The 72,089-nt window shown below is 45.3% G+C and overlaps 3 protein-coding genes across 7 annotated transcripts in view; 2 read left to right on the forward strand and 1 right to left on the reverse strand.

The window, feature by feature from the left end:
• Window positions 1-4,945: 4,945 nt before the first annotated feature.
• rcbtb2 (regulator of chromosome condensation (RCC1) and BTB (POZ) domain containing protein 2) lies at window positions 4,946-45,795 on the reverse strand. Of its 4 annotated transcripts, none has more exons than XM_090224032.1 (12): window positions 44,882-45,125; window positions 40,949-41,078; window positions 30,819-30,969; window positions 30,433-30,599; window positions 26,663-26,821; window positions 24,400-24,507; window positions 24,011-24,153; window positions 17,927-18,117; window positions 16,280-16,406; window positions 13,201-13,340; window positions 6,923-7,053; window positions 4,946-5,823 (listed from the first exon to the last, which is right to left on the reverse strand). In XM_090224032.1, the coding sequence occupies exons 2-12, from the start codon at window positions 41,072-41,074 to the stop codon at window positions 5,683-5,685; spliced, it is 1,584 nt and encodes a 527-aa protein (XP_090080158.1). In that variant the 5' UTR covers window positions 41,075-41,078; window positions 44,882-45,125; the 3' UTR covers window positions 4,946-5,682. The 4 variants fall into 4 exon arrangements, with proteins under 4 accessions (XP_090080158.1, XP_090080160.1, XP_090080159.1 ...); XM_090224034.1 differs by having other exon boundaries at window positions 4,946-5,867; XM_090224033.1 differs by lacking the exon at window positions 44,882-45,125 and adding an exon at window positions 45,371-45,795 and having other exon boundaries at window positions 5,595-5,823.
• Window positions 45,796-47,197: 1,402 nt separating this feature from the next.
• On the forward strand, window positions 47,198-56,243 carry cysltr2b (cysteinyl leukotriene receptor 2b). Of its 2 annotated transcripts, none has more exons than XM_036965783.2 (2): window positions 47,198-47,437; window positions 48,495-56,243. In XM_036965783.2, exon 2 carries the CDS (start codon window positions 48,525-48,527, stop codon window positions 49,758-49,760), a length of 1,236 nt encoding a protein of 411 aa, XP_036821678.2. In that variant the 5' UTR covers window positions 47,198-47,437; window positions 48,495-48,524; the 3' UTR covers window positions 49,761-56,243. The 2 variants fall into 2 exon arrangements, with proteins under 2 accessions (XP_036821678.2, XP_036821679.2); XM_036965784.2 differs by having other exon boundaries at window positions 47,221-47,441.
• An 8,742-nt stretch (window positions 56,244-64,985) lies between these two features.
• The window catches only part of fndc3a (fibronectin type III domain containing 3A), a 176,131-nt gene continuing 169,027 nt past the window's right edge, over window positions 64,986-72,089 (forward strand). Inside the window, exon 1 of the mRNA XM_036965064.2 lies at window positions 64,986-65,374. The gene's annotated coding sequence lies outside the window, so the exon portion shown is untranslated. The remainder of the gene's footprint in view (window positions 65,375-72,089) is intronic.

Below are 72,089 nucleotides of genomic sequence, written 5' to 3' on the forward strand. Positions count from 1 at the left end.
TTGATTTGGTTACTATTCTGACATTCGGTCTGGGATATACAGGCAGCATGCTAGGTAGCTATAAAATTACTACAGTGGTGCTCTGGAGCAGGGCAAGGAGTTAAAGACTAAATCTCTGAGTCTTGGAGCAGAGTGAGCTGGCCCTGCCTTGGAATCTAAATCTCTGAGTCTTGGAGCAGAGTGAGCTGGCCCTGCCTTGGAATCTAAATCTCTGAGTCTTGGAGCAGAGTGATCTGGCCATGCCTTGGTATCTAAATATCTGAGTCTTGGAGCAGAGTGAGCTGGCCCTGCCTTGGTATCTAAATCTCTGAGTCTTGGGGCAGAGTGAGCTGGCCCTGCCTTGGTATCTAAATATCTGAGTCTTGGAGCAGAGTGAGCTGGCCCTGCCGTGGTATCTAAATCTCTGAGTCTTGGAGCAGAGTGAGCTGGCCCTGCCTTGGTATCTAAATCTCTGAGTCTTGGAGCAGAGTGAGCTGGCCCTGCCTTGGTATCTAAATCTCTGAGTCTTGGAGCAGAGTGAGCTGGCCCTGCCTTGGTATCTAAATCTCTGAGTCTTGGAGCAGAGTGAGCTGGCCCTGCCTTGGTATCTAAATCTCTGAGTCTTGGAGCAGAGTGAGCTGGCCCTGCCTTGGTATCTAAATCTCTGAGTCTTGGAGCAGAGTGAGCTGGCCCTGCCTTGGTATCTAAATCTCTGAGTCTTGGAGCAGAGTGAGCTGGCCCTGCCTTGGTATCTAAATCTCTGAGTCTTGGAGCAGAGTGAGCTGGCCCTGCCTTGGTATCTAAATCTCTGAGTCTTGGAGCAGAGTGAGCTGGCCCTGCCTTGGTACCACAACACAACTACTATGTCAGTATACCTGGGGAAACATAGGCTCACTGGTATTCAGATGGATATTTAATTAAGAGAGAAGGCTACAGACAGTGGCCAATAGTGTCATGACTCAAACCTTATTCCATATAGGACCCTGGTGAAAAGTAGTCTACTATAAAAACGAGTTCTCGCGACGAGACACAGCCTGATCAGTAGAACAGGTATTGATTATAATGTTACCTGATCAGTAGAGCAGGTATTGATATGGGTGTGTCCATGTTTACTATTAGCAAGCATGCGGAATGTCATTCACCTATCAACTTCAGCCAATGAGCATGGCACACAAAGGCAATTCCACCACGCTTGCTGACTAACCTATGGGATCACTCGTACAGTAAACCACTTCACTGTAACCAACCACAGAGAAGAGGCCTACCCCAAACTACTCAATGCAATTCCATACTGTATTCTGTCTCGGAGTACAGGCTTAACTAGTGAATGAGAGCAGTCTATATTTGTGGCCGAGTTTCCAGTTTTATTAGTCGTATGTACAGGATACACATGGTATACACCGTCCAACCAAATGCTTGCGTGTAGGTTCTCTCTCTACAACGCAACAACCAATAAGAATGAATAAAGTATAACAATAGGAACATAAAGTAAATGGCTCAGTAGAATAGAATAAACATTTTCTCATTAGTATAATACAGGAAGGCACAGTTTATAGTCCCAATATTTACACCTGTATCAGGGAAAGGGGGGATTGAGGGGTAAGTATTTAAATGTTGCAGTATTAGCAATCATAATAAGAGTCTGGTAGCAACAGTTGTGATGTGTGTGTGTGTGTATGTGTACTGTACATCTGTGAGCTCTGAAACCAGATCCTATACATGCCAGATCTGTGTATGGGGGAGGGGGAGGGGGGGGTTTGAGCATGCTTGTTGTGTTAATTGAAGATAGGTACTTAAGTACTGGTATCTTACCCTCAATACTTTGGTATTATTTGCCTTGGGAGTAACCATGAGAGCGGTCAGAAGGCTAATCACCCAGGAAGTACCTTCTGGCCTGTGTTCCAAATGGCACCCTATTCCCTAGAGAGTGCACAACTATTGACCAATCATACGGCAGCACATCACATCCTGCCCAAAACAAACCGTCGGAACAAGAGAGGAATAAGGTTGTAAGCTTTTCTCTCCATTTTAGTTGGATCAGCTTAGCATTTGTTACTTTATTCAAACCATATTTATGAACTCTTTGACCATTCAGTTTGCCCAAGGCCTCATTGAGATAGAATATGATGTACAAGTCAGTGTGGAGAATCTTTAAAAAAATATATATATAAAAAATTAAAAACTTTTCCACACCTTCATAGACAAATCATTGACTACAGCAAAAAACAGAATATAAATTGTAGAGCATCATTGGTGTGAGGAGAGTGAAATGACGATTGTTTATCGGTTCCTGTGTTGTATGACAACATCGGTGGTGAGACTTAAACCCGTAGTTCAGAAGTTATGTTTGATACCATCAATAGGATTACAAGTGCTTACGTGCGACTTGGAGAGACTTGTGGGCATCCTTATTATCATTTCAGAAATCACAAGTTATTTCCCCAATGTTTTCTCCAAGCGAATGGACTAAAATGGTTTTGTTATAACCCGTTTAAGCAGGAAATTGGCAAGTCATTTGGAAACTACGAAGTAAAGACCCAAAAATAAGTCAACTGATTAAAAAAATACCTGCAAATGTCAAGGAAAAAAGCTGAAAACATGAAACAATAAAATGTCCCCATTATCCCCACAAGGACCAGGAGACCTCATTTATAACTAAAATGTTCTTAAGATTTATACTTGGTCGTAAAATAATTTCCGACGGTGTGCTTACGTTTCAAGCATGAAGCACACACTGAGCATGAAAAACCTTGCTTAGGCAGCTTCTTAAGAGGCCCATTTGTAACTTACGGCACCTGTCGTCTATATAAATCTCTAATCAACGACACCTGAAATGTGCCTTACAAAGCAGCGATTTCCCCTTGTAGAACGATAGCACAAACGAGGGTTGAGACAGGAATTAGCCACGGTCCGAAAGACGAGATCGCGGCGATGGTAGGAGGAGATTGAAGACAGGCGTATTATTCGTTGGGACTAAATAATGGATTGACAAACAAAGCCAAACAGGTATCTTTGGGAGTGTGTCACTGCTGCAGTGAACGAGGAGGGACAGCAAGACAGTACTGAGGCTGATGTGAAAAATAAAATAATCTGATCTTAAACTGCAAGGGGGAAATATAGTCATATATAAACCCGCAGGGAAAATCACTTACGTCAAGTCTAGACTCTGAGTAGAGATACCATCATTTTTATAAATAACTACTTATACGTGGTTTTCTGGGTAAGTTAAACTTTAAGATCAAAATTGATCGGAAGTCCGTTTTATAAATGAGGCCCAGAAGCTTTTTGTCAGAATGGAAGTATGGAAGAATGAAACAATGCCCCCCTCTGGTTCACAGCAGGCATCACACCTCGGTGTACAAAGGTTATTCAGTATTATGGACAAGTTAGAATGGGTAGCACTGACACCAGACGGCACATTCTGCACCCCAAATGGCTCCCTATTACCTATGTAGTCCACTACTTCTGGCCAAGGGTTGTACATCCCCAAAATGGCTCCCTATTACCTATGTAGTCCACTACTTCTGGCCAGGGGTTGTACATCTCCAAAATGGCCGGGGAGTGGTTGTACATCTCCAAAATGGGACCCAGTAGCTAAAACAGAACCAAAGAATGACAGCTTCATTCAGATTTATTAAAACATCATTGGCTTCTCGATGACAAAGCATTTTATCATATTGTTTCTGTATAAACAGGCCTATAGGACTCTCTTAACAGATCCTAGTTGAAGGAACGTCATTCAGTTGTCATTTGCACTGGGACTAGGACAGTACTGCCACGTCACTGACATGAAAGCCCACCTGTGAAGAGAGAGGGTGAGTTCCACCAATACAACCCGGGGCTCCATTCAATCCATATCACAGAAGATCAGCCTTACGTCATGATTCTAATTTAAAAAGGGAATGTTTCTGCGTTATTACGGACACTCCAGTCACGGTAAACGCTGCTCATGTCGCTCTATCGGAAATGGCATTGACATTTGTATCACTCAATCTGTAAAGCTTGAATAGAGGCCCCTAAACTACCTAAATATACCTACCTAAATATACCTACCTAAATATACCTTATCTGCAAGGCGACAATATGATGCTGTTTTTCTACCATGTCTGCTACCAAAACGACAACCTATCCCCAACACAGTGTTCCCCCTATGGATCCTGATCACGCCCTGGTCCTCCCCCTTACGAGCCCTGGTCCCCCTAACCCCTCCGAGCCCTGGTCCCCCCCCCCCCCCTCCCCTTACGGGCCCTGGTCCCCCCCCCCCTTCGTGCCCTGGTCCCCCCCCCCCCCCCCTCCCCTTACGGGCCCTGGTCCCCCCCCCCCCCCCCTTCGTGCCCTGGTCCCCCCCCTTCGTGCTCTGGTCCACCCCCTTCGTGCCCTGGTCCCCCCCCTTACAGGCCCTGGTCCCCCCCCTCACAGGCCCTGGTCCCCCCCTTACAGGCCCTGGTCCCCTCCCCTTCGTGCCCTGCCCCCCCCCCCCCCCCTTACAGGCCCTGGTCCCCTCCCCTTCGTGCCCTGGTCTCCCCCCCTTCGTGCCCTGGTCCCCCCCCTCCCCTTACGGGCCCTGGTCCCCCCCCTCCCCTTACAGGCCCTGGTCCCCTCCCCTTCGTGCCCTGGTCTCCCCCCCTTCGTGCCCTGGTCCCCCCCCTCCCCTTACGGGCCCTGGTCCCCCCCCTCCCCTTACAGGCCCTGGTAAAAAGTAATGCACTATATCTATATAGGGAATCATTTAGGATGCATATGATGTCACTGACAGTAAATCCATAGAAAGCTAATGGAGGTTGTTTGTCATGTTTCCTGTCAGAACAAATACATGTTTACAGCTGCACATGGACAGACAGTGAGTTAATGAACGACAGACATGCGTAAGTAAGCACTTTAAGAGATCGCTACTCCCCCTTCTGAGTCAATAATGACGTGTGTGTGTGTATAATTTCCTATCAGATAATTAGCTCATCGTGGGTGAGATGACTTGGTAAGATAGCAGCTAGTGAGACTAGACCAGACAATACCAGTAATACAACAATGAATGAACGACAAAAGCACATCAATATACAAGCAGCACAGCACTGTATGAAACAGCTTGGCCAAATAACCTTTTGACCTTGTGAGCGCGTGACAAAATATGGAATCTACCATTATGCAGTTAGTTGGCGTCCATTTTGTCTTTAACTGCCAATAGTCCGTAGTTTTCCCCCCTGTCTGTCTGGTCTCCTGTTCGGTGCTAGTGTGATGTATGTAACAGCACCTATAGGACCAGAGTTAAGGACGTCCAATAGCATTAAAACCGCCACGGCAGCAAACAGAGACGACCCCTCCCTCCCTCCCTCTGACAGTATCTGTGCCCTATTGGACCAGTGTTACAGGTCCAGGGTGTTAAAAATCACTAAAGCCCCCCAAAGCCCAAATCTCTTCACCCAGGATCCAATAAGTACACTGTTTGTCCCCTCGCTCCCAAGGGTTGAGACATCTCTGTCCCCTCTCTCCCAAGGGTTGAGACAACTCTGTCCCCTCTCTCTCAGATAGGCATCCATCTGCCTTCATCCCTCTTTTCCATCCCCATTCTCCTTCCTGCCCCCCCCCCCCCCCCCTCTCTCCCATCCCCCCATTCCCCTTCCTGCTCCTCCATCCCACTCCCCCCATCCCCCTCACCCATTCCCCAGTCTCTTAACCCAGAGTCTTAGCTAGTGGGCTGTCGACCAGTCAGTTTTTGAAGGCCCCATATCGGCTAGCTTTACTGATGAAGGCCTTCAGCAGCTCGTGGTCCATGTCGGCGAAGGCCTGCGTCTGCGTAACAGCTGTCAGGTGGTTGACACAGAACTTGAAGCAGAACTCTTCCAGGTCCTGTAGGAGGAACAGGGAGATGGATGGCTGGTCAGTGGTCAGCGCTGGGGACAGGAGAAGTACAACACAGAGGGCAGTGACTGGTAGAGGACCTACTGGTACAACGAGAACAACACAACGAGAACAACACAGAGGGCAGTGACTGGAACAACACAACTAGAACAACACACAGGGCAGTGACTGGGAGAGGTAACAACTAGTACAACGGACAGGACAGAGAGGGTCTGTGGGCTGGCTGGTCAGTGTTCAGGTCTACGGGAGGACAACAGAGAGGGTCTGGGCTGGCTGGTCAGTGTTCAGGGTCTACGGGAGGACAACAGAGAGGGTCTGGGCTGGCTGGTCAGTGTTCAGGGTCAACGGGAGGACAACAGAGAGGGTCTGGGCTGGCTGGTCAGTGTTCAGGTCTACGGGAGGACAACAGAGAGGGTCTGGGCTGGCTGGTCAGTGTTCAGGGTCTACGGGAGGACAACAGAGAGGGTCTGGGCTGGCTGGTCAGTGTTCAGGTCTACGGGAGGACAACAGAGAGGGTCTGGGCTGGCTGGTCAGTGTTCAGGTCTACAGGAGGACAACAGAGAGGGTCTGGGCTGGCTGGTCAGTTTTCAGGTCTACGGGAGGACAACAGAGAGGGTCTGGGCTGGCTGGTCAGTGTTCAGGTCTACGGGAGGACAACAGAGAGGGTCTGGGCTGGCTGGTCAGTGTTCAGGGTCTACGGGAGGACAACAGAGAGGGTCTGGGCTGGCTGGTCAGTGTTCAGGGTCTACGGGAGGACAACAGAGAGGGTCTGGGCTGGCTGGTCAGTGTTCAGGTCTACGGGAGGACAACAGAGAGGGTCTGTGGGCTGGCTGGTCAGTGTTCAGGGTCTACGGGAGGACAACAGAGAGGGTCTGGGCTGGCTGGTCAGTGTTCAGGTCTACGGGAGGACAACAAAGAGGGTCTGGGCTGGCTGGTCAGTGTTCAGGGTCAACGGGAGGACAACAGAGAGGGTCTGGGCTGGCTGGTCAGTGTTCAGGGTCTACGGGAGGACAACAGAGAGGGTCTGGGCTGGCTGGTCAGTGTTCAGGGTCTACGGGAGGACAACAGAACGTGTAAAGCCTCTTACCCTGGCCTCGTACTTGACGGCAGCAGAGAGCAGTGTAATGGCGTTTTCCTCAGAGATGCCTCTCTTGATGGTCTCCTGACACAGTCTCTTCAGACGCGTCTCACGGTAGAACGTAGCTAAGTCCAGGAGACCTACGGTACACACAGGAGAGATACATGGAATACGGCCCAAATGGTGGCCCAGTCATTTTATAGTGATCTCCTTCTGAGTCCAGGTTAACGGTGGAATTCTAGTGCATTTACAATACTTTCTATAAGCTGTCATAACTCACACGAGGCCATAGATGCTGATTTTGGGTGAGTGTGTAGAGGCGGCAGGGTAGTCTAGTGGTTAGAGTGTAGAGGCGGCAGGGTAGCCTAGTGGTTAGAGTGTAGAGGTGGCAGGGTAGCCTAGTGGTTAGAGTGTAGAGGAGGCAGGGTAGCCTATTGGTTAGAGTGTAGAGGTGGCAGGGTAGTCTAGTGGTTAGAGTGTAGAGGTGGCAGGGTAACCTAGTGGCTAGAGTGTAGAGGTGGCAGGGTAGCCTAGTGGTTAGAGTGTTGAGGCGGCATGGTAGCCTAGTGGTTAGAGTGTAGAGGTGGCAGGGTAGCCTAGTGGTTAGAGTGTAGAGGTGGCAGGGTAGCCTAGTGGTTAGAGTGTAGAGGCGGCAGGGTAGCCTAGTGGTTAGAGTGTAGAGGCGGCAGGGTAGCCTAGTGGTTAGAGTGTAGAGGCGGCAGGGTAGCCTAGTGGTTAGAGTGTAGAGGAGGCAGGGTAGCCTATTGGTTAGAGTGTAGAGGCGGCAGGGTAGCCTAGTGGTTAGAGTGTAGAGGAGGCAGGGTAGCCTATTGGTTAGAGTGTAGAGGTGGCAGGGTAGCCTAGTGGTTAGAGTGTAGAGGCGGCAGGGTAGCCTAGTGGTTAGAGTGTAGAGGCGGCAGGGTAGCCTAGTGGTTAGAGTGTAGAGGCGGCAGGGTAGCCTAGTGGTTAGAGTGTAGAGGAGGCAGGGTAGCCTATTGGTTAGAGTGTAGAGGTGGCAGGGTAGCCTAGTGGTTAGAGTGTAGAGGAGGCAGGGTAGCCTATTGGTTAGAGTGTAGAGGTGGCAGGGTAGTCTAGTGGTTAGAGTGTAGAGGTGGCAGGGTAACCTATTGGTTAGAGTGTAGAGGTGGCAGGGTAGTCTAGTGGTTAGAGTGTAGAGGTGGCAGGGTAACCTAGTGGTTAGAGTGTAGAGGTGGCAGGGTAGCCTAGTGGTTAGAGTGTAGAGGTGGCAAGGTAGCCTAGTGGTTAGAGTGTAGAGGTGGCATGGTAGCCTAGTGGTTAGAGTGTAGAGGTGGCAGGGTAGCCTAGTGGTTAGAGTGTTGAGGCGGCATGGTAGCCTAGTGGTTAGAGTGTAGAGGTGGCAGGGTAGCCTAGTGGTTAGAGTGTAGAGGCGGCAGGGTAGCCTAGTGGTTAGAGTGTAGAGGTGGCAGGGTAGCCTAGTGGTTAGAGTGTAGAGGCGGCAGGGTAGCCTAGTGGTTAGAGTGTAGAGGTGGCAGGGTAACCTAGTGGTTAGAGTGTAGAGGTGGCAGGGTAGCCTAGTGGTTAGAGTGTAGAGGTGGCAAGGTAGCCTAGTGGTTAGAGTGTAGAGGTGGCATGGTAGCCTAGTGGTTAGAGTGTAGAGGTGGCAGGGTAGCCTAGTGGTTAGAGTGTTGAGGCGGCATGGTAGCCTAGTGGTTAGAGTGTAGAGGTGGCAGGGTAGCCTAGTGGTTAGAGTGTAGAGGCGGCAGGGTAGCCTAGTGGTTAGAGTGTAGAGGTGGCAGGGTAGCCTAGTGGTTAGAGTGTAGAGGCGGCAGGGTAGCCTAGTGGTTAGAGTGTAGAGGTGGCAGGGTAGCCTAGTGGTTAGAGCGTAGAGGCGGCAGGGCAGCCTAGTGGTTAGAGTGTAGAGGCGGCAGGGCAGCCTAGTGGTTAGAGTGTAGAGGTGGCAAGGTAGCCTAGTGGTTAGAGTGTAGAGGTGGCAGGGTAGCCTAGTGGTTAGAGTGTAGAGGTGGCAGGGTAGGCTAGTGGTTAGAGTGTAGAGGCGGCAGGGTAGCCTAGTGGTTAGAGTGTAGAGGTGGCAGGGTAGCCTAGTGGTTAGAGTGTAGAGGCGGCAGGGTAGCCTAGTGGTTAGAGTGTAGAGGTGGCAGGGTAGCCTAGTGGTTAGAGCGTAGAGGCGGCAGGGCAGCCTAGTGGTTAGAGTGTAGAGGCGGCAGGGTAGCCTAGTGGTTAGAGTGTAGAGGAGGCAGGGTAGCCTATTGGTTAGAGTGTAGAGGTGGCAGGGTAGCCTAGTGGTTAGAGTGTAGAGGCGGCAGGGTAGCCTAGTGGTTAGAGTGTAGAGGCGGCAGGGTAGCCTAGTGGTTAGAGTGTAGAGGCGGCAGGGTAGCCTAGTGGTTAGAGTGTAGAGGTGGCAGGGTAGTCTAGTGGTTAGAGTGTAGAGGTGGCAGGGTAACCTAGTGGCTAGAGTGTAGAGGTGGCAGGGTAGCCTAGTGGTTAGAGTGTTGAGGCGGCATGGTAGCCTAGTGGTTAGAGTGTAGAGGTGGCAGGGTAGCCTAGTGGTTAGAGTGTAGAGGTGGCAGGGTAGCCTAGTGGTTAGAGTGTAGAGGCGGCAGGGTAGCCTAGTGGTTAGAGTGTAGAGGCGGCAGGGTAGCCTAGTGGTTAGAGTGTAGAGGCGGCAGGGTAGCCTAGTGGTTAGAGTGTAGAGGAGGCAGGGTAGCCTATTGGTTAGAGTGTAGAGGCGGCAGGGTAGCCTAGTGGTTAGAGTGTAGAGGAGGCAGGGTAGCCTATTGGTTAGAGTGTAGAGGTGGCAGGGTAGCCTAGTGGTTAGAGTGTAGAGGCGGCAGGGTAGCCTAGTGGTTAGAGTGTAGAGGCGGCAGGGTAGCCTAGTGGTTAGAGTGTAGAGGAGGCAGGGTAGCCTATTGGTTAGAGTGTAGAGGTGGCAGGGTAGCCTAGTGGTTAGAGTGTAGAGGAGGCAGGGTAGCCTATTGGTTAGAGTGTAGAGGTGGCAGGGTAGTCTAGTGGTTAGAGTGTAGAGGTGGCAGGGTAACCTATTGGTTAGAGTGTAGAGGTGGCAGGGTAGTCTAGTGGTTAGAGTGTAGAGGTGGCAGGGTAACCTAGTGGTTAGAGTGTAGAGGTGGCAGGGTAGCCTAGTGGTTAGAGTGTAGAGGTGGCAAGGTAGCCTAGTGGTTAGAGTGTAGAGGTGGCATGGTAGCCTAGTGGTTAGAGTGTAGAGGTGGCAGGGTAGCCTAGTGGTTAGAGTGTTGAGGCGGCATGGTAGCCTAGTGGTTAGAGTGTAGAGGTGGCAGGGTAGCCTAGTGGTTAGAGTGTAGAGGCGGCAGGGTAGCCTAGTGGTTAGAGTGTAGAGGTGGCAGGGTAGCCTAGTGGTTAGAGTGTAGAGGCGGCAGGGCAGCCTAGTGGTTAGAGTGTAGAGGCGGCAGGGTAGCCTAGTGGTTAGAGTGTAGAGGTGGCAGGGTGGCCTAGTGGTTAGAGTGTAGAGGTGGCAGGGCAGCCTAGTGGTTAGAGTGTAGAGGTGGCAAGGTAGCCTAGTGGTTAGAGTGTAGAGGTGGCAGGGTAGCCTAGTGGTTAGAGTGTAGAGGTGGCAGGGTAGGCTAGTGGTTAGAGTGTAGAGGCGGCAGGGTAGCCTAGTGGTTAGAGTGTAGAGGTGGCAGGGTAGCCTAGTGGTTAGAGTGTAGAGGCGGCAGGGTAGCCTAGTGGTTAGAGTGTAGAGGTGGCAGGGTAGCCTAGTGGTTAGAGCGTAGAGGCGGCAGGGCAGCCTAGTGGTTAGAGTGTAGAGGCGGCAGGGTAGCCTAGTGGTTAGAGTGTAGAGGAGGCAGGGTAGCCTATTGGTTAGAGTGTAGAGGTGGCAGGGTAGCCTAGTGGTTAGAGTGTAGAGGCGGCAGGGTAGCCTAGTGGTTAGAGTGTAGAGGCGGCAGGGTAGCCTAGTGGTTAGAGTGTAGAGGCGGCAGGGTAGCCTAGTGGTTAGAGTGTAGAGGTGGCAGGGTAGTCTAGTGGTTAGAGTGTAGAGGTGGCAGGGTAACCTAGTGGCTAGAGTGTAGAGGTGGCAGGGTAGCCTAGTGGTTAGAGTGTTGAGGCGGCATGGTAGCCTAGTGGTTAGAGTGTAGAGGTGGCAGGGTAGCCTAGTGGTTAGAGTGTAGAGGTGGCAGGGTAGCCTAGTGGTTAGAGTGTAGAGGCGGCAGGGTAGCCTAGTGGTTAGAGTGTAGAGGCGGCAGGGTAGCCTAGTGGTTAGAGTGTAGAGGCGGCAGGGTAGCCTAGTGGTTAGAGTGTAGAGGAGGCAGGGTAGCCTATTGGTTAGAGTGTAGAGGCGGCAGGGTAGCCTAGTGGTTAGAGTGTAGAGGAGGCAGGGTAGCCTATTGGTTAGAGTGTAGAGGTGGCAGGGTAGCCTAGTGGTTAGAGTGTAGAGGCGGCAGGGTAGCCTAGTGGTTAGAGTGTAGAGGCGGCAGGGTAGCCTAGTGGTTAGAGTGTAGAGGCGGCAGGGTAGCCTAGTGGTTAGAGTGTAGAGGAGGCAGGGTAGCCTATTGGTTAGAGTGTAGAGGTGGCAGGGTAGCCTAGTGGTTAGAGTGTAGAGGAGGCAGGGTAGCCTATTGGTTAGAGTGTAGAGGTGGCAGGGTAACCTATTGGTTAGAGTGTAGAGGTGGCAGGGTAGTCTAGTGGTTAGAGTGTAGAGGTGGCAGGGTAACCTAGTGGTTAGAGTGTAGAGGTGGCAGGGTAGCCTAGTGGTTAGAGTGTAGAGGTGGCAAGGTAGCCTAGTGGTTAGAGTGTAGAGGTGGCATGGTAGCCTAGTGGTTAGAGTGTAGAGGTGGCAGGGTAGCCTAGTGGTTAGAGTGTTGAGGCGGCATGGTAGCCTAGTGGTTAGAGTGTAGAGGTGGCAGGGTAGCCTAGTGGTTAGAGTGTAGAGGCGGCAGGGTAGCCTAGTGGTTAGAGTGTAGAGGTGGCAGGGTAGCCTAGTGGTTAGAGTGTAGAGGCGGCAGGGTAGCCTAGTGGTTAGAGTGTAGAGGTGGCAGGGTAGCCTAGTGGTTAGAGCGTAGAGGCGGCAGGGCAGCCTAGTGGTTAGAGTGTAGAGGCGGCAGGGTAGCCTAGTGGTTAGAGTGTAGAGGTGGCAGGGTGGCCTAGTGGTTAGAGTGTAGAGGTGGCAGGGCAGCCTAGTGGTTAGAGTGTAGAGGTGGCAAGGTAGCCTAGTGGTTAGAGTGTAGAGGTGGCAGGGTAGCCTAGTGGTTAGAGTGTAGAGGTGGCAGGGTAGGCTAGTGGTTAGAGTGTAGAGGAGGCAGGGTAGCCTAGTGGTTAGAGTGTAGAGGTGGCAAGGTGGCCTAGTGGTTAGAGTGTAGAGGTGGCAGGGCAGCCTAGTGGTTAGAGTGTAGAGGTGGCAAGGTAGCCTAGTGGTTAGAGTGTAGAGGCGGCAGGGTAGACTAGTGGTTAGAGTGTAGAGGCGGCAGGGTGGCCTAGTGGTTAGAGTGTAGAGGCGGCAGGGTAGCCTAGTGGTTAGAGTGTAGAGGAGGCAGGGTAGCCTATTGGTTAGAGTGTAGAGGAGGCAGGGTAGCCTATTGGTTAGAGTGTAGAGGTGGCAGGGTAGCCTAGTGGTTAGAGTGTAGAGGAGGCAGGGTAGCCTATTGGTTAGAGTGTAGAGGTGGCAGGGTAGTCTAGTGGTTAGAGTGTAGAGGTGGCAGGGTAACCTAGTGGTTAGAGTGTAGAGGTGGCAGGGTAGCCTAGTGGTTAGAGTGTAGAGGTGGCAAGGTAGCCTAGTGGTTAGAGTGTAGAGGTGGCATGGTAGCCTAGTGGTTAGAGTGTAGAGGTGGCAGGGTAGCCTAGTGGTTAGAGTGTTGAGGCGGCATGGTAGCCTAGTGGTTAGAGTGTAGAGGTGGCAGGGTAGCCTAGTGGTTAGAGTGTAGAGGCGGCAGGGTAGCCTAGTGGTTAGAGTGTAGAGGTGGCAGGGTAGCCTAGTGGTTAGAGTGTAGAGGCGGCAGGGTAGCCTAGTGGTTAGAGTGTAGAGGTGGCAGGGTAGCCTAGTGGTTAGAGCGTAGAGGCGGCAGGGCAGCCTAGTGGTTAGAGTGTAGAGGCGGCAGGGTAGCCTAGTGGTTAGAGTGTAGAGGTGGCAGGGTAGCCTAGTGGTTAGAGCGTTGGACTAGTTGCAACCGAAAGGTTGCAAGATCGAATCCCCCGAGCTGACAAGGTACACATCTGTTGTATCTGCCTCCTGAACAGGCAGTTTAACCCACTGTTCCTAGGCCGTCATTGCAAATAAGAATTTGTTCTTAAATAAAAGGTTAAATAAATATATGAACCTATGGCGTCCTCCGGAGGCAGGTTGATGGTGTCTGTGTAAAGGTATTCGAGGAAGGCCCTGTAGACCAGGTAAGAGAACTGGTGAATCTCAATAGACTCCTCGTCTGTCTCGTTCAGCAACACACGGAAATGTTCACACCTGAAAACATGGAAAGATGACAACGGATCAGTCACCGTGGAGATCAGTCACCGTGGAGATCAGTCACCGTGGAGGGTGACAACAGATCAGTCACCGTGGAGATCAGTCCCCGTGGAGATCAGTCACCGTGGAGGGTGGCGACAGATCAGTCACCGTGGAGATCAGTCACCGTGGAGGGTAGCGACAGACCAGTCATCATGGAAAATATGTGCCCTGATGTGAAGTTTGAATTCAGCCCATGTTGATCTCTGAGCTTAGCTAGCTGCATATTAGATACACTACATGACCAAAAGTATGTGGACACCTGCTCATCAAACATCTCATTCCAAAATCATGGGCATTAATATGGAGTTGGTCCCACCTTTGCTGCTATAACAGCCTCCACTCTTCTGGGAAGGCTTTCCACTAGATGTTGGAACGTTGCTGCTATAACAGCCTCCACTCTTCTGGGAAGGCTTTCCACTAGATGTTGGAACGTTGCTGCTATAACAGCCTCCACTCTTCTGGGAAGGCTTTCCACTAGATGTTGGAACGTTGCTGCTATAACAGCCTCCACTCTTCTGGGAAGGCTTTCCACTAGATGATGGAACATTACTACTATAACAGCCTCCGCCAGCCGATGCCTGGCGCTTCAGCTTAGCTAGCTGCAGCACTTGGTGCTTCAGCACTTGGTGGTCCCGTTCTGTGAGCTTGTGTGGTCTACCACTCCACGGCTGAGCCGTTGTTGCTCCTAGACGTTTCCACTTCAAAATAACAGCACTTACAGTTGACCGGGGCAGCTCTAGCAGAGCAAGAATATGACAAACTGACTTGTTGGAAAAGATGGCATCCCTATAACAGTGCCACTACGGGCCATTCTACTTCCAATGTTTGTCTATGGAGATTGCAATGCTGTGTGCTCGATTTTTAACGCCTGCTAGCAACTGGTGTGTGGCTAAAATAGCCCGAAAACACTCATTTGAAGAGGTGTCCATATACTTTTGTAAATATGCATCTAGTTTCTACACGGAGTACACCAAACATTAGGAACACCTGCCTCCGGCACCTACTACCACTTCCCCGTTCAAATGACACATCAATGTCTTGCCCATTCACCCTCTGAAAGGCACACATACACAATCCATGTCTCAAATGGAGTCCAATCCTTCTGTCCTCTCCTTCATCTACACTGAGCGACATACAATTAGGGATCGTAGCTTTCACCTGGTCAATCTATGTCGGGGGGGGGGGGGGCAGCAGGTGTACTTAATGTTTTGTAAACTCTGTGTTTCAAACATACACATTTGGAGATGTAAAATAAATACATTTCTTTACCTCTGATTTGGCAAATCGAAAACGATAGCGTTTAAGGCATGAGGATGTTGCGTGCGAGTTTATAAAAAAAGAACCAGAGGGGAAACACTAGCCGTGTCCTTCCTCATAGCGTCAACAGGAAGGACAGACACACCGAGACCGAATCCTAGTTTCATACAACGCAGTGGTAACAAACATAGCAGACTTGGGAGGAGACAAGGAAGGCAACTACTGGAAATCACCGTGTCATTTCAACACAATGTTTACAGAAATGTTTGTAGCTGTTTGTCGGGGAGTGGGGTGGCATAAAAAAAACTAACTCTGAACCTGTGGCAACATGTGTATAATTGAAAGAAGTTACCCGTTTTAGCCTGCAGGGGGTCTCGCCTTGACTAGGGGAGACGAGAGAGAGACTTGACTAGGGGAGGGGAGAGAGAGACTTGACTAGGGGAGGGGAGAGAGCGAGAGAGAGAGAGACTTGACTAGGGGAGACGAGAGAGAGACTTGACTAGGGGAGGGGAGAGAGAGACTTGACTAGGGGAGGGGAGAGAGAGAGAGAGAGAGACTTGACTAGGGGAGACGAGAGAGACTTGACTAGGGGAGGGGAGAGAGAGACTTGACTAGGGGAGGGGAGAGAGAGAGAGAGAGACTTGACTAGGGGAGACGAGAGAGAGACTTGACTAGGGGAGGGGAGAGAGAGACTTGACTAGGGGAGGGGAGAGAGAGAGAGAGAGAGACTTGACTAGGAGAGAGAGAGAGAGAGATAGACTTGACTAGGGGAGGGAGAGAGAGAGAGAGACTTGACTAGGGGAGGGAGAGAGAGAGAGAGAGACTTGACTAGGGGAGGGAGAGAGAGAGAGAGACTTGACTAGGGGAGGGAGAGAGAGAGAGAGACTTGACTAGGGGAGGGAGAGAGAGAGAGCGACTTGACTAGGGGAGGGAGAGAGAGAGAGAGACTTGACTAGGGGAGGGAGAGAGAGAGAGAGAGACTTGACTAGGGGAGGGAAAGAGAGAGAGAGAGAGAGAGAGAGACTTGACTAGGGGAGGGGAGAGAGACTTGACTAGGGGAGGGGAGAGAGAGAGAGAGACACTTGACTAGGGGAGGGGAGAGGTCTGAGGAGGAGGAATGATTAAGTTCCTAACATGTATTCCCTACCAGTGACCGGCAGCTATCTCTCTGGGTCTCTCCAGTGACCAGACGGTGATCTGTGTTTTGCAAGCAGGCAGGTTGATAGTGTGTGTGTGGGGGGGGGGGGGGGGGGGGGTACAGTGGTACAAATAACTGAATAACCTTCAGAGTGGTGTTGTACCTCAAATAAATGATGTATTTACAGAGGAAAAGTGAACGAACGTAACAACACTTCAGTAGAAATACTAAAAACACACAGCATATACCGAATAAATATGTCTCGGGTTAACAGTTGTTTGGATAAAAACGAAATGAACGTTACCATTGTACTAAACAGTGATTCTGTGTAGACCAAGGCCCATAAGGAGACCACCTGGGTCTGTTTGGAACCGTTTACACAGGCAGCCCAAATTCTGATCTTCTGCCCACCCCCCCAACTATTGTCAAATGAGCTGATCTGATTGGTATAGAAGATGTGAATTGGCCTGCCTGTGTAAACTCAAGTCCTTTTAGGTACCTGATCTTTAGGAGGGCTTTGTGTACGTGGATACACTTTCCATCCACAAGGAACTTGAGATCTGAGATGTCCGGGCTGTCAAACTCCCTCTTCAGAGACTGGGCCACCGTCAGATAGTCATCACCGTCTGAATAACACAGACCAAAAAAATCAGTCAGTCCTCTAAAAGAGGCCAGAGCAACGAAAACACTCAAACCCATTGGAAATACTTAAAATAGTATCTGATCCCAGGTCTGTAACCATCATCACATCCTGTACACACGTCAGTCTTACCCACGGTTGAGGAGGTGTGTCAGTCTTACCCACGGTTGAGGAGGTGTGTCAGTCTTACCCACGGTTGAGGAGGTGTGTCAGTCTTACCCACGGTTGAGGAGGTGTGTCAGTCTTACCCACGGTTGAGGAGGTGTGTCAGTCTTACCCACGGTTGAAGAGGTGTGTCAGTTTTACCCACGGTGAGGATATGTGTCAGCTTTACCCACGGTTGAGGAGGTGTCAGTTTTACCCACGGTTGAGGTGTGTCAGTCTTACCCACGGTTGAGGAGGTACGTCAGTTTTACACACGGTTGAGGTGTGTCAGTCTTACCCACGGTTGAGGAGGTGTGTTAGTTTTACCCACGGTTGAGGAGGTGTGTCAGTCTTACCCACGGCTGAGGAGGTGTGTCGGTCTAACCCACGGTGAGGAGATGTGTCAGTCTAACCCACGGTGAGGAGATGTGTCAGTTTTACCCACGGTTGAGGAGGTGTGTCAGTCTTACCCACGGTGAGGAGATGTGTCAGTTTTACCCACGGTTGAAGAGGTGTGTTAGTCCAACCCACGGTGAGGAGGTGTGTCAGTGTTACCCACGGTGAGGAGGTGTGTCAGTGTTACCTACGGTGAGGAGGTGTGTCAGTCTTACCCACAGTGAGGAGGTGTGTCAGTCTTATCCACGGTGAGGAGGTGTGTCAGTGTTACCCACGGTGAGGAGGTGTGTCAGCCTTACCCACAGTGAGGAGACGTGTCAGTCTTACCCACGGTTGAGGAGGTGTGTCAGTCTTACCCACAGTGAGGAGGTGTATCAGTCTTACCCACAGTGAGGAGGTGTGTCAGTCTAACCCACGGTTGAGGAGATGTGTCAGTCTTACCCACAGTGAGGAGATGTGTCAGCTTTACCCACAGTGAGGAGATGTGTCAGTCTAACCCACGGTGAGGAGGTGTGTCAGTCTAACCCACGGTGAGGAGGTGTGTCAGTCTTACCCACAGTGAGATGTCAGTCTAACCCATGGTGAGGAGGTGTGTCAGTCTTACCCACGGTGAGGAGGTGTGTCAGTGTTACCCACAGTGAGGAGGTGTGTCAGTGTTACCCACGGTGGGGAGGTGTGTCAGTGTTACCCACGGTGAGGAGGTGTGTCAGTCTTACCCACAGTGAGGTGTACCCACGGTGAGGAGGTGTATCAGTATTACCCACGGTGAGGAGGTGTGTCAGTATTACCCACGGTGAGGAGGTGTATCAGTCTTACCCACGGTGAGGAGGTGTACCCACGGTGAGGAGGTGTGTCAGTATTACCCACGGTGAGGAGGTGTATCAGTCTTACCCACGGTGAGGAGGTGTACCCACAGTGAGGAGGTGTGTCAGTATTACCCACGGTGAGGAGGTGTATCAGTCTTACCCACGGTGAGGAGATGCCATGTGACAGCGGGCGTTGCGAAGCAAGCAAAGACATCGTCAGTGCTGGCGAAGTGAGTGAGGTGAGGGCAGGCTACAGCTTGACCCCTACACTGACCCCACATCAGCACCTGACCGCTCTGAGTCTTAGCTGCAGACGTATGGCTGGTGTGGCACGCTGCTACCTCCACCATCCTACAGAGTGACAGGACAGACGAGGAGGACAGACAGACAGGACAGACAGACAGGACAGACATCAGTCTTTTAGACACCTCGCCAGGCCAGACAACCTGACTGTGGCAAAGACAGGCCGGACAACCTGACTGTGGCAAAGACAGGCCGGACAACCTGACTGTGGCAAAGACAGGCCGGACAACCTGACTGTGGCAAAGACAGGCCGGACAACCTGACTGTGGCAAAGACAGGCTGGAACAAAACAGTCTTCTTCAAGTGAAGGATTTCACTGAGCAGCATTAGAGTTCAATAGATACATAATGATCAACAAGCATTATTATAACAAAAAACGTAGACCGACGAGATAAATACAGGCTGGAACACAACAACGGTCTCATAATTCCAATGAGCAACCCAACCCACCCCAACCCTTCCAGGGCCTTTTTACCCCAACCTGAACCCTTCCAGGGCTTTTTCACCACAACCCCAACCCTTCCAGGGCCTTTTTACCCCAACCTCAACCCTTCCAGGGCCTTTTTACCCCAACCCTTCCAAGGCTTTTTTACCCCAACCTGAACCCTTCCAGGGCCTTTTTACCCCAACCCCAACCCTTCCAGGGCCTTTTTACCCCAACCCCAACCCTTCCAGGGCCTTTTTACCCCAACCCCAACCCTTCCAGGGCCTTTTTACCCCAACCCCAACCCTTCCAGGGCCTTTTTACCCCAACCTGAACCCTTCCAGGGCCTTTTTTACCCCAACCTGAACCCTTCCAGGGCCTTTTTACCACAACCCCAACCCTTCCAGGGCCCTTTTCACCACAACCTCAACCCTTCCAGGGCCTTTTTACCCCAACCTGAACCCTTCCAGGGCCTTTTTACCCCAACCTGAACCCTTCCAGGGCCTTTTTACCCCAACCTGAACCCTTCCAGGGCCTTTTTACCCCAACCTGAACCCTTCCAGGGCCTTTTTACCCCAACCTGAACCCTTCCAGGGCCTTTTTACCCCAACCTGAACCCTTCCAGGGCCTTTTTACCCCAACCTGAACCCTTCCAGGGCCTTTTTACCCCAACCTGAACCCTTCCAGGGCCTTTTTACCCCAACCTGAACCCTTCCAGGGCCTTTTTACCCCAACCTGAACCCTTCCAGGGCCTTTTTACCCCAACTTGAACCCTTCCAGGGCCTTTTTACCCCAACCTGAACCCTTCCAGGGCTAGTCACCCCAACCTAAACCCTTCCAGGGCTTTTTTTTACCCCAACCTGAACCCTTCCAGGGCTTTTTTTACACCAACCTGAACCATTCCAGGGCTTGTCACCCCAACCCTTCCAGGGCTTTTCACCCCAACCTAAACCCTTCCAGGGCCTTTTTACCCCAACCCCAACCCTTCCAGGGCTTTTCACCCCAACCTAAACCCTTCCAGGGCTTGTCACCCCAACCCAAACCCTTCCAGGGCTTTTCACCCCAACCTAAACCCTTCCAGGGCTTGTCACCCCAACCCAAACCCTTCCAGGGCTTTTCACCCCAACCTAAACCCTTCCAGGGCTTTTCACCCCAACCTAAACCCTTCCAGGGCTTTTCACCCCAACCTAAACCCTTCCAGGGCTTGTCACCCCAACCTAAACCCTTCCAGGGCCTTTTTACCCCAACCCCAACCCTTCCAGGGCTTTTCACCCCAACCTAAACCCTTCCAGGGCTTTTCACCCCAACCTAAACCCTTCCAGGGCTTGTCACCCCAACCCTTCCAGGGCTTTTCACCCCAACCTAAACCCTTCCAGGGGTTTTTCAATGGAAAGATCTTTGCCAAGATACTGAAGTGACTCTAGCCCTGTTTATACCTGGTTCTAACTTGTGTCCTTCATCCTGATTTTGTCCATATTCTGATTGTGGCCACATTTGAAGACCGGTGTAGATAATCAAAAGACAAATTGTGATGTGATTACCTCCAGAGGGTAGTCTGTGATGTGATTACCTCCAGAGGGTAGTCTGTGATGTGATTACCTCCAGAGGGTCGTCTGTGATGTGATTACCTCCAGAGGGTTGTCTGTGATGTGATTACCTCCAGAGGGTAATCTGTGATGTGATTACCTCCAGAGGGTAGTCTGTGATGTGATTACCTCCAGAGGGTCGTCTGTGATGTGATTACCTCCAGAGGGTCGTCTGTGATGTGATTACCTCCAGAGGGTCGTCTGTGATGTGATTACCTCCAGAGGGTAGTCTGTGATTACCTCCAGAGGGTAGTCTGTGATTACCTCCAGAGGGTAGTCTGTGATTACCTCCAGAGGGTAGTCTGTGATTACCTCCAGAGGGTAGTCTGTGAATACCTCCAGAGGGTAGTCTGTGAATACCTCCAGAGGGTAGTCTGTGAATACCTCCAGAGGGTTGTCTGTGATGTGATTACCTCCAGAGGGGAGTCTGTGATGTGATTACCTCCAGAGGGTAGTATGGGTCTGGATATCTTACAAGTGTAGACAGATCTGGACAAAACCATTTAAAATCGCCATTATCCTACCCTCTAAAATCACTGGTAGGTGGCACCATTATCCTACCCTCTAAAATCACTGGTAGGTGGCACCATTATCCCACCCTCTAATATCACTGGTAGGTGGCACCATTATCCCACCCTCTAATATCACTGGTAGGTGGCACCATTATCCCACCCTCTAAAATCACTGGTAGGTGGCACCATTATCCCACCCTCTAAAATCACTGGTAGGTGGCACCATTATCTCACCCTCTAATATCACTGGTAGGTGGCACCCTTATCCCACCCTCTAATATCACTGGTAGTTGGCACCATTATCCCACCCTCTAATATCACTGGTAGTTGGCACCATTATCCCACCCTCTAAAATCACCGGTAGGTGGCACCATTATCCCACCCTCTAATATCACTGGTAGTTGGCACCATTATCCCACCCTCTAAAATCACTGGTAGGTGGCACCATTATCCTACCCTCTAATATCACTGGTAGGTGGCACCATTATCCCGCCCTCTAAAATCACCGGTAGGTGGCACCATTGACTGAACACATCACTATATTTCTTAGAATAAATAAATATTTTGAAAGAGTAGCTGTGAAATAATTTGCACAAAAGGGACCAAGGAAATCTGGTCACAACGCAGACTCAGTCTACACCACGTGTAGACAACTTGTGTGGAAATGACGGCACCTTCAGAATGTGGACAAGATCATGACAAAAAGGACCCATGTTCACACCAGGTTTAAACGGGGCTATTGCCAATTAATCGTATGCCACCACTAGCATCATCAGTATGGGGAAGACGAGACCAAGAGAACACACTAGCGACACCTTGCATACAAATGAGTTTCTTCATTTCATTTGACAAGGACAAGGTGAGATTTCAATCCAGGACCTGGGGGTTTAACATGTCACCAAAGAACAGATCTCTTTGCAGTGTGTAACAAGCACCACTTCCACTAAAGTTTTATGTCAAAGCGTAGGCTAATGTCCACGGTAGCTCCATGAACACACCAGGATAATACTGCTCCATGAACACACCAGGATAATACTGCTCCATGAACACACCAGGATAATACTGCTCCATGAACACACCAGGATAATACACCAGGATAATACTGCTCCATGAACACACCAGGATAATACTGCTCCATGAACAGACCAGGATGATACTGCTCCATGAACAGACCAGCATAATACTGCTCCATGAACACACCAGGATAATACTGCTCCATGAACACAGCAGGATAATACTGCTCCATGAACACACCAGGATAATACTGCTCCATGAACACACCAGGATAATACTGCTCCATGAACACACCAGGAGAATACTGCTCCATGAACACACCAGGATAATACTGCTCCATGAACACACCAGGATAATACTGCTCCATGAACACACCAGGATAATACTGCTCCATGAACACACCAGGATAATACTGCTCCATGAACAGACCAGGATAATACTGCTCCATGAACAGACCAGGATAATACTGCTCCATGAACAGACCAGGATAATACTGCTCCATGAACAGACCAGGATAATACTGCTCCATGAACAGACCAGGATAATACTGCTCCATGAACAGACCAGGATAATACTGCTCCATGAACAGACCAGGATAATACTGCTCCATGAACAGACCAGGATAATACACCAGGATAATACTGCTCCATTAACAGACCAGGATAATACTGCTCCATGAACAGACCAGGATAATACTGCTCCATGAACAGACCAGGATAATACTGCTCCATGAACAGACCAGGATAATACACCAGGATAATACTGCTCCATTAACAGACCAGGATAATACTGCTCCATGAACACACCAGGATAATACACCAGGATAATACTGCTCCATGAACAGACCAGGATAATACACCAGGATAATACTGCTCCATGAACAGACCAGGATAATACACCAGGATAATACTGCTCCATGAACAGACCAGGATAATACACCAGGATAATACTGCTCCATGAACAGACCAGGATAATACACCAGGATAATACTGCTCCATGAACAGACCAGGATAATACTGCTCCATGAACAGACCAGGATAATACACCAGGATAATACTGCTCCATGAACACACCAGGATAATACTGCTCCATGAACACACCAGGATAATACACCAGGATAATACTGCTCCATGAACAGAGCAGGATAATACACCAGGATAATACTGCTCCATGAACACACCAGGATAATACACCAGGATAATACTGCTCCATGAACAGACCAGGATAATACACCAGGATAATACTGCTCCATGAACAGACCAGGATAATACTGCTCCATGAACAGACCAGGATAATACTGCTCCATGAACACACCAGGATAATACACCAGGATAATACTGCTCCATGAACACACCAGGATAATACTGCTCCATGAACACACCAGGATAATACTGCTCCATGAACAGACCAGGATAATACTGCTCCATGAACAGACCAGGATAATACTGCTCCATGAACAGACCAGGATAATACACCAGGATAATACTGCTCCATGAACAGACCAGGATAATACACCAGGATAATACTGCTCCATGAACAGACCAGGATAATACACCAGGATAATACTGCTCCATGAACAGACCAGGATAATACTGCTCCATGAACACACCAGGATAATACTGCTCCATGAACAGACCAGGATAATACACCAGGATAATACTGCTCCATGAACACACCAGGATAATACACCAGGATAATACTGCTCCATGAACACACCAGGATAATACACCAGGATAATACTGCTCCATGAACACACCAGGATAATACTGCTCCATGAACACACCAGGATAATACTGCTCCATGAACACACCAGGATAATACTGCTCCATGAACACACCAGGATAATACTGCTCCATGAACACACCAGGATAATACTGCTCCATGAACAGACCAGGATAATACTGCTCCATGAACAGACCAGGATAATACTGCTCCATGAACAGACCAGGATAATACTGCTCCATGAACAGACCAGGATAATACTGCTCCATGAACAGACCAGGATGATACTGCTCCATGAACACACCAGGATAATACTGCTCCATGAACACACCAGGATAATACACCAGGATAATACTGCTCCATGAACACACCAGGATAATACTGCTCCATGAACACACCAGGATAATACTGCTCCATGAACACACCAGGATAATACTGCTCCATGAACACACCAGGATAATACTGCTCCATGAACACACCAGGATAATACTGCTCCATGAACACACCAGGATAATACTGTGAAATCAGAACGATATGAAAGAATGAAACTCTAGACATCACCCTAGCCTACCCTGGAGGCCGTCCTACCCTGGAGGCCGTCCTACCCTGGAGGCCGTCCTACACTGGAGGCCGTCCTACCCTGGGGACCTGGAGGAGGTCCTGACTGGGACAGAGGAACTCACCTCTCCTTGTCTGTGTTGATGAGTGTAGGGACAGCCTGGTTACTCTTATTGCCTGTCCCCAGCTGGCCATAAGAGTTGGCCCCCCAAGCGTAAATAAAGCCCTCGTCTGTCAGCGCCAGCGTATGTGCGTAGCCACAAGCAACCTGCACGGCACAGAGAAACAGGAAGTCAATATTCAGAACTTCCTATGTCATTACCCTGCATCTTCCTACCTGCACAGCACAACCAACCATGAGTCCCACACACAGCTAACAGAGTAGGTTTGGGTTGACTCCTCACCTGTATAATGTGGACTCCTCACCTGTATAATGTGGACTCCTCACCTGTATAATGTGGACTCCTCACCTGTATAATGTGGACTCCTCACCTGTATAATGTGGACTCCTCACCTGTATAATGTTGACTCCCTGTAGAGCTGCGATCCTACACGGGGTCTGCTGGTTCCCATTGTTGCCCAGACCAAGCTGCCCGTTGCAGTTATAGCCCCAACCATAGGTCTGCAAACAGATCGCAGATTACAGTCCTACAGATAGCAACAGGACGGGGTTGTAGTCCTACAGATAGCAACAGGACAGGGTTGTAGTCCTACAGATAGCAACAGGACAGGGTTGTAGTCCTACAGATAGCAACAGGACAGGGTTGTAGTCCTACAGATAGCAACAGGACAGGGTTGTAGTCCTACAGATAGCAACAGGACAGGGTTGTAGTCCTACAGATAGCAACAGGACAGGGTTGTAGTCCTACAGATAGCAACAGGACAGGGTTGTAGTCCTACAGATAGCAACAGGACAGGGTTGTAGTCCTACAGTGAGCAACAAGACAGGGTTGGAGTCCTACAGAGAGCAACAGGACAGGGTTGTAGTCCTACAGATGGCAACAGGACAGGGTTGTAGTCCTACAGATGGCAACAGGACAGGGTTGTAGTCCTACAGATAGCAACAGGACAGGGTTGTAGTCCTACAGATAGCAACAGGACAGGGTTGTAGTCCTACAGATGGCAACAGGACAGGGTTGTAGTCCTACAGATGGCAACAGGACAGGGTTGTAGTCCTACAGATAGCAACAGGACAGGGTTGTAGTCCTACAGATAGCAACAGAACGGGGTTGTAGTCCTACAGATAGCAACAGGACGGGGTTGTAGTCCTACAGATAGTGTAGTTCTACAGATAGCAACAGGACAGGGTTGTAGTCCTACAGATAGTGTTGTTCTACAGATAGCAACAGGACGGGGTTGTAGTCCTACAGATAGCAACAGGACAGGGTTGTAGTCCTACAGATAGCAACAGGACAGGGTTGTAGTCCTACAGATAGCAACAGGACGGGGTTGTAGTTCTACAGATAGTGTAGTCCTACAGATAGCAACAGGAAAGGGTTGTAGTGCTACAGATAGCAACAGGACAGGGTTGTAGTCCTACAGATAGCAACAGGGCAGGGTTGGAGTCCTACAGATAGCAACAGGACAGGGTTGGAGTCCTACAGATAGAAAACAGGGCAGGGTTGGAGTCCTACAGATAGCAACAGGACAGGGTTGGAGTCCTACAGATAGCAACAGGACAGGGTTGTAGTCCTACAGACAGCAACAGGACAGGGTTGTAGTCCTACAGATATCAACAGGACAGGGTTGTAGTCCTACAGATAGCAACAGGACAGGGTTGTAGTCCTACAGATAGCAACAGGACAGGGTTGGAGTCCTACCGATAGCAACAGGACAGGGTTGTAGTCCTACAGATAGCAACAGGACAGGGTTGTTAAGTCCTACAGATATCAACAGGACAGGGTAGTCCTACAGATAGTGTAGTCCTACAGATTGCAACAGGACAGGGTTGTAGTCCTACAGATATCAACAGGACAGCGTTGTTAAGTCCTACAGATAGCAACAGGACAGGGTTGTAGTCCTACAGATAGCAACAGGACAGGGTTGTAGTCCTACAGATAGCAACAGGACAGGGTTGTAGTCCTACAGATAGCAACAGGACAGGGTTGTAGTCCTACAGATAGCAACAGGACAGGGTTGGAGTCCTACAGATAGCAACAGGACAGGGTTGGAGTCCTACCGATAGCAACAGGACAGGGTTGTAGTCCTACAGATAGCAACAGGACAGGGTTGTTAAGTCCTACAGATATCAACAGGACAGGGTAGTCCTACAGATAGTGTAGTCCTACAGATTGCAACAGGACAGGGTTGTAGTCCTACAGATATCAACAGGACAGCGTTGTTAAGTCCTACAGATAGCAACAGGACAGGGTTGTTAAGTCCTACAGATAGCAACGGGACAGGGTTGTCCTATCCTACAGATAGTGGGACGATAACCCTGCCCTGTTGCCATCTGTGGGACTATATAAATACAATCCATCCTAACTCACTGACTTCATTGGATGCGTCAGCAGCCTGCCACGGCTCAAAAGCACAAATTACATTTTTTTGGACAGCCATTATATGTACTGTCTTTTACACTGCCTGCAGCCGAATCAATAGTTGATTACGAAAACAGACTCTTCTGCTGCTGCGACTTCATCAACTACCGATCAATGCATCGATTTCTTACGTTTTCCATCCTCTGTGTTTCTGCCACACAGACAAACTCGGCCTGGACAGGAACATGACCGTATAATGCTCGTTGTATTCAGGATTTACACTTCGGTATCCTTTACCTCTCCATTGTCCAGCACAGCCATGGAACAGAGCTGACCACAGGCGATATTAACCACCACTTTGTTCTGCAGGCAGCTGCTGACCCGACGCGGCGTGGGCTGGTTGGCCGTCGACCCTGACCCCACCTGGCCAGAGTTGTTGTAGCCCCATGCAAACACCTTGGGGGGGGGGGGGGGTCAGAGGGGAAAAAGGTTAAAAAAAAAGGTCACAGAACCAGAAAATGAACAACAAAAGCTGAACATTTAAGAACAGATGTCTACCTAAATGACTTCAACCTTTTTGCTGTGAAAGAACACCAAAACAAGCTGCACTGAAGTCTAACACCAAACTAACAAAAGCTGTGTTCACAAATGGCAGTTAAATCCTATTTATAATGAACAAAAAAATATATATAGAAAACGCAAAACATGTAACTATTTCACCGATTTTTACCGAGTTTACAGTTCAGGTAAAAATCAGTCAATCCAAATAAATGCATTAGGCCTTAATCTATGGATGCCCAGTCATGTGAAAGTGGCGCAGCCGTGGGCGGAGCCTGGGAGGGGCATAGGCCAACCCAGAATTAGATTTCCCCCACAAAAAGGCCTTTATTACAGTCACAATTGCTCCTGGGCTGTCCGGGTGGCTGGTCTCAGAAGATCCCGCAGGTGAAGAAGACAGATGAGGAGGTCCTGGGCTGGCGCAGCTACACGTGGTGGTCTACGGTTTTGAGGCTGATTAGACGTGCTGCCAAATTCTCTAAAAATTATGTTAGAGGCGGCTTATGGTTGAGAAATGAACATTCAATTATCTGGCAACAGCTCCGGTGGACATTCCCTACAGTCAGCATGCCAATTGCACGCTGCCTCAAAACTCAAATCTGTGGCTTCGTGTTGGTTGACAAAACTGCACAATTTAGATTGGTCTTTTATTGTGCCCAGCACAAGGTGCACCTGTGTAATGATCATGCTGTTTAATCAACTTCTTGATATGCCACACCTGTCAGGTGGATGGATTATCTTGGGAAAACGAGAAATGCTCACTGACAGGGATGTAAAGAAAATTTGTGCACAATGACAGAAATTATATATATTTTTTGTGCATATAGAACATTTCTGGGATCTTCTTAGTTCAGCTCATGAAAAACAGGACCAACACTTTACATGTTGCGTTTAGCCAGGAATCTGATACAAATTCAAACCATTTTTTTTTTGTTGAACTTCTCGAGAAGTAGGAGTGTCTTTAAATCCCCAAGGTCCTTGACCCTCTTGAGAACCACAGATCAAAAAGACATGCTATTTCCTTACAGGGTCAACATGGCTGATTGTGTGATTGTGTCTTGTTGTCTGTATGCCTCTGGGACCGATTTGTAAGCCCCAAAATAAATCAGCGTTATCTTCAGTATCTGAGCTCTGATCAAGCGATAAAGTGGCGTTCACTTTGGGGAGCTTTTTCCCACCAGAACACTTTGGAGGAGCAGTGACCAAATCTCTCGCGGCCATTTTAGGGATGTGTCAACCCGCTCAAATGGAGTAAAATATACAGTACAAAATAGTACAAATAAAGAAAACCCCTTAAAAGAGGTGTGTCCAAACTTTTGACAGGTTCTGTACATCCACCTCCTTCTCGTTGAAAGGCGGTACAAGTTCCGACCGAGATCAAACTCTGTTCATGGCTCATGGTGGCGTGACTGGATACTGAGTGCTTAGATCGATCGATCGCTCTCTCTCTCTCTCTCTCCCCCCTCTCCCTCCCTCCCTCTCCACAATCTCTCTCCCTACCCCTCTCCCTCCCTCTCTACCCCCTCTCCCTACCCCTCTCCCTCCCTCTCTACCCTCCCCCCCCCCCCCATAGCCACTCTCAATAACACCGCCTATAGCCACTCAATAACACCGCCTATAGCCACTCAATAATACTGCCTATAGCCACGTCATTATCCCTTCCCTGCCTACAGCCACGTCATTATCCCCTCCCTGCCTACAGCCACGTCATTATCCCCTCCCTGTATATACACACACCTCTGGGCCCTGGTCATGGCACATACCTCTGGGCCCAATACCTCTGGGCCCAATACAGTGCCTTGCGAAAGTATTCGGCCCCCTTGAACTTTGCGACCTTTTGCCACATTTCAGGCTTCAAACATAAAGATATAAAACTATTTTTTTGTGAAGAATCAACAACAAGTGGGACACAATCATGAAGTGGAACAACATTTATTGGATATTTCAAACTTTTTTAACAAATCAAAAACTGAAAAATTGGGCGTGCAAAATTATTCAGCCCCTTTACTTTCAGTGCAGCAAACTCTCTCCAGAAGCTCAGTGAGGATCTCTGAATGATCCAATGTTGACCTAAATGACTAATGATGATAAATACAATCCACCTGTGTGTAATTAAGTCTCCGTATAAATGCACCTGCACTGTGATAGTCTCAGAGGTCCGTTAAAAGCGCAGAGAGCATCATGAAGAACAAGGAACACACCAGGCAGGTCCGAGATACTGTTGTGAAGAAGTTTAAAGCCGGATTTGGATACAAAAAGATTTCCCAAGTTTTAAACATCCCAAGGAGCACTGTGCAAGCGATAATATTGAAATGGAAGGAGTATCAGACCACTGCAAATCTACCAAGACCTGGCCGTCCCTCTAAACTTTCAGCTCATACAAGGAGAAGACTGATCAGAGATGCAGCCAAGAGGCCCATGATCACTCTGGATGAACTGCAGAGATCTACAGCTGAGGTGGGAGACTCTGTCCATAGGACAACAATCAGTCGTATATTGCACAAATCTGGCCTTTATGGAAGAGTGGCAAGAAGAAAGCCATTTCTTAAAGATATCCATAAAAAGTGTTGTTTAAAGTTTGCCACAAGCCACCTGGGAGACACACCAAACATGTGGAAGAAGGTGCTCTGGTCAGATGAAACCAAAATTGAACTTTTTGGCAACAATGCAAAACGTTATGTTTGGCGTAAAAGCAACACAGCTGAACACACCATCCCAACTGTCAAACATGGTGGTGGCAGCATCATGGTTTGGGCCTGCTTTTCTTCAGCAGGGACAGGGAAGATGGTTAAAATTGATGGGAAGATGGATGGAGCCAAATACAGGACCATTCTGGAAGAAAACCTGATGGAGTCTGCAAAAGACCTGAGACTGGGACGGAGATTTGTCTTCCAACAAGACAATGATCCAAAACATAAAGCAAAATCTACAATGGAATGGTTCAAAAATAAACATATCCAGGTGTTAGAATGGCCAAGTCAAAGTCCAGACCTGAATCCAATCGAGAATCTGTGGAAAGAACTGAAAACTGCTGTTCACAAATGCTCTCCATCCAACCTCACTGAGCTCGAGCTGTTTTGCAAGGAGGAATGGGAAAAAAATTCAGTCTCTCGATGTGCAAAACTGATAGAGACATACCCCAAGCGACTTACAGCTGTAATCGCAGCAAAAGGTGGCGCTACAAAGTATTAACTTAAGGGGGCTGAATAATTTTGCACGCCCAATTTTTCAGTTTTTGATTTGTTAAAAAAGTTTGAAATATCCAATAAATGTCGTTCCACTTCATGATTGTGTCCGACTTGTTGTTGATTCTTCACAAAAAAATACAGTTTTATATCTTTATGTTTGAAGCCTGAAATGTGGCAAAAGGTCGCAAAGTTCAAGGGGGCCGAATACTTTCGCAAGGCACTGTACCTCTGGGCCCAATACCTCTGGGCCCAATACCTCTGGGCCCTGGTCAAAAGTGATGCACTATAAGAAATAGGGTGCAATTTGTGACGCATCCCTACCTCTCCGTCGGTAGTGAGGGCGATGGTGTGGTGAGAGCCACAGGCCACCTCCGTCACCCTCTTGTTGAGCAGGTTAGTGGAGACCTGGGCTGGGGTCAAGCCATGGTTGGTGGTCCCATTTCCCAGCTGGCTGTAGCCGTTGTGTCCCCAGGCAAACACCTCTCCGTCTACACAGCACGTATAATAGATTGATTTGATTTAGTTGACAAATGTCCACATTTACAGGTCAGAATTAACTTCAATCCAATGTCCACCTTCTACGGAGTAAAAATGGGAAAAAATACTAAATCTATTTCTTGACAGAGAAAACTATACAAAAATATATGGAATCCTACTTTAACAAGCAACAAAATGTACCAAACATGATTTAGATCGTCTCATCTCACCGGCAGTAGCGATGACGACATGTGGTCCGGTTCCGTAGCTCAGAGAGACTATTTTCTTCCCACATAGCACGGCGATCCTGCGGGGCTCTATGGTACTCTGCAGGTCCCCCAGACCCAGACAGCCACTACAGTTGGTGCCCAGGGCAAACACCTGTACAATGAGGAGCAAAACAACTTGTCTGAGCACCAAATTACAACCTATTCCCTATGGAGAGTGCACTAATTGTGACCAGAAACCCATATGGCTCAGCTTAGTTTCTATGAGCTTAAAAAGATGGGGAAAGGAAGGGGGGAGGGGGGTGGGGGGGGGGGGGGGGTACCTAGTCAGTCGCAAAACTGAATGCATTCAACTGAAATGTATCTTCCACATTTGATGCCTAGGGAACAGTGGGGGTAACTGCCTTGCTCAGGGGTAAGAATGATAGTAAAACTATATAGGCATGTTGTTGTCACAACGGATTCTTATCGTGTTATTTCCATGATCTAGGGCCCGTTTCCTGGGTAATCCTATTCTTGAACTAAAAAGCACGCATGGAGAAATTTCTTGCAAGACCATAGAATTTTTATTTATCTCCATTAGCTGCTACCTACTCTTCCTGGGGTTCGGCAAAATGTCTTTCCTCAAAGCTGGCTTTCCTCAAAGCCAGTGGCATGTCATTAGTAAAGATTGAAAAATAATTCAGGGGCCTAGACAGCTGCCCTGGGAAATTCCTGATTCTCACCTGGATTATATTGGAGAGGCTTCCATTAAACACCCTCTGTGTTCTGTTAGACAGGTAACTCTTTATCCACATTATAGCAGGGGGTGTAAAGCCATAACACATACGTTTTTCCAGCAGCAGACTATGATCGATAATGTCAAAAGACACACTGAAGTCTAACAAAACAGCCCCCACAATCATTTTTATCATCAATTTCTCTCAGCCAATCATCAGTCATTTGTGTAAGTGCTGCTTGTTGAGTGTCCTTCCCTATAAGCATGCTGAACGTTTGTCGTCAATTTGTTTACTGTGAAATAGCATTGTATCTGGTCAAACACCAAGTGTACTAAGGGTTGGTAGCAGGCTGATTGGTCGGCTATTTGAGCCAGTAAAAGGGGGCTTTTACTATTCTTAGGTAGAGGAATGACTTCAGCTTCCCTCCAGACCTGAGGACACACACTTTCTAGGTAGGTTTAGATTGAAGATGTGGCAAATAGGAGTGGCAATATCATCCTCTATTATCCTCAGTAATTTTCCATCCAAGTTGTCAGACCCCAGTGGCTTGTCACTGTTGATAAACAACAATATATTTTTGTTCACCTCTTCCACACTCACTTTATGGAATTTAAAAGTACAATTCTTGCCTTTTTATAATTTGGTCAATTTTACTTGGATGTGTAGTGTCAGCGTTTGTTGCTGGCATGTCATGCCTAAATTTGCTAATCTTGCCAATTAAAAAAAATAATTAAAGTAGTTGGCGATATCAGTTGGTTTTGTGATGAATGAGCCATCTGATTCAATGAATGATGGAGCGGAGTTTGCTTTTACCCCCCCCCCCCCCAAAATGTAACTTAAGATGCTCCAAATCTTTTTTACGATCATTCATCTTGGTTTCACAGTGTAGTTTCTTCATCTTTTTAATTCAGTTTGGTAAGTTTATGATTTCTCCATTTGCAGTACGTTTGCCAATGGGTTGTGCTGCCAGACTTACTTGCCTTTCTTATCCCTCTCAACCATACAATGTTTCAATTCCTCATCAACACACGGGGATTTAACCGTTTTAAAAGGTCGTTTTCTTAATGGGTACGTGTTTATTAAACAACTGGAATAAGCACTTTCATAAATCCTCATTACACACCACAGACCAGCAAATAGTCTTTACATCATCAACATAGGAATCACTACAAAACGTATTGTGTGTCCTCTTATACACTATATTAGAACCAGCCTGACCTCTTATACACTATATTAGAACCAGCCTGACCTCTTATACACTATATTAGGCCCAGCCTGACCTCTTATACACTATATTAGGCCCAGCCTGTCCTCTTATACACTATATTAGAACCAGCCTGACCTCTTATACACTATATTAGAACCAGCCTGACCTCTTATACACTATATTAGGCCCAGCCTGACCTCTTATACACTATATTAGGCCCAGCCTGACCTCTTATACACTATATTAGGCCAAGCCTGACCTCTTATACACTATATTAGAACCAGCCTGACCTCTTATACACTATATTAGGCCCAGCCTGACCTCTTATACACTATATTAGAACCAGCCTGACCTCTTATACACTATATTAGAACCAGCCTGACCTCTTATACACTATATTAGGCCCAGCCTGACCTCTTATACACTATATTAGGCCAAGCCTGACCTCTTATACACTATATTAGAACCAGCCTGACCTCTTATACACTATATTAGAACCAGCCTGACCTCTTATACACTATATTAGGCCCAGCCTGACCTCTTATACACTATATTAGGCCAAGCCTGACCTCTTATACACTATATTAGAACCAGCCTGACCTCTTATACACTATATTAGGCCCAGCCTGACCTCTTATACACTATATTAGGCCAAGCCTGACCTCTTATACACTATATTAGAACCAGCCTGACCTCTTATACACTATATTAGGCCAAGCCTGACCTCTTATACACTATATTAGAACCAGCCTGACCTCTTATACACTATATTAGAACCAGCCTGACCTCTTATACACTATATTAGAACCAGCCTGACCTCTTATACACTATATTAGGCCAAGCCTGACCTCTTATACACTATATTAGGCCCAGCCTGACCTCTTATACACTATATTAGAACCAGCCTGACCTCTTATACACTATATTAGGCCCAGCCTGACCTCTTATACACTATATTAGAACCAGCCTGACCTCTTATACACTATATTAGGCCAAGCCTGACCTCTTATACACTATATTAGGCCCAGCCTGTCCTCTTATACACTATATCAGGCCCAGCCTGACCTCTTATACACTATATTAGAACCAGCCTGACCTCTTATACACTATATTAGGCCCAGCCTGACCTCTTATACACTATATTAGAACCAGCATGACCTCTTATACACTATATTAGGCCCAGCCTGACCTCTTATACACTATATTAGAACCAGCCTGACCTCTGATACACTATATTAGAACCAGCCTGACCTCTTATACACTATTAGAACCAGCCTGACCTCTTATACACTATATTAGAACCAGCCTGACCTCTTATACACTATATTAGAACCAGCCTGACCTCTTATACACTATATTAGAACCAGCCTGACCTCTTATACACTATATTAGAACCAGCCTGACCTCTTATACACTATTAGAACCAGCCTGACCTCTTATACACTATATTAGAACCAGCCTGACCTCTTATACACTATATTAGAACCAGCCTGACCTCTTATACACTATATTAGAACCAGCCTGACCTCTTATACACTATATTAGAACCAGCCTGACCTCTTATACACTATATTAGAACCAGCCTGACCTCTGATACACTATATTAGAACCAGCCTGACCTCTGATACACTATATTAGAACCAGCCTGACCTCTTATACACTATATTAGAACCAGCCTGACCTCTGATACACTATATTAGAACCAGCCTGACCTCTTATACACTATATTAGAACCAGCCTGTCCTCTTATACACTATATTAGAACCAGCCTGACCTCTTATACACTATATTAGGCCCAGCCTGACCTCTTATACACTATATTAGAACCAGCCTGACCTCTTATACACTATATTAGGCCCAGCCTGACCTCTTATACACTATATTAGGCCCAGCCTGACCTCTTATACACTATATTAGAACCAGCCTGACCTCTTATACACTATATTAGAACCAGCCTGACCTCTTATACACTATATTAGGCCCAGCCTGACCTCTTATACACTATATTAGGCCCAGCCTGACCTCTTATACACTATATTAGAACCAGCCTGACCTCTTATACACTATATTAGAACCAGCCTGACCTCTTATACACTATATTAGGCCCAGCCTGACCTCTTATACACTATATTAGGCCAAGCCTGACCTCTTATACACTATATTAGAACCAGCCTGACCTCTTATACACTATATTAGGCCAAGCCTGACCTCTTATACACTATATTAGAACCAGCCTGACCTCTTATACACTATATTAGAACCAGCCTGACCTCTTATACACTATATTAGAACCAGCCTGACCTCTTATACACTATATTAGGCCAAGCCTGACCTCTTATACACTATATTAGGCCCAGCCTGACCTCTTATACACTATATTAGAACCAGCCTGACCTCTTATACACTATATTAGGCCCAGCCTGACCTCTTATACACTATATTAGAACCAGCCTGACCTCTTATACACTATATTAGGCCAAGCCTGACCTCTTATACACTATATTAGGCCCAGCCTGTCCTCTTATACACTATATCAGGCCCAGCCTGACCTCTTATACACTATATTAGAACCAGCCTGACCTCTTATACACTATATTAGGCCCAGCCTGACCTCTTATACACTATATTAGAACCAGCCTGACCTCTTATACACTATATTAGGCCCAGCCTGACCTCTTATACACTATATTAGAACCAGCCTGACCTCTGATACACTATATTAGAACCAGCCTGACCTCTTATACACTATTAGAACCAGCCTGACCTCTTATACACTATATTAGAACCAGCCTGACCTCTTATACACTATATTAGAACCAGCCTGACCTCTTATACACTATATTAGAACCAGCCTGACCTCTTATACACTATATTAGAACCAGCCTGACCTCTTATACACTATTAGAACCAGCCTGACCTCTTATACACTATATTAGAACCAGCCTGTCCTCTTATACACTATATTAGAACCAGCCTGACCTCTTATACACTATATTAGAACCAGCCTGACCTCTTATACACTATATTAGAACCAGCCTGACCTCTTATACACTATATTAGAACCAGCCTGACCTCTGATACACTATATTAGAACCAGCCTGACCTCTGATACACTATATTAGAACCAGCCTGACCTCTTATACACTATATTAGAACCAGCCTGACCTCTGATACACTATATTAGAACCAGCCTGACCTCTTATACACTATATTAGAACCAGCCTGTCCTCTTATACACTATATTAGAACCAGCCTGACCTCTTATACACTATATTAGGCCCAGCCTGACCTCTTATACACTATATTAGAACCAGCCTGTCCTCTTATACACTATATTAGGCCCAGCCTGACCTCTTATACACTATATTAGGCCCAGCCTGACCTCTTATACACTATATTAGAACCAGCCTGACCTCTTATACACTATATTAGGCCCAGCCTGACCTCTTATACACTATATTAGGCCCAGCCTGACCTCTTATACACTATATTAGAACCAGCCTGACCTCTTATACACTATATTAGAACCAGCCTGACCTCTTATACACTATTAGAACCAGCCTGACCTCTTATACACTATTAGAACCAGCCTGACCTCTTATACACTATTAGAACCAGCCTGACCTCTTATACACTATTAGAACCAGCCTGACCTCTTATACACTATATTAGGCCCAGCCTGACCTCTTATACACTATATTAGGCCCAGCCTGACCTCTTATACACTATATTAGGCCCAGCCTGACCTCTTATACACTATATTAGGCCCAGCCTGACCTCTTATACACTATATTAGGCCCAGCCTGACCTCTTATACACTATATTAGGCCCAGCCTGACCTCTTATACACTATATTAGGCCCAGCCTGACCTCTTATACACTATATTAGGCCCAGCCCGACCTCTTATACACTATATTAGGCCCAGCCCGACCTCTTATACACTATATTAGGCCCAGCCCGACCTCTTATACACTATAATAGGCCCAGCCCGACCTCTTATACACTATATTAGGCCCAGCCCGACCTCTTATACACTATATTAGGCCCAGCCTGACCTCTTATACACTATATTAGGCCCAGCCCGACCTCTTATACACTATATTAGGCCCAGCCCGACCTCTTATACACTATAATAGGCCCAGCCTGACCTCTTATACACTATATTAGGCCCAGCCTGACATCATATACACTATATTAGGCCAAGCCTGACCTCTTATACACTATATTAGGCCCAGCCTGACCTCTTATACACTATATTAGGCCCAGCCTTTGGAACTGTGGATTTCCTAGATATGGCTACTATATTGTGATCACTACATCTGATGGATCTGGATACTGTTTTAAAGCCCATTTCTGCAGTATTAGTAAAGATGTGATCAATACATGTTGATGATGTCATTCCTGTGCTGTGTGTAACTACCCTGGTAGGTTGACTGATAACCTGAACCAGGCTGTTTGTAACTACCCTGGTAGGTTGACTGATAACCTGAACCAGGTTGTTTGTAACTACCCTGGTAGGTTGACTGATAACCTGAACCAGGTTGTTTGTAACTACCCTGGTAGGTTGACTGATAACCTGAACCAGGTTGTGTGTAACTACCCTGGTAGGTTGACTGATAACCTGAACCAGGTTGTGTGTAACTACCCTGGTAGGTTGACTGATAACCTGAACCAGGTTGTGTGTAACTACCCTGGTAGGTTGACTAATAACCTGAACCAGGTTGTTTGTAACTACCCTGGTAGGTTGACTGATAACCTGAACCAGGTTGTGTGTAACTACCCTGGTAGGTTGACTGATAACCTGAACCAGGTTGTGTGTAACTACCCTGGTAGGTTGACTAATAACCTGAACCAGGTTGTTTGTAACTACCCTGGTAGGTTGACTGATAACCTGAACCAGGTTGTTTGTAACTACCCTGGTAGGTTGACTGATAACCTGAACCAGGCTGTTTGTAACTACCCTGGTAGGTTGACTGATAACCTGAACCAGGTTGTTTGTAACTACCCTGGTAGGTTGACTGATAACCTGAACCAGGTTGCAGCTACTGGTTACAGTTTGAAGCTTTTTCCTTGAGTGGGCAGCTTGATGATACCCAGTCAATATTTAAATCACCCAGAAAATATACCTCTCTGTTGATATCACATACATTATCAAGCATTTCACACACATTATCCAGATACTGACCGTTAACACTTGGTGGTCTATAGCAGCTTTCCACCAGAATGGGCTTTAGGTGAGGCAGATGAACCTGTAGCCATATGACTTCAACAGTATTTAACATGAGATCCTCTTTAATCTTTACAGGAATGTGGATCTGAATATATGAGAAACAGAAACACCTCCACCATTGAAATTCCTATATTTTTTTGTTGTTGTAAAAGTTTAGCCTGGGTGCCCACTTTTAAGTTTATAAAGACACTTGCTGACAAAAGTAAGTAGCATCATAGCCTGGGTGTAAACTGGGTCCTTTATTGAGAAAAACAAATGGAACAGTGTGTTAAGACACAGTCAGACATGAACAGAGGCTTTCAGATGGATCAAAAAACACAGGGCTTTACAATGGCTAAATATAGCCTCACTATCTGCTTGACCCAGTCTCTGGAACTATTGCTCGCTGACTGACCTCAGGCTGTCTCCCACACGGTATTCCCTATACGGCGCCTCGCAAACGTATCCTTTTACGAGGATTTCTTCACGTTTTACTGTGTTACAAAGTGGGATTCAAATGTTTATTTCTTGTGAACAATCTACACAAAATCCTCCAATGTGAAAGTGGAAGAAAATTATTATTTACTTTTTACATAAAAAAAAAAATAATGTAATTCTATAAACTAAAATATAGTCATTCCATGAGTATTCAGCCCCCTGGTTTTGGCAAGCCAAAATTAGTTCAGGAGGTAAAATGTGGCTCCACTAATCACCGAATAAGTTACACAAACTCTCTCAGTGTTAAAGAATAGGTGATGACATGATTTAGAAATGACTACACTAAGAAATTATCTTTATGTCCTGAATAGAAGGTGTTATATGTTTGGGGCAAATCCAACACAACACATCACTGAGTACCTCCTCATATTTTCAAGTATGGTGGTGGCTGCATCATGTTATGGGTATGCTTGTCATCAGCAAGGACTAGGGAGATCTTCAGGAAAAAAATAATGGAAAAGATCTTAGCACAGGCAAAATCCAAAAGGAAAACCTGGTTCAGTCTGCTTTCCACCAGACACTGGGAGATGAATTCACCATTCAGCAGGACAACAACCTAAAGCACAAGGCCTAATATATGTACTAGAGTTGCTTACCAAGACAATATTGAATGTTCCTAAGATGCCTAGTTACAGCTTTGACTTAAAATAAATTTAAAAAATAATAAAATAAAAATATACATTATTTTTTTATTTTTTTATTAATTGGCTTAAATCTCTCTATTTTTATTATTATTATTATTTATTTGTGTGTGTGTGTAACCTGTTGACAAAATAAGACAATTGAATCCCTTTGTAACACAATAACATGTGAAGAAATCCAAGGGGTCTGAAACATTTTGCAAGGCCCTGTATGTAGGGATTTGGCCCTGTATGTAGGGATTTGGCCCTGTATGTAGGGATTTGGCCCTGTATGTAGGGATTAGGCCCTGTATGTAGGGATTTGGCCCTGTATGTAGGGATTTGGCCCTGTATGTAGGGATTAGGCCCTGTATGTAGGGATTTGGCCCTGTATGTAGGGATTTGGCCCTGTATGTAGGGATTTGGCCCTGTATGTAGGGATTTGGCCCTGTATGTAGGGATTATGTAGGGATTTGGCCCTGTATGTAGGGATTTGGCCCTGTATGTAGGGATTTGGCCCTGTATGTAGGGATTAGGCCCTGTATGTAGGGATTTGGCCCTGTATGTAGGGATTATGTAGGGATTTGGCCCTGTATGTAGGGATTTGGCCCTGTATGTAGGGATTTGGCCCTGTATGTAGGGATTTGGCCCTGTATGTAGGGATTAGGCCCTGTATGTAGGGATTTGGCCCTGTATGTAGGGATTTGGCCCTGTATGTAGGGATTTGGCCCTGTATGTAGGGATTAGGCCCTGTATGTAGGGATTTGGCCCTGTATGTAGGGATTATGTAGGGATTTGGCCCTGTATGTAGGGATTTGGCCCTGTATGTAGGGATTTGGCCCTGTATGTAGGGATTAGGCCCTGTATGTAGGGATTTGGCGCTGTATGTAGGGATTCGGCCCTGTATGTAGGGATTTGGCCCTGTATGTAGGGATTTGGCCCTGTATGTAGGGATTTGGCCCTGTGTGTAGGGATTTGGCCCTGTATGTAGGGATTTGGCCCTGTATGTAGGGAATAAGGTGCCATTTGGAGTGTTCTGCCTCAGTGTGACAAACAACATGGCCTCTATTTCTAGCCACATATCACTCTGAGGATGCTGCTGATTACTCAGTCAGGCCTAGCCTATACGTTGTCACAAGTAGCCTACTAGGTCTTGTCTAAGTACTAAACACAATTATTTCATATTTCATCACTAGCTTTAAGCACCAGCTGTCAGAGCAGCTCACAGATTACTGCACCTGTACATAGCCCATCTATAATTTAGCCCAAACAACTACCTCTTTCCCTACTGTATTTATTTTATTTATTTATTTTGCACCCCATTATTTTTATTTCTACTTTGCACATTCTTCCACTGCAAATCTACCATTCCAGTGTTTTACTTGCTATATTGTATTTACTTTGCCACCATGGCCTTTTTTTGCCGTTACCTCCCTTATCTCACCTCATTTGCTCACATCGTATATAGACTTGTTTATACTGTATTATTGACTGTATGTTTGTTTTACTCCATGTGTAACTCTGTGTCGTTGTTTGTGTCGAACTGCTTTGCTTTATCTTGGCCAGGTCGCAATTGTAAATGAGAACTTGTTCTCAACTTGCCTACCTGGTTAAATAAAGGTGAAATAAAATAAAATAAACACTAGGCCTAACACCTATCGGACCGTGTTAGAATATAACTTTGAGCTTGTCTATTACATAGTAGTAGTATATCCGAGTCCCAAATTGCACCCTATTCCCTACATCGTGCACTACTTTTGACCAGAGCCCCATGAAACCCTATGTCAAAAGTAGTGAACTATATTGGGACTACGGTACCATTTGGGAAGTAACCCATGTCCCCTGCTGCTGAGTCAGACGGGGCCCCTACAGTGCGTACCTCATCGTTGACGGTGACATAGAGGGCTTCGTTGGCAGCGCTGCCGAACACACAGGCCTGTCGTATCAGACGCAGTTCCTCTGGAGGCAGGAGAGCAAACACTGGCCACTTCCCCACGTCCAGCATAATACTACTCAACAAGGACAAACAGGCAGAAACGTCAGGGTAGCATCGAGCATACTACTACAACAACTACTACTACTACTACTACAACAACTACTACTACTACTACTACTACTACTACTACTACTACTACTACTACTCAACTAGGACAAACAGGCAGAAACGTCAGGGTAGCATCGAGCATACTACTACTACAACTACTACTACTACTACTCAACTAGGGCAAACAGGCAGAAACGTCAGGGTAGCATCGAGCATACTACTACTACAACTACTACTACTACTACTACTACTACTACAACTACTCAACTAGGACAAACAGGCAGAAACGTCAGGGTAGCATCGAGCATACTACTACTACTACTACTACTACTACTACTACTACTACTACTACTCAACTAGGGCAAACGGGCAGAAACGTCAGGGTAGCATCGAGCATACTACTACTACTACTACTACTACTACTACTACTACTACAAACAGGCAGAAACGTCAGGGTAGCATCGAGCATACTACTACTACAACTACTACTACTACTACTACTACTACTACTACTACTCAACTAGGGCAAACGGGCAGAAACGTCAGGGTAGCATCGAGCATACTACTACTACTACTACTACTACTACTACTACTACTACTACTACTACTACTACTACAAACAGGCAGAAACGTCAGGGTAGCATCGAGCATACTACTACTACTACTACTACTACTACTACTACTACTACTACTACTACTCAACTAGGACAAACAGGCAGAAACGTCAGGGTAGCATCGAGCATACTACTACTACAACTACTACTACTACTACTACTACTACTACTACTACTACTACTCAACTAGGGCAAACGGGCAGAAACGTCAGGGTAGCATCGAGCATACTACTACTACTACTACTACTACTACTACTACTACTACTACTACTACTCAACTAGGGCAAACGGGCAGAAACGTCAGGGTAGCATCGAGCATACTACTACTACTACTACTACTACTACTACTACTACTACAAACAGGCAGAAACGTCAGGGTAGCATCGAGCATACTACTACTACAACTACTACTACTACTACTACTACTACTCAACTAGGGCAAACAGACAGAAACGTCAGGGTAGCATCGAGCATACTACTACTACAACTACTACTACTACTACTACTACTACTCAACTAGGGCAAACAGGCAGAAACGTCAGGGTAGCATCGAGCATACTACTACTACTACTACTACTACTACTACTCAACTAGGGCAAACAGGCAGAAACGTCAGGGTAGCATCGAGCATACTACTACTACAACTACTACTACTACTACTCAACTAGGGCAAACAGGCAGAAACGTCAGGGTAGCATCGAGCATACTACTACTACAACTACTACTACTACTACTACTACTACTACTACTACTACTCAACTAGGGCAAACAGGCAGAAACGTCAGGGTAGCATCGAGCATACTACTACTACAACTACTACTACTACTACTACTACTCAACTAGGGGGAATTCCAAAAATGAACAGAAAGTTATTCCCATGGATTTATCAAGTATCATAAGTGTCCGTTTAGAGTGAGTGAGGAGAGTTTCAGAGTATAAATGGTCCATCAAACGGCACCTTATTTGCTCCACTGATAACAGTCTGAAAGAAGTCACTGTAAAAAACATTTTTTTTTTAAAAAAGGTCAAGTCTGGACAAGCCAGAATGTTGAATAGAATATTTAAACACGTACTTCCCCGGGTGTCTGTCCTTTTTTGGCGGTAGGAGGTGGAGATATAGTAACCATAGGAAAAGTGTGCTGGTAGGTTCTGTTGCTTGTATTTCTCATCTCCTGGCGGATTTCACAACGCACAATATGTAAACAATATCTGAATGTGACCGAACGTTGTCAGCCGTAACGCGTTTCCCTCGCTATCAGCTGGAAGTGCTAGTAAACTTCGCCAGATGATTGCGCGGGACAACTTTAGGTCTGTGCTTCGGTTAAATTGGGAAATATTAACATATTGTGTAAATCATGTGTGCAAATTCCTCAAGCATTGAAAATGCAAACCAGAAATACCTTTACGGGAAAAGATTGCAGTCAGAGAGCAGTATAACTGCAGTATAACTCCAATTAGTGGAATATACCGCTTCCAAAATAAGTTTTTTTTACTGCAGTATAATAAAGTTAATAATAAGTAAGTATAATAAGTATAGTAAGTATGGCAAGTATAATAAGTATAATAAGTATAGTAAGTATATTAAGTATAATAAGTATAATAAGTATAATAAGTATAGTAAGAATAGTAAGTATAATAAGTATAATAAGTATAGTAAGTATAGTAAGTATAGTAAGTATATTAAGTATATTAAGTATAGTAAGTATAATAAGTATAGTAAGTATAATAAGTATAATAAGTATAATAAGTATATTAAGTATAGTAAGTATAATAAGTATAATAAGTATAATAAGTATATTAAGTATAGTAAGTATAGTAAGTATATTAAGTATAATAAGTATAATAAGTATATTAAGTATAATAAGTATAATAAGTATAATAAGTATAGTAAGTATATTAAGTATAATAAGTATAATAAGTATATTAAGTATAGTAAGTATAGTAAGTATAATAAGTATAGTTAAGTATAGTAAGTATAGTAAGTATAATAAGTATAATAAGTATATTAAGTATAGTAAGTATAATAAGTATAATAAGTATATTAAGTATAGTAAGTATAATAAGTATAATAATAATAATAAATGTATAATTCTGCAATTACTGCATCCAAAATACCACAGTCACCTGAAGTTACAGCACTTTTAATTCAGTTTCAAAACAGCAATCTTTTTGTACGGATAAAAACCAACATTTTTATTTAACCTGTATTTTTTATCAGGGAGTCATACCGAGACTACGGTATTTTTTGATTTATTTATTACATTTGAGCTCTGAAATACAGACCAGCACACTGAAATACGGTTTAAGAACACTACTGTGTGGCTATTTTGTCTCAGATTACCTCCTACATAAAAAAAGGGTCAAAAATCATCAGACAACAAGTAAAGTACATTCAAATGAAGTTTATTCAACAGTCTGACTTGTGATTGAACTGTTCACAAATGGGAAGCCTGTTAAGAGACGAGAGAGAGAAAGACAGAGAGAAAGACAAAGACAGAGAGAGAGAAATTAAGAAAGAGAGACAGACAGAGAGACAGACAGAAAGAAAGAGAAAGACAGAGAGAAAGACAAAGAGAAAGACAAAGAGAGAGAGAAAGACACAGACAGAAAGAGAGACAGACAAAGAGAGACAGACAGAAAGAAAGAGAGAAAGACAGAGAGAAAGACAGAGAGACAGGCAGACAGAAAGAGAGAGACAGACAGAAAGAGAGAGAGGAGTCTTCCACTCTCGGATTCATAGTGGCTACCTATTCCCTGTGTTTACGTCGGGCTTTCCAGTTTGCCCACTCTTGTCGCCTCTCAAGTCCATCGTAAATCTTTTTGAGAGTTTATCCCCTACGCTAAGCTAGTGAGACCAAAGATAGTACAGTAGGAGGTATGAAGATAAGCAGGAACTGACACCCCCCGAGTCACACTTGTAGGCGATGTCATGGCGACGTTGGCTAGCTAAGATCATGCGCAGACACACGTCATTTAGAAACTGTAGTGGCTAAGTTAACGCCAAAAAACAAAACACACAAAATTGCTTAGTTATTGAATGTCATTGTAGATGTTTATACTATGACTGACTGACTGACTCCAACGTAAACAAGACTCGGATAACGTTACCCGAAGATGTTTTCTAAAGTAGCGTACGCTAGCTAGCATAGCTTACCCCGGCGTTGTTGTGCTATTCGTCAACGATGTCGTCGGTTCAGACGGTGATGTCGGCGACTCCCTAACATTTTCATATGGCAAATCGAGTTAAAAAGCGATCACATTTCTGGAAGACAGAGGATTGCGTGCCAACCAACCGTGACAATACAGTGCGGATCCCTTCTCTAGCCGAGGAAGCTGCTTGGCTATTCAGTAGAGATGTGCAGTTCACGAACGACTCTTTTTTTTACTGATTCAAGAGTGATGATTCATTTTCCCGAGTGACTCAATCATTTTAGTTGTTCGTTTGACCTGCTGTCAGGCCTCAATTAAATCATACAACAGGATAAATACGCACTCCACCGGAAAAATAAAACACGAAGAAAAAAGTAAATAAAACATGTTTTGAGCTGATAATTGATCACATGGTGCAACAATGGATGCAATTCATGTATTATTGAATGTTATGGACACAGCTTTGTGGAACCAAAATATACACTAAACATACCTCCCGTTGTCAACGAACTCGAGAACGAATCGTTTGGGGTGTTGCAGTTGGAACCATAATCACCTTCATAGCAGTCAGGCAATGACTTCCACCAAGAGTCGTTCGCAAACTAGTCCGGCTGCTGACACAACTAGACCTTGTTTCAAATGTATCAACAAATACATGTACATTGTTTATTAACGCACACTTTTACAAGTCTCAGTCACAAATAACAGATCCAATAAACCCCTTGTGGTGAACGAGAGACTTGTAAAATCATGACGAATTTCCAGTTCATTATTCACCGGTAGAGAGTCCTGCGTGCCCTATGCATTATTTTCTCAAATGAACGAAATGAGTCGAAAGATTCGTTCTTTTGACTGAATGAGTCGACAAGATCAGTCAGTAAAAAGGTCCGAACGTCCCATCACTACTATTCAGACAGTACAAGTTGACTGCCGAGTTCATATCTTCCTCGATGGGGGCGTTCTCGTTCGTGTTACATTCAAGCACATCCGTCCTGCGCATTCGTCAGCAAGATGTGATTGATGGGCACACTGCTACAGGATGATTTGAAATCATTCCTTTCCAGTAGCCTAAAATATGTTTTTTTTTAGATGTAGACAATACGATTTTAAGGGGGCTGCTTTGTAGCCACCGCACCTCCACCCTTGTAAAACATATTTTGGAAGCTATAGATAATAGAAATGCATTTATTAATGTCTACATTCGTTTTCGCCACGTCTATTCTATTACAGACACTTAAATGCATACTTTAACATTGATGTGAGCTAAACATAATATCAAACATTTTTCCTTAAAGTATAATTTTTTTAGAGAGTACTAATGTTACCGTCCCCACGACAACAAAACCATACTTAAATACATTTAATTTAGTCCTTGAAACGTTGAAAATTGAAATACTGTAAAATTCCATTCATTCCCATGGAGGACTGTTCCTACTGGGGAGTACCCATATGGCCGACTAGTGACTTCAAAGCCTCTTAATTGCCAATACACAGCATCCACTATCCAGGGTTTATATACACCGTAGCCTAAAATACATGTCAGTGAAGGGTTAATTGAGAGATATTTACAGTATATTTAAGATAAGAGAATCTTGGCACAATCTTTTTTTTCTTCCCTTTTGGTACCCATAACATAATAGATTTACCTTTTAAGTAAACATTACATAATATATTTCACCCCTGCCTTACATTAATTGATTACTAGAATATCTAAATGTCCAATAATCAATTTTTTGGTTACCTAAAGGGGGAAAAAATAAAATGTACCCAAGATATGATCTGCAAGCCATAGGTTTGTGTTTCTCAGTAACAAGTGCACAAATATGTCATTTAAGCTACTGGAAAGGAAGGACTTCTCAAGTAAAAAGTCTATGCTCCGTATAGGCCTAACATCAGGGATTTTCATCTGGTTGTTTACTTTGGATCGATGGATGTGTATGAATAGATTTTTTTCCCATCCTTAGCAAATCTCTGAGGACAACGGTCTACTGTACACTGTGTGCAGAGAATGTCTCCGACTGTAGTCATAAACCAGCCACCAGAGTTTATAATAATAACAATTAATTGAATTATTGACTGATTTGTTGTTGCAGAAAAAGTATTTGTCTCACCAACAAATAAACAAAGTTTTGAAAATGGAAAGTCAATAGGCAAGTGTTTATGAATGCAGAAATACAGGCCATACAGACACACGTTTAGACACATTCTCTTGACTTAGTGTCTGGCGACTAGGAATGCAGGGGGGGGGGGGGGGGGGGGGGCTATACAGGCGTCTTTTTTCAATTTCATCTTTAAAAGGACACATGTAGCTTTACTGGAAGAGCCAAACTAAATGGGCGGGGTGAACGACAACATATTATTAAACTACCAACCGGGGAGACAGAAAGTCAAGTGCATCTAGGGTTGATCCTGCAAACAACAGTCCTCAGCTCAGCCTACTCCACTCTGGAATGAAGTCTCGCTGTGGCAGTACACCCCTGGATCTGAGATGAACAGCTGCTGATCGTCAATACAGTGTTGACTGAAAAGTCAGGGTGCTTCTCATCATTAGTATATCACAGTAGGTACAAATCAAATCATGGTCATTTTTTTTTTGGTTTTAAGATTGATTGTTGTTGCAGCTTATGGCTGTGTTTTGACATTTGCTACAGAATGTGTTGTACAATGTGTATGGAAGATTATTAAGAAAATGCACACACAAAGTGTTGAGTATTTAAAGCTTCTAAATGCTGCGTTATGTATGGGACAATTCTTACAATATTGAGAGTCCATGGGATGGTGGTGTGAAGTATTTTGGCAGGTAACAGCCTCCTCAAATGTATAGCAGAAATTATTTACACTCAGGCCATTTGGCTTTTAACAAATCTCCTGACCAGGTTTACCATTTTTAGTTATTGTTCTGCTATTATTCTTTTTTTTAAATTTTACTTAAGGGTTATAGTTAATCACTCTCTTCTCCCACTATTTCTCGTTCTCTCAGTTGTTATTGTTAAGATTTTTTTCCTTATCACAAGTGAAAGCACGTTTACAGTGCAGGGCAAGAGAGGACTGTGGTATTTGAGAATGTTTGACTTTGGAGAAGCAAAACTCAATTGCGGCCCCAGACGATGTGGTAGATCAGTGATAACTGAACAGGTTTGGGGGTTTCTATTACTATTCTATTACTATTGAGGGTAGTGTGTCATCAGGATGAAAGGAAATGGTATTTAGAAGTCTAAAAAAAAGTATCGTGACAACCACAGATATGAGGAAAGGCTTTGAAACACTCTTGTAGTCTGAAAGCGGATCGAGTGAGTTTGAAACGTGCTTGTTGCACTCCAGAAACTTCCATGTGAATTCTTTCACCCGCCCGCGAAGGAACACTTCCTGCTGCTGTGTAACTGTTGTCATCACAATCTTGATTTCACTTTTTTTTCTCCCCCCTCCGCCCATTACTTCACTCTCTTTTTTTGTGTGGACTCAAGGAATAGTGCATGTAGCAACAACTAATGGGGATCCTAATAAACTGATCTCTCACTCTGCCTCTTTCTCTCTCTCTCTCTGCCTCGCTCTCTCTCTCTCTCTCTCTCTCTCTCTCTCTCTCCCTGCCTATTTCTCTTTATTTCTCCATGTTGTAGGAGCACTCTAAAGTGAATAAATCAGTCATCATGGAAGATGGAAACTTGTCCTCTGACTGCTCCATCAGCATGTTCAAACACAGAGTCTACCCACCAATATACCTAGTTATCTTCCTCCTCGGCCTCACCTTCAACCTCGTCTCCCTCTGCTTCTTCGTCAGTGTCTGGAGGAGTAAGAAAAAGTTTACTCCCGTCAACCTGTACATGGTCAACCTGCTGGTGTCAGACTTGATGCTGGTGTGCTCCCTGCCACTCCGGGCCTTCTACTACTACATGGAATCTAGCTGGGTGTTTGGAGACATCGCCTGTCGTGTTATGTCCTACATCTTCTACATCAACATGTACGGGAGCATCTACTTCCTCACGGTGCTGAGTGTGGTTCGTTTTGTGGCAATCACCCAGCCGTACAGGTATATGAGCATGCAGAATAGCCGTAATTCCTGGCTGGTGTGTATATTGGTCTGGCTGCTGGTGTCGCTAGCCTCCATCCCTATGCTGACTTCAGGGACCGTCATAGATGCTTATGGTAGAACCAGGTGCTTGGAGCTTAATCCAGAATACAAGCTCATTCACATCCGCACACTGATCATAGCCAACCATGCCACCTTACTTCTGGGCTTCATCGTGCCCTTTGCAGTGATCTCTATCTGTTACATCTTTGTGGTGCGTAGCCTGCTGAAGCTGAGGAAGGTTGAAGGAAGGCCGAAATCCCAATACAAGAAGTCCATGTCCCTGGTTGTAATAGTCCTTAGCATCTTCCTAGTGTGTTTCCTGCCCTACCACGTCATGCGGACTGTCTTCCTGGAAGCTGAGATGCAGATGAGGGATAAAGGGTATGGAGATTCCTGTAGGTACATAGAGCGTGTACGTAAAGCAGCTGTTCTCACTTTGTGTCTGGCTGCGATGAACAGCTGCTTGGACCCACTTCTTTATTTCTTCGTTGGAGAGAACTTCAGGGTTTTCTGTCAGGGTGCTTACAAAGAGACGGAGGCAAAGTCACTGGCTAAGACAGAGGGAAAGAGGAAGGGTCTGACATCAGGGCTACAGGAAGGAACACGTCCGACAACAGAGCTACAGGAAGGAACACGTCTGACATCAGAGCTACAGGAAGGAACACGTCCGACAACAGAGCTACAGGAAGGGACACATCCGACATCAGAGCTACAGGAAGGAACACGTCCGACAACAGAGCTACAGGAAGGGACACATCCGACATCAGAGCTACAGGAACGAAACGCTCCAAACAGCTCCAGACCTGATAGTTAGCCTGGGACAGGTTGGAAGTGAAATATGACTATATTTGATGGCTTTGAGAAGAAACTCTAGAGATGGTTATTTTCTGCTGACAACCCTAGAAGACAATATACAGCTAGGTATATCAATACAAATGATGTGTCCCATTGTGTTTGTGTATCCAGTCCCCTCATCATTCATTTTTTAAAATCTAATTGTTGTTGGCCTAACAGGTTTACTATCAGAATATTCTGTGACTTGTCCAAGCCTGAACCGTTGCAATATATAACATTTACCTTAGTCATGTTCAAACAGCAACTTCTGGAGAAACCAGACACACCCACCATACAGACCGACAGGATTGGACAGCTCTGTAGGTTCTGAATGGAAAGCACCAATCAGCATGAATGAGTGATAAAGTAGAGGTCACATCAAACAAAAACTTTATTTGTCGCATGCGCCGAATACAACAAGTGTAGACCTTACAGTGAAATGCTGAATACAACAGGTGTAGTAGACCTTACAGTGAAATGCTGAATACAACAGGTGTAGTAGACCTTACCGTGAAATGCTGAATACAACAAGTGTTGACCTTACCGTGAAATGCTTACTGACCAGCCCTCTTCTTGAACTGTAGTGTTAAGTTTAAAAAATATTTACCAAGTAGACTAAAATAAAAAAGTTATAATAAAAAGTAACACAATAAGAATGACAATAACGAGGCTATATACAGGGGGTACCGGTACAGAGTCAATGTGGAGGCTATATACAGGGGGTACCGGTACAGAGTCAATGTGGAGGCTATATACAGGGGGTACCGGTACAGAGTCAATGTGGAGGTTATATACAGGGGGTACCGGTACAGAGTCAATGTGGAGGTTATATACAGGGGGTACCGGTACAGAGTCAATGTGGAGGTTATATACAGGGGGCACCGGTACAGAGTCAATGTGGAGGCTATATACAGGGGGTACCGGTACAGAGTCAGTGTGGAAGCTATATACAGGGGGTACCGGTACAGAGTCAGTGTGGAAGCTATATACAGGGGTCACCGGTACCGAGTCAGTGTGCGGGGATACAGGTTAGTCGAGGTAATTTGTACATGTAGGTGGGAGTGAAGTGACTATGCATAGATAATAAACAGCGAGTAGCAGCAGTGTACAAAAAAGGAGGTTGGCAGTTGTTTTAATTGTTCAGCAGTCTTATGGCTTGGGGGTAGAAGCTGTTGAGGAGCCTTTTGGCCGGCCCTAGACTTGGCACTCCGGGTGCTTGTCATGCGGTAGCAGAGAGAACAGTCTATAACTTGGGTGACTGGAGTCTCTGACAATTTTATGGGCTTTCCTCTGACACCACCTATTGTATAGGTCCTGGATGGCAGGAAGCATGGCCCCAGTGATGTACTGGGCCGTTCGCACTACCCTCTGTAGCGACATACGGTCGAATGCAGAGCAGTTGCCATACCAGGCAGTGATGCAACCGGTCAGGATGCTCTCGATGGTGCAGCTGTAGAACCTTTTGAGGATCTGGGGACCCATGCCAAATCTTTTTAGTCTACTGATGGGGAATAAGCATTGTTGCACCCTCTTCACGACTGTGTTGATATGTTTGGACCATGATAGTTCATTGATGTGGAGATCAAGGAACTTGAAACACTCCACTACAGCCCTGTTGATGTTAATGGGGGACTGTTTGGCCCGCCTTTTCCTGTAGTCCACGATGAGCTCCTTTGTCTTGCTCACATTGAGGGAGATTTTGTTGTCATGGCACCACACTACAAATTATTTGACCTCCTCCTTATAGGCCGTCTCATCGTTGTCGGTGATCAGGCCTACCACTGTTTTGTCGTCAGCAAACTTAACGATGGTGTTGGAGTCGTGTTTGGCCATGCAGTCGTGGGTCAACAGGGAATACAGGAGGGGGCTAAGTACACACCCCTGAGGGGCTCCAGTGTTAAGGATCAGCGTTACCTACTCTTACCACCTGGGGGCGGCCCATCAGGAAGTCCAGGATCTACTTGCAGAGGGAGGTGTTTAGTCCCAGAGTCCTTAGCTTAGTGATGAGCTTCTTGGGCACTATAGTGTTGAACGCTGAGCTGTAGTCAATGAACAGCATTCTCACATAGATGTTCCTTTTGTCCAGGTGAGAAAGGGCAGTGTGAAGTGCGATTGAGATTGCATCATCTGTGGATCTGTTGGGGCGGTATGCAAATTGGAGAATGCTGTTGATGTGAGCCATGATCAGCCTTTTAAAGCACTTAATGGCTACTGACGTGAGCGCCACAGGGCGGTAATCATTTAGGCAGGTTACCTTCGCTTCCTTGGGCACAGGGACTATGTTGGTCTGCTTGAAACATGTAGGTATTACAGACTTGGTCAGGGAGAGATTGAAAATGTCAGTGAAGACACTTGACAGTTGGTCCACGCATGCTTTGAGTACACATCCTGGTAATCCGTCTGGCCCAGCGGCTTTGTGAATGTTGACCTGTTTCAAGGTTTTGTTCACATCGGCTACCGAGAGCATTATCACACAGTCCTCCAGAACAGCTGGTGCTCTCGTCCATGCTTCAGTGTTGCTTTCCTCGAAGTGAGCATAAAAGGAATTTAGCTTGTCTAGTAGGCTTGCGTCACTGGGCAGCTCGCGTCTGGGTTTCTCTTTGTAATCCGTAATAGTTTTCAGGCCCTGCCACATCCAACGAGCGTCAGAGCCAGTGTACTAGGATTCAATCTTAGTCCTGTATTGACGCTTTGATTGTTGGATGGTTCGTTGAGGGCATAGCGGGATTTCTTATAAGCATCCGGATTAGTCTCCCGCACCTTGAAAGCGGCAGCTCTAGCTTCTTGCTTGATGCGGATGTTTCCTGTAATCCATGGCTTCTGGTTGGGATATGTACGTACAGTCACTGTGGGGACGACGTTGTCGATGCACTTACTGATGAAGCCGATGACTGAGGTGGTGTACTTCTCAATGTCATTGGATGAATCCCAGAACATATTCCAGTCTGTGCAAAACAGTCCTGTAGCGTAGCATCCGTATCATCTGACCACTTCCGTATTGAGCGAGTTACTGGTACTTCCTGCTTTAGTTGTTGCTTGTCAGCAGGGATCAGGAGGATAGAATTATGGTCCGATTTGCCAAATGGAGGGTGAGGGAGAGCTTTGTATGCATCTCTGTGTGTGGAGGAAAGGTGGTCTAGGATTTTTTTTATCTGGTTGCACATGTGACATTTTGGTAAAAATTTGGTAAAACTGATTTAAGTCTGCCTGCATTAAAGTCCCCGGCCACTAGGAGTGCCGCTTCTAGGTGAGCATTTTCTTCTTTGCTTATGGACTTATAGAGTTGGTTGAGAGCGGTCTTAGTGCCAGCATCGTTCTGTGGTGGTAAATAGACGGCTACGAATAATATACATGAGAACGCTCTTGGTAGATAGTGTGGTCTACAGCTTGTCATGAGGTACTCTACCTCAGGCAAGCCATACCTCGAGACTTCTTTTACTTAATATTAGACATCGCGCATCAGCTGTTATTGACAAATAGACACCCCCACCCCTCATCTTACCAGAGGTAGCGTCTCTGTTCTGCCGGTGCATGGAAAATCCCGCAAGCTCTATATTATCCGTATCGTCATTCAGCCACGTCTCGGTAAAACATAAGACGTTGCCGTTTTTGATGTGCCGTTGGTAGGATAATCTTAACCGCAGGTCATCAGTTTAGTTTCCAATGATTGCACGATAGCAAGAAGAACTGAATGGCAATGAGAGTTTTCTCACTCGCCTACGGATTCTCAGAAGGCTGCCCGATCTGCACCCGCTTTTCCTGTGTCTTTTCTTCACGCAAAAGGCGTGGATCTGGCCCTGTTCCAGTGAAAGGCGTGGGTCTGGCCCTGTTCCAGTGAGAGCAGGATATCCTTCTCGTCAGACTCGATAAAGGGAAAAGTTTCTTCCAGTTCGCGGTGAGTCATCGTTGTTCTCATGTCCAGAAGTTATTTTCTGGCATAAGAGACAGTCGCAGCAACATTATGTACACAATAAGTAAAAAAAAATATTTGTGAGTTTTTACTGCTATTCAGTGTTATTACCCCCTAATGCAGTACAGGGTCTGTGGAATATGAGTCACTGTTGATAATGAATCTATTAGAGGTGAACTATGGCCATCCATTGATGATGAATCTATTAGATGTGAACTATGGCCATCCATTTTAGGGATTCATATTTTACTGGAAATCTAGTAAATATTTATACCGGGAATAATTATAGTTGATCCGCAAGAGTCCTGGGAAATACCGCAAAAACAGGAAGTGCACATTTAAATAATTTAAAACCGAGGCATAGTCACAACATTAAAATCCATCCGTTTACATGCCGGGCTTAGCCACCATCTATTTGTGAACGTTTATACCGTGCTGACACAGTTGAGCCACAGTCGGATTATTGCATTCGAGACCTGTGTAAAATTGCCTCTTGTGTTATGTTTATTTTTGTCTGCATAAATAATGACAGAGGGCTCAGGACTTTGTAAAAAAAAACAAAAAACGATGATACATTTATCTTAGAAAATGAACTTCCAGGCCTAAATGAAGTGCAGTAACAGTGTATATGCCAGGCTATGACAATAGCCTAACAAATAATAAAATATATTATACCATGGCATTGTTGTATATTATTTTCCGATTGGCTTGAAGGGGATTCTAGAGCGTGCATTATGTCCCTTTATAAACTGGGTGGCGAGAGCCCTGAATGCTGATTGCCTGACAGCCGTGGTATATCAGACCGTATACCACGGATATTACTGCTCTAATTACCTTGATAACTCGTTTATAATAGCACTAAGGCACCTCGGCGAAGGCTGTATCCAGGTGTTGCGTTGTGCTTAACAGCCCTTAGCTTTGGTATTGTAATGGCTCGATCTTATAAACCAAGGGTCGTTACAGTTTTTTGGCCATATACCCCTACCACGGTATATTTGGAATTCAATGGCTATTACTTCATTTTTTACAAGTTTTGTTTGAGCTGCTTTTTGAAAGCAAAAGTCGAATTGAAAACCCTATTTGTTTTGTTTAATTTTATTTTCATAATAGCAAACTAGGACGGATAGTTTGGTCAACTAAACTAGCAAGTCTGTATGGTTACCACGGCAACGACTGTAGCTATCTAGTAGACTTGCTAGCTACTTCAGTGGATGTTGAACACATTTCTAGTGGCAAATGTGTTCAATTATAGCCATGGTTTTAAAGGGATAGGACGTTATGCTTCTGTGGAAAATAATCAAACTCAGTAGGAAGCAGGTGCAGAAGGAGCGTTTGATACAAGGTACAAAAAAAGAGACCAAAACAGGAGACGCGAACTGAACATGAAAACAAACCAACACTGTCTGATGACTGAGGCTACAGAGGGATAAATAAAGAGAAGATAATCAAGGTGATGATGAAGTCCAGGTGTGCGTAATAATGGTTGCCAGGGCCGGTGGTAAGTTGAATATCCCTTACATACAATATTCTTTTGAATAACAAACACATTACAGGTGAAAAGAGCCTACAGTAACACATAATGGCCCATCTGGGATGTTTATGAGGGGGATTTGAGTGTGTAACATTGGGCTAGGGAACTTGTAGCTTCTCTCTAAGTGCGCGTTCGCAAAAAACATAAGAGCGCTGATGGACTCTGATCTCAGACGATTTCGTAGCTTGGTGACAAACTGTCCACCGATATAAGGTCCTTTCTGCCTCCAAGATGTCGCCTTTATGGTGGGAAGTGCCTTAACCAGCTGTTGGAGGTGTCCCGATCTTTATTTGTTGCATCAAACAATACCAGTTCCTTACATAGCAGCGGGAAGAAGGGATACTGAAAAATATTATATATATTGTTTTATGGAGAACTTTTTTTATAATCTCACAAAAGTAGTACACTGGGTCTTTACACGTTCTGTATTAGTAGATCTATAGCTGTCTGTAGCACAGGCAAGTTATTATTTATAAAGAATGTGATCCTTGGAGAATCTTGTGCATGTCATCACTTCTCTCCCATGTCAGGGAGGGGGGGGGGGGGGTCAGTTGTCATGGAGATCACTTGTTGTACGTTTTTGGCCTCCCCTTGTGCACTTCAAGATGCTCCCTACACAGTTTAAATTACTCAAAGGTTAAACTACATAAAATATTCCAAGGGACCTCACCACTGTGAAAGAGGTGCAATCAGGATGAGGGGACGTTGACCCAATGATTTTGGACATGTCCATAGTTACATGCTTACTGGGCTTATCTAAAGCCTTAGATAAGAGTCATAGTCTCAGAGCCATTGATCACTCTATTTGGCTACAGTTGGTGGGAATTACCAGGAAGGGAAGACTGTCTCTCTTATTAGCCAAAAGGCTCATATTGTAAATTTGGAAATTGGAGACTGTACCTACCTTTGAAATGTGGTTACGGGATTTAGGGAATGTAATACATATGGAGAAGATTCGATACAACACCTCCAATAGAAGTCCAATGTTATAAAAATAAATATTTCAGCCGATACTGGTTAAATGGTCTCTTCCCCCTTCATGATGATCTGCTGCTACTGTGTATCATACACCACTGAATATGTACTTGTACAATATTTGTATCTCCGTCTTCTTTTTTTCTGTTGGAAAATAATAAACATATTAAAATAATAATCATATTAAAATAATAAACATATTAAAATAATAATCATATTAAAATAATAAACATTAAAATATTTATCATATTAAAATAATAAACCAATTCAAATAATTAACATATTAAAATAATTAACATATTCAAATAATTAACATATTCAAATAATTAACATCATCATAATAAACGCCATCTTTCGGGGCCTGCTCTTACAGGGCTTTATTTAGGTCCTACAGGGCTTTATTCAGCTCCTACAGGGCTTTATTCAGCTCCTACAGGTCTATAGGGCTCTCTGACTCTGCATCTTCCTCCTTGGCCTCGAATAGCAGGTCTTCGACAAGGCCATTTGCTGCGATGGCATACTGAAGACGTCGTCGGGTAGTTTGCTCAGAACAGATGGATTCAGGAGGTACCTGTAAATATAAAAAAAAAATACGACGAAATCACTTTCACATAGGTACTGGCATAGTCTGATGATTTACCGAAGATAGAATCATAGGCAATCGTTGTAGCCTAAACTATGAGTGTTTTAATAATAGGGAATAAAACATCTTTATTACACTATATGCTAGTGTAACCGGTGTGAAATGGCTAGCTAGTTAGCGTTGTGCGCGCTAATAGCGTTTCAATTGGTGACGTCACTCGCTCTGAGCCCTTGAAGTAGTTGTTCCCCTTGCTCTGCAAGGGCCACAGGTTTTGTGGAGCGACTGCTTCGTGGGAGGCAGTTGTAGATGTGTGCAGAGGGTCCGTGGTTCGAGCCCAGGTAGGGGCGAGGAGAGGGACAGAAGCTATACTGTTACACATTGGAATAATAAAATATAAATTAGATACATATGCAAGCCTATGCCTGAAGAGGAAGACCAGGTTATTTTGCATCCACTGGCTGAATCTAGTCTCGACGGTATCTCCAGGCAGATCGGGGCTCAATCCGGCATGGACCGAAAGATTCCATCTGCCACGATGAGTGGCGTCCCGCTGGCAGAGTTACTCCACAGCCATTTTGACAGGTTTTCAGACTAGGTGAGATTAGCTCTTACAAAAGTTTCAGCTGCCCAAATCACTCACAAGAAGTCCTGGATTGACATCAATTAGAGCCTTGCACACTGATCTGTGCAACAGCACATATCGCTCCACCCATAAAGGCGAGACCGTTCCAGCGGGTTCGACTATCCAATATCGGGGTCGGTTCATTCTCCATCTCCTGTTGCACGTAGGCCTGAAGCTTATCATTGCTGACTGTGGCCCTGTGAAAGTGACATGCGATCTTTAGGATCCTCTCCACTGTGTTGTACAGATCATCTCGCACGTGGGACAGGGCTCCGATTCCCTCTTCTTCTTCCGTCAGTTCCATCATCATCCCTGCTGTCATCATCACTGGTAAGTGGCTGCTGTAACGGATGTGTAACGGCTCTCATTTGCTTTGGACGACAAAGGACACAGTGCTGTTCTCTTCCGCGGTTTATTCTGCAGACACAAACACAACACAAACACAACACAAACACAACACAAACACAACACAACACAATGTGTAAACTTTAGAGCAACTGAAAATTCACCATGAAATCTCCATCAAAGTTGAACAACTCTGTATCTTTTTTTATAATAGTTGTAGAAAAGCTAGTTTCTTTTTTTAAACACCAAAAAAAACAGTTACCTTTATTTAACTAGGCAAGTCAGTTAATAAGAACAAATTCATACTTACAATATGTATCATGACATCTCCAACAACATGACGACAGAGGAGCGCTCAACTTATTATGTCTCCATCTGGTGGTCATGACACAGCACCGCAGCACATGGCCTCCACCTATACAGTCACATAACATTGGTCCATAACAGTTTGGGAGCACGTACCTGGACACACACACACACACACAACACAATGTGTAAACCTCAGAGCAACTGCAAATCCGTCATGAAATCTGATTGACATGAAATAAAAACACATTTACACTTCACGAGGTGACTAATCTCACTAGCAGAGAAAGTACAGGATGGACGCTAGCTAGCCTTTAGCGTACATGTCCATACAATTGTAAATACAGGGAACAACTCTGAAACACTATCATATAACAGGTCAACATCGATAGTGATTATAAAACAATATCGTTTTCAGCCTTAACATACATTAGGTATCATTTTAAAAGTGAAAACACTGGGCGCAGCATGGCGCACGATACATAACCTCCCAATCAAAGTTGAGCAACTCTTTGGCTGGATGCTGAGTGATCATGCAGACGTAATATGAGATATATGACGTAATATGCACAGAGAGGCAGTTGCACAAATAATACAGCAGGTGGCTCCACAACTACACATACATACATACATACATACATACATATATACTGCACAAACATACATACAGTGGGGCAAAAAAGTATTTAGTCAGCCACCAATTGTGCAAGTTCTCCCACTTAAAAAGATGAGAGAGGCCTGTAATTTTCATCATAGGTACACTTCAACTATGACAGACAAAATGAGAAATAAAAATCCAGAAAATCACATTGTAGGATTTTTTATGAATTTATTTGCAAATTATGGTGGAAAATAAGTATTTGGTCACCTACAAACAAGCAAGATTTCTGGTTCTCACAGACCTGTAACTTCTTCTTTAAGAGGCTCCTCTGTCCTTCACTCGTTACCTGTATTAATGGCACCTGTTTAAACATTCAATATCGGCCATGCTGTCAGTCCAGCATGATTTATGCTACTTGCAAAACAACTGGAAACTCAGAACTGGGAAATCTCAGACTTCAGTGAGCTCAAGACAACTGGGAACTCTGCAAAAAATGAGCTCCGACTGGGAAAATGCGTTTTGAACGATCATCCAACTCAGAATTCCAAGTCGGGAACTCAAGCCTCTTTCTAGAGCTCTGTCCTGAAGATCACTAACGTCATCATACGACCTTGTTTTTTTCTGAGTTCCCAGTTGTCTTGAAAGCACCATAAAGCCAGAGAATGACAGGCTTTGATGACAAAGTTTGATGGCAGAATTTGTCCACGAAGGACTGCCGCGCCACCTTCCTGTTCAAGTGAGCACAGCACAACAAGGTGAGTCCAAAAATGTCTTGTACTCTGCTGCATAAAATATGTAATATGCCAGGGAGATGTGTATACTATAGCTAAGGAAATAATACTAAGTGTATGTTGTGTAGTAAGCTGTTAGTTGCCCATATGCCTTACCTTAATCATTTGGTCTCTTTTCCCATTATAACTTAGCCTACTGTTCTTTTGGTGGTGCACCTGTAGACTATAGCCTGTTTTAGAGAAACATTATAAGAGCTTTCATTGTCTGCTTGTATGCTGCCTTTTATTTATCCTACGGTTCTGACTTGGTGTACAGGGAGAATGCTGTAAGAACGGCCCGTGTTCTGAATTCTGTCTCTGTACATTTAAAAAATGACAAACAAATAGTTTATTGACTACGTCCTTCCTAGCTCGCTCATTAATTTCTTAATCAAAATTACGGATGGCCTCTTATCCGTTCGTTGTCTCCTTATGCCATAGTTTGTGCATCTCAATTGTCAGTAGAAACCACATTTGTTTAAGCAAGTCAGCCATATCAGCTATGTTTTTAAAAAGGCAGTAAATGAGGCTGAATTAACTGTTTCCCTGCCAGACAAGGCTCTGCTGATAGCCAGGTGTAGCAGTGGTAAGGTGTTGGGACTGCTGTTGGGACAGCTTTATGTAGGCACTAACAGTTTGTGGGCACCGTTTGTCACCATTATAGTGCAATTAATGTATTGTTTAGAGTTGTTTTTGTAGTGGCTTTGCTGGGATACATTTTTTTGGGGGGTGGGGGGGGGGGGGAGTTTGCCCCACCAAGATGTACATGCTAAAATCGCCACTGCTATTGAAATCCAAGATGGTGTAGCAGTCAAATGTCTTTGTCCTCGTCTTGTCCCATGTCCCGTGTATATATCTTTTATATATTTTTTCTTCTCCTATTTTTTTTAAAATAATTTTCCTAAACCTCAACTTCAACATACTCTCCTGCATCCCGCCTCACCCAATGTGGTGTGGGTCTGCTATTTTCAAAAATATTTTTCTTTACTTTCGAACCGGAATCCCCCAACAGAAGCTAGCCAGCTAACTAGCTAGTAGTCAGCTAACCACTGCTAGCGGTCATCAGCTAATCTCTAGCTCGGAAATCTCTCGCCAGTTTGCACAACGCGATTCAAACCAGAGCATACCGGACTTATTTCTCTCCATATCTCCGGATTCCTACCACAAGCTCTGAACCTTTTCACCTGGATCATCGCAGCTAGCTAGCTGCAATCCGAGTTGCTACTCCTGGCTAATGTCTCTGTCCCGAAGCAAGCACCAATTGGCCTGGAGATAGCCCATGCTAGGCACATCTCCCGGCTAGCCACTCCTTGGGTTACAATGCCTATTTTGCCAATTGGCCTGGACCCCTCTTCTACACAAAGCCCTGCTAATTTATCACGACTGGACTACCGACGTAATCTGCCTGAGGGTTATTTTTTGCAACAGGCCCCTCCGTCGCGACGTCCCCTGAATGTCCATCTGCTAGCCTGCTAGCCGCGGCCCGCTAGTTTTCTACAGCATATCGGAATGTTAGTTGAATCGGTCCATCTGCCAATTTCTTGGGCCACTATACCTATTTTGCCAATTGGACTGTGCACCTTTACTACATGGAACCCTACAAATCCGTCACGGCTGGTCTGCCGACGGAACCACACGAGGAGGCTACAACAGACTTCTTCTGCCGCAACACACCTCGAAGGCCCTTCGGCTAGCTTGCTAGCCGCGGCCCGCTAGCTGTCTGAATCGTCGTGTCTCCAGTCAGCTTAACGACTCACTGTCCCCTATGATCACTCGGCTACGCATGCCTCTCCCTAATGTCAATGTGCCCTGTCCGTTGCTGTTCTGGTTAGTGATTATTGTCTTATTTCACTGTAGAGGCTCTAGCCCTGCTCAATATGCCTTAGCTAACCCTTCAGTTCCACCTCACACACATGCGGTGACATCATCTGGTTTAAATGATGTTTCTAGAGACAATATCTCTCTGATCGTCACTCTATGCCTAGGTTTACATTCCCTGTATTCACATCCTACCATACCTTTGTCTGTACATTATGCCTTGAATCTATTCTATCGCGCCCAGAAACCTGCTCCTTTTACTCTCTGTTCCGGACAAACGAGACGACCAGTTCTTATAGCCTTTAGCCCTACCCATATCCTACTTCTCCTCTGTTCCTCTGGGGATGTAGAGTTTAATCCAGGCTCAGCAGTGCCTAGCTCCACTCCCATTCCCCAGGCACTCTCATTTGTTGACTTCTGTAACTGTAAAAGCCTTGGTTTCATGCTTGTTAACATTGGAAACCTCCACAAGTTTGTATTATTCGCTGCCTTAGCACACTCTGCCAACCCGGATGTCCTAGTCATGTCTGAAACCTGGCTTAGGAAGACCACCAAAAACTCTGAAATCTCCATCCCTAACTATAACATTTTACGACAAGATAGAACTGCCAAACGGGGCGGAGTGGCAATCTACTGCAGAGATTGACAGAACTCTGCAGGTTTACTATTCAGGTCTGTGCCCAAACAATTCGAGCTTCTACTTCTAAAAATCCTCCTTTCCAGAAACAAGTCTCTCACTGTTGCCGCTTGCTATATGCCACCCTCTTTCCTCAGCTGTGCCCTGGACACCCATCTATTTTCAGAGCTCGCGCTGCTAGGTGACCTGAACTGGGACATGCTGAATATTAGGATTTTTGTATTTTGTATTTTGAATTTTGCGCTTTGCAATTTCAACAGAGGTTGTCGAGGCGGGACGCTAGCGGAACACCTAGCCCAAAGAGGATTTATTAACTCTATCAGAGAAGTAGTTGGTGAACCAGGCGAGGCAGTCATTTGAGAAACCAAGGCTGTTGAGACTGCCGATAAGAATGTGGTGATTGACAGAGTCAAAAGCCTTGGCCAGATCGATGAATACGGCTCTCCAATATCTCTCTTATCGATGGCAGTTATGATATCGTTTAGTACCTTGAGCGTGGCTGAGGTGCACCGATGACCAGCTCGGAAGCCAGATTGCAAAGCGGAGAAGGTACTTGGGATTCGAAATGGTCGGTGATCTGTTTGTTAACACGGCTTTCGAAGACTTGAGAAAGGCAGGGCAGAATGGATATAGGTCTGTAGCAGTTTGGTTCTGGAGTATCTCCCCCTTTTGAAGAGGTGGATGACCGCGGCAGCTTTCCAATCTTTGGGGATCTCAGACGATATGAAAGAGAGGTTGAACAGGCTAGTAATAGGGGTTGCAACAATTTCGGCAGATAATTTTAGAAAGAGACGGTCCAGATTGTCTAGCCCGGCTGATTTGTAAAGGTCCAGATTTTGCAGCTCTTTCAGAACATCAGCTATCTGGATTTAGGTGAAGGAGAAATGGGGAGCCTTGGGCAAGTTGCTGTGGGGGGTGCAGGGCTGTTGACCGGGGTAGGGGAAGCCAGGTGGAAAGCATGGCCAGCCATAGAAAATGTTTTCTTGAAATTCTCAATGATAGTGGATGTATCGGTGGTGACACTGTTTCCTAGCCTCAGTGCAGTGGGCAGCGGGGAGGAGGTGCTCTTATTCTCCATGGACTTTACAGTGTCCCAGAACTTTTGGGAGTTTGTGCTGCAGGATGAAATTTTATTTTTGAAAAAGCTAGCCTTACCTTTCCTAACTGACTGTGTATATTGGTTCCTAACTTCCCTGAAAAGTTGCATATCGCTGGGGCTATTCGATGCAAATGCAGAATGCCACAGGATGTTTTTGTGCTGGTCAAGTGCAGTCAGGTCTCTATCTGTTCCTGGTTCTAAAAAATGTTGACTGGGGCATGCTTATTTAAGATAGTGAGGAAAGCACTTTTAAAAATAACTAGGCATCTTCTATTGATGGAATGAGGTCAATATCCTTCCAGGATATCTGGGCCAGGTCGATTAGAAAGGCCTGCTCGCTGATGTGTTTTAGGGAGCGTTTGACAGGGATGAGGGGTGGTCGTTTGACCGCAGACCCATTACGGATGCAGGCAGTGATCGCTGAGATCTTGGTTGAAGACTTTGGAGGGCAAGTTGGTTAGGATGATTTCTATGGGGGTGCCCGTGTTTACGGATTTGGGGTTGTACCTGGTAGGTTCATTGATAATTTGTGTGAGATTGAGGGCATCAAGTTTAGATTGTAGGATGGCTGGGGTGTTAATTAATTAAGTGTGGCAAATCGGAGGGCCTGTTGTCCGGACCTCTGGCAGTCTCTATGTGGGTGCCACAGGGTTCAATTCTTGGGCCGACTCTCTTGTCTGTATATATCAATGATGTCGCTCCTGCTGCTGGTAATTCTCTGATCCACCTCTACGCAGACAACACCATTCTGCCCTTCTTTGGACACTGTGCTAACTAACCTCCAGACGAGCTTCAATGCCATACAACTCTTCTTCTGTGGTCTCCAACTGCTCTTAAATGCAAGTAAAACTAAATGCATGCTCTTTAACCGATCGCTGCCCGTACCTGCCCGTCCGTCCAGCATCACTACTCTGGACGGTTCTGACTTAGAATATGTGGACAACTACAAATACCTGGGTGTCTGGTTAGACTGTAAACTCTCCTTCTAGACTCACATTAAGCATCTCCAATCCAAAATGTAATCTAGAATCTGCTTCCTATTTCGCAACAAAGCATCCTTCACTCATGCTGCCAAACATACCCTCTTAAAACTGACTGTCCTACCGATCCTCGACTTCGGCGATGTCATTTACAAAATAGCCCCCAACACTCTACTCAACAAATTGGATACAGTGCCATCCGTTTTGTCACCAAAGCCCCGCCTTAATATCAGTTCACTGGTCACCATAGCAGCACCCACCCGCAACACGTGCCCTAGTAGGTATATTTCACTGGTCACCCCCAAAGCCAATTCCGCCTTTCCTCACAGATCTCTGCTGCCAATGACTGGAATGAACTGCAAAAATCACTGGAGCTGGAGACTCTTATCTCCCTCACTAACTTCAAGCACCAGCTGTCAGAGCAGCTCACAGATCATTGCACCTGTACATAGCCCATCTGTAAATAGCCCATCCAACTACCTCATCCCCATACTGTATTTATTTATTTAGCTCCTTTGCACCCCAGTATCTCTGCTTGCACATTCATCTTCTGCACATCTATCACTCCAGTGTTTAATTGCTGTATCGTAATTACCTTGTCACTATGGCTTATTTTATTGCCTTACCTCCCTTATTTTACCTCATTTGCACATACTGTATATATGCTTTTTTTCCCCCTACTGTATTATTGACTGTATGTTTGTTTATTCCATGTGTAACTCTATTGTTGTATGTGTCGAACTGCTTGCTTTACCTTGGCCAGGTCGCAGTTGTAAATGAGAACTTGTTCTCAACTAGCCTACCTGCTTAATTAAATAAAGATGAAAAAAAAAAAATATATATAATAAATACTATGCAAGCCAGTCTTTATTGGCTAACAGTTGAGTAAAGATTGACTTGAATCACTTATTGTTTTTGATAAGAAACATTGAAACTCCCATCCATCTCATATGAACAGCATCCATCACAAGTGAACAGCAAACCTGGCTTTAAAAAAAACACATTTCTGGATTTCGGCTCCAGAGAAAACGTCTGTGATGCGCATGCGTACGAAGAGTTGTGTACATTCTTCTGCGAGTCAGTGCTAGAGACGGTTTGCGTTATGTGCGGACCGGAGCTGGGTTAACGATCACAAAAGTGTCAAGAATAGCAGCTCATTTAGCATTTTTTTTTTGTTGGGGGGGTGGGGAAACAGAGAATCTCGAAATAGCCACTTTAAAACATGTCACATAGCCAAAATCTGACTGACTACTTACTTAACGTGAGTTAACAGTACCTAGCCAGCTAACTACAACAGTATCAGGTGCTGCTTGCCTGTGCTAACTAATTATCTTCGACGATTATAGCTACTTACAGTAACTAGCTAACTTCATCAATATTAATCACATTGCTGCCGCCGAGCAAGGAAACAACTGTGGTGAGTAGCATTTGGTGACATACATTTGGTGCTAATTAGCAACTAGCGTAGATAGCTAACTTAGCTACATGAGACAGTCTTGACTTGTTGTGTAACGTTTAATGCTAGGAAGCTAAACATGAGTTTTAAGCTATCCGAATGTAGCTATCGTCAGTGTGAATGTTAGTGTCGCGTGTTGTTTTTGTTTATAGTCGCTATTAGCGTGTTAATAATAGCAGCTACATGTGTTGTAGGTAGGCCATTTTTAAAGCTAAGTTTTAGCTAGTTAGTTGGCTATTAAACGGCCTACTACAACACCTGTAGCTGGCTTTCACCATAGACGCTAACTGCTTTACCGCCAAGTATTGGCGATAGTATGTATCTGACCGGGGAGTTTTTGTTAAAACCCTCGACGAAAGGCTAAACATGAACACGCATCGATTGCGGTACGTTTTTGGGAACACATTTTAAAGGTTTAGGGTTTCCACACAGCCATGTTTTACAACCCTTGTTTACGGAATACAGACGGAAGATGGAGTGGACTGCCTGTGCTATCTGCTCTCTGAACACCTGTGTGTGTGGACGGAAGATGGACGCCACAGACGTCTTGTCACAAAAAAATGCTGTAGGCTGGAACTGAAGTTTAAAACCGGTTAAAACTAGGAGTGTAAAGGTTCACCAAACCCATGGTTCGGTACTATTGCGGTTTAGGTCCACGGTGCGATTATCGGTACAGAGATAAAATGAAATGGCCTTCACAATGTTCTTTGCGTAGTCTTTTTATTATCACATTGTATTTATCACATGCACCTTCCCGTGGAAATGCTTAGTTACAAGCCTTTTAACCAACAATGTAGTTCAATAAATAGTTAAGAAAATATTTACTAAATATACTAAAGTGTTTGTGTGTATGAGATTTTTTATATATATATATATATATATATATATATTTTTTTTTGTATTTATTTAAGTAACACAACAAAATAACAACTACGCTACAGGTTATGTATAGGTAATGTGTTAATGTATTTATTGTGGAACCCCACTACTCTTCCTGGGGTCCAAACATATTAAAGCACTTAAATTATTTTTTTTGTTGTAAAACAGTACATATAATTTTATTATACCACTACATATCTAGAAAACCAAATGTTTAATAGCACCATACAACAATATCACAATGTATGCATGTGTCTCTTAACAGTCCTCGCTGTTCCATAAAGGTGTATTTTTACCTGTATAAAAAAAAAGATTCTACTGCTTCATCAGTTACCTGATGTGGAATAGAGTTCCATGTAGTCATGTCTCTATGTAGTACTGTGGAATAGAGTTCCATGTAGTCATGGCTCTATGTAGTACTGTGGAATAGAGTTCCATGTAGTCATGGCTCTATGTAGTACTGTGGAATAGAGTTCCATGTAGTCATGGCTCTCTGTAGTACTGTGGAATAGAGTTCCATGTAGTCATGGCTCTCTGTAGTACTGTGGAATAGAGTTCCATGTAGTCATGGCTCTATGTAGTACTGTGGAATAGAGTTCCATGTAGTCATGGCTCTATGTAGTACTGTGGAATAGAGTTCCATGTAGTCATGGCTCTATGTAGTACTGTGGAATAGAGTTCCATGTAGTCATGGCTCTATGTAGTACTGTGGAATAGAGTTCCATGTAGGCATGGCTCTATGTAGTACTGTGGAATAGAGTTCCATGTAGTCATGGCTCTATGTAGTACTGTGGAATAGAGTTCCATGTAGTCATGGCTCTATGTAGTACTGTGGAATAGAGTTCCATGTAGTCATGGCTCTATGTAGTACTGTGGAATAGAGTTCCATGTAGTCATGGCTCTATGTAGTACTGTGGAATAGAGTTCCATGTAGTCATGGCTCTATGTAGTACTGTGGAATAGAGTTCCATGTAGTCATGGCTCTATGTAGTACTGTGGAATAGAGTTCCATGTAGTCATGGCTCTATGTAGTACTGTGGAATAGAGTTCCACGTAGTCATGGCTCTAGGTAGTACTGTGGAATAGAGTTCCATGTAGTCATGGCTCTAGGTAGTACTGTGCACCTCCCATAGTCTGTTCTGGACTTGGGGACTGTGAGGAGACCTCTGGTGGCATGTCTTGTGGGGTATGCATAGGTGTCTGAGCTGTGTGCAAGTATTTTAAACTGGCAGCTCGGTACATTCATCTTGTCAACACCTCTTTATAAAAACAAGCAGTGATTAAGTCAATCTCGCTTCTACTTTGAGCCATGAGAGATTGATATGCATGTCATTAATGTTAGCTCACTGTGTACTTTTTTAAGGGGCAGCTGTGCTGCCCTGTTCTATATTAAGGGACTATGCATAGATAATAAACAGTGAGTAGCACCAGTGTGACACTGCGTAGTATAGAGGTCCTGCATGGCAGGAAACTTAGCCCCAGTGATGTACTGGGCTGTAGGCACTACCCTCTGTAGCGCCTTACGGTCAGATGCCGAGCAATTGCCGTACCAGAAAGTGGTACCAGAAAGTCAACTAACCCAAGCCTGATGGTCAACTAACCCAAGCCTGATGGTCAACTAACCCAAGCCTGATGGTCAACTAACCCAAGCCCGATGGTCAACTAACCCAAGCCCCATGGTCAACTAACCCAAGCCCGATGGTCAACTAACCCAAGCCCGATGGTCAACTAACCCAAGCCCGATGGTCAACTAACCCAACAACTAACCCAAGCCCGATGGTCCACTAACCCAAGCCCGATGGTCCACTAACCCAAGCCCGATGGTCCACTAACCCAAGCCCGATGGTCCACTAACCCAAGCCCGATGGTCAACTAACCCAAGCCCGATGGTCAACTAACCCAACAACTAACCCAACAACTAACCCAAGCCCGATGGTCAACTAACCCAAGCCCGATGGTCCACTAACCCAAGCCCGATGGTCAACTAACCCAAGCCCGATGGTCAACTAACCCAAGCCTGATGGTCAACTAACCCAAGCCTGATGGTCAACTAACCCAAGCCCGATGGTCCACTAACCCAAGCCCGATGGTCCACTAACCCAAGCCCGATGGTCCACTAACCCAAGCCCGATGGTCCACTAACCCAAGCCCGATGGTCCACTAACCCAAGCCCGATGGTCCACTAACCCAAGCCCGATGGTCCACTAACCCAAGCCCGATGGTCCACTAACCCAAGCCCGATGGTCCACTAACCCAAGCCCGATGGTCCACTAACCCAAGCCCGATGGTCCACTAACCCAAGCCCGATGGTCAACTAACCCAAGCCCGATGGTCCACTAACCCAAGCCTCCACCATGTTTAGTTTTATGACTGCTGTGAAAGACATTTTAAATGAAACGTTCAGTCCAAGTTGTTCACAAATGAGTGAAGTGAACAACCACGGGCTGTATGTGCTCAGGGTCTCTGAATATGAGTGCTGTTCTAGGATCAGTTATCCTCTCTTATTTATTACAATCTTGAAGATATAACTGATCTTCGATCAGCGGTCCTACTCTTGATAATCTACATTTAGCCCCAGATACAGTATTTCTCCAGTCCAGGTGTCCTATATAAGAGTGGTCATTACAGCTGCCGAGAGTAGGCTACTGGTTTTTGGGACAGACTCAGGAAGGCAGTTGTGCTGTTTATAACCACCCGAAACTGAAAAACACAACTATCACAACTATTTGTGCTTGTTTCGGTACTGTGTTGAGGTTGAGTGTAAGAAACATTTTCACGCGAAACTCCTCTGATCTCAGTTTGTCAGATTTTGTTCTTTATGCACAATTATTGCCTGAGATATTGAAAGTCATTTGCATTTGGGGTGGACATTTTGAGGAAATTAAAATGTTCACCAGTAATGTAACGTCATAGTTCCTAAGTATTGTAGTTAAGGATGTTCTCTTTGTGACCTCATGACTGAGTAAAGACCAATCTCTGTTTCCTCAGACCACTTGACTTATGTCTACACCCCATTCCCTATATAGTGCACTGCTTTCAACCAGGGCCAATAGGGTGCCTTTGAACCCGGGCCAATAGGGTGCCTTTGAACCAGGGCCAATGGGGTGCCTTTGAACCCGGGCCAATGGGGTGCCTTTGAACCAGGGCCAATGGGGTATAGGGTGCCATTTTGGAGGCATCCTTGACCTTAACCATGACTCATCTTCTCCATCTATAGGTGTTTGCCACTCCTCCTCCATAATTCCCCCCCCATGTTAAAAAACTAACTACGCCCCTTCTCTCTCTCTGTTGTCTCTCGCTCTCTTGCTCATCTTTCTTGCTAAATGATGGAAGTCATTTAAAAAAAAAAATGTTTTCTTTCTCACCCTGACTCTCACTGACACCAATTCAATTCTGTAGTAGTAGAAAGTGGTCCACTTATTTTTGCAGGGTGCTGTACTCTGGGCCATTTTCTCTTGCCATTGGGCCACTGCAGTCAGATCTTGAGAGGAGGCAATGACTGTGAGTCGTGTAATTGCCTATAACCCTGCCTGCCTGGGGTTAGCTCCGTTGCATTATAGCACTGCGTGGGTGTCGGGTAGACGGGGGGACTTGGACTGGAGCTGGGCTGACAGGTCAGTGAGAGGACCCTTAAGTGTTTGTACTCTAGCAAAGGGGAGGGCTAGTATTCACATGGCCACTTAACATAATTGTGTGTGACCCACTTAGAGAGAGGTGTGTATGAGCTGTCCTCAAGGCCTGCTACAGTAGAAGTCAGTTCTCTCAGGCCCCCAGCTCCAATGAGCTGTCCTCTAGGCCTGCTACAGTAGAAGTCAGTTCTCTCAGGCCCCCAGCTCCAATGAGCTGTCCTCTAGGCCTGCTACAGTAGAAGTCAGTTCTCTCAGGCCCCCAGCTCCAATGAGCTGTCCTCTAGGCCTGCTACAGTAGAAGTCAGTTCTCTCAGGCCCCCAGCTCTGATCAGTTAGCCGAAGTCTACGCCCTTTCGTCTGTGATTGGTCACCTGTAGGGATTCTTCAATAATGTCTTTGTTGTCATTCAATCAGAGGCAACTGGTTTTCATGCATTTTTTTTTTTAAATTGAGAAATACTGCACCAAACATCTTTAGTTGCACCCCTACGCAGACGACACCATTCTGTATACTTCCGGCCCTTCTTTGGACACTGTGTTAACAACTCTCCAGGCAAGCTTCAATGCCATACAACTCTCCTTCCGTGGCCTCCAATTGCTCTTAAATACAAGTAAAACTAAATGCATGCTCTTCAACCGATCGCTACCTGCACCTACCCGCCTGTCCAACATCACTACTCTGGACGGCTCTGACTTAGAATACGTGGACAACTACAAATACTTAGGTGTCTGGTTAGACTGTAAACTCTCCTTCCAGACCCATATCAAACATCTCCAATCCAAAGTTAAATCTAGAATTGGCTTCCTATTTCGCAACAAAGCATCCTTCACTCATGCTGCCAAACATACCCTTGTAAAACTGACCATCCTACCAATCCTCGACTTTGGCGATGTAATTTACAAAATAGCCTCCAATACCCCTACTCAACAAATTGGATGCAGTCTATCACAGTGCAATCCGCTTTGTCACCAAAGCCCCATATACTACCCACCATTGCGACCTGTACGCTCTCGTTGGCTGGCCCTCGCTTCATACTCGTCGCCAAACCCACTGGCTCCATGTCATCTACAAGACCCTGCTAGGTAAAGTCCCCCCTTATCTCAGCTCGCTGGTCACCATAGCATCTCCCACCTGTAGCACACGCTCCAGTAGGTATATCTCTCTACCTCTCTTTCCGTAGATCTCCCGGAACCTAGATGTGGTAATATTCGTATTTACAGATGGTAAACAAGTGTGTTATTTAAGGCACATGGAAGTGCACATGTTGAAGAAGGGATTTCTGCCATAAAACGCATTTTGATCAAATGTTTTGCATTCAAATGATGAGTAGTGATGATGCCGGGCCTAGTTTCCTGAAATGAGTCACATGACACACCCTGTGTGTTTTTAATAAAATCAACTATACGCGTTGACCTTGTCTGATGCTTTAAGCTTACCGTTTGATGAAATAAGACACAAATGACTCGAGGGAAGCCAGAGATCTAGAGGTAAGAGGGAAAAACATGAACCCGACTCAACCGTTCTCTTCCTGCAGGCTTTCTCAGATTCTGCCATTACTCTCCTGAAGTTGTAATAGGCTGCATGAGGAGTAGCCCATCCTTTTATCCCCTCACTTGGGCATATGCCAATTTATTTTTTCTACCGATCTGCGTGCCACTTATGGTTTTCATATGCACATAAAGACACAACTGTTTTTAGGAAAATATCTCCCTCATTGTCATGTGGTTAATCAAACTTATATCTAAATGAAAATGATAGAAACCTAAACTTCTATTGCCAAATTTCAGGTAGAAATTGCAGGTTGAAAATATTGTGATTTAAAAATAAATAAATAATAAAAAAATCCTATAAATTGCATTGGCTACTCATGGCCTGTCTGCAACGAACTCGAAACATTGTATCAACTATTTTTAACTTGGGTTAGACCTCAAGCTTGCTCTAGCAAACTTGCAACATTGTATAAAATATTTTGGGACCTCGAGTTTACTGTGCTAGTGAGCTCGGGACAGACACAGCTGTCGGCTATTTGCACAATGGATAAGAAGCAGTGTTTGACTTGGGCGGGCGGCAGTTGCTCACTGGACAGCGTCTAAAATGTTCTACTGCTTGAGCTCCTGTTCATCTTTAAAGAATATTTGTTCAAAAGTGTTGTAGAGCTCCTGTCTAAA

The sequence above is a fragment of the Oncorhynchus mykiss genome, chromosome 27 (assembly GCF_057628025.1).
Source record: "Oncorhynchus mykiss isolate SJ-2025 chromosome 27, ASM5762802v1, whole genome shotgun sequence".
Taxonomy (NCBI): Eukaryota; Metazoa; Chordata; class Actinopteri; order Salmoniformes; family Salmonidae; genus Oncorhynchus; species Oncorhynchus mykiss.

Excerpts from the sequence above, each read along its gene's own strand:
- rcbtb2 (XM_090224032.1), bottom strand. The coding sequence starts at position 41,074 with ATGCTGGACGTGGGGAAGTGGCCAGTGTTTGCTCTCCTGCCTCCAGAG. Across the intron at positions 26,822-30,432 it reads CCCTCACTACCGACGGAGAG|GTGTTTGCATGGGGCTACAA; the intron begins GTAGGGATGCGT and ends CCCCCCCCCAAG. Across the intron at positions 7,054-13,200 it reads GCCTCCGGAGGACGCCATAG|GTCTCCTGGACTTAGCTACG; the intron begins GTTCATATATTT and ends TGTGTACCGTAG.
- cysltr2b (XM_036965783.2), top strand. The coding sequence starts at position 48,525 with ATGGAAGATGGAAACTTGTCCTCTGACTGCTCCATCAGCATGTTCAAA.